Source organism: Drosophila kikkawai, chromosome 2L, assembly GCF_030179895.1.
Source record: "Drosophila kikkawai strain 14028-0561.14 chromosome 2L, DkikHiC1v2, whole genome shotgun sequence".
NCBI classification, from domain to species: Eukaryota; Metazoa; Arthropoda; class Insecta; order Diptera; family Drosophilidae; genus Drosophila; species Drosophila kikkawai.
In genome coordinates this window covers 27663271-27735359 of record NC_091728.1, presented here as the reverse complement: position 1 = coordinate 27735359, position 72089 = coordinate 27663271, and the positions used below count along the sequence as shown (strand labels likewise).

General features: G+C 46.5%; 2 protein-coding genes across 4 annotated transcripts in view; one reads left to right on the top strand and one right to left on the bottom strand.

Annotated features, from left to right (window-relative positions):
• LOC138928490 (fibrous sheath CABYR-binding protein-like) overlaps positions 1–671 on the top strand; it is a 1632-nt gene extending 961 nt beyond the window's left edge. Inside the window, exon 1 of the mRNA XM_070285599.1 lies at positions 1–671. This exon is cut by the window's left edge and continues 961 nt beyond it. Within this exon, the coding sequence (XP_070141700.1) occupies positions 1–671 (671 nt within the window).
• Positions 672–46904: 46233 nt separating this feature from the next.
• p120ctn (adherens junction protein p120) lies at positions 46905–71119 on the bottom strand. 3 transcript variants are annotated; one of them, XM_041775674.2, is made up of 4 exons: positions 71004–71119; positions 66496–67332; positions 61504–62060; positions 46905–48038 (listed from the first exon to the last, which is right to left on the bottom strand). In XM_041775674.2, exons 2-4 carry the CDS (start codon positions 67323–67325, stop codon positions 47101–47103), a joined length of 2325 nt encoding a protein of 774 aa, XP_041631608.1. In that variant the 5' UTR covers positions 67326–67332; positions 71004–71119; the 3' UTR covers positions 46905–47100. The 3 variants fall into 3 exon arrangements, with proteins under 3 accessions (XP_041631608.1, XP_041631607.1, XP_070142941.1); XM_041775673.2 differs by having other exon boundaries at positions 70937–71093; XM_070286840.1 differs by lacking the exon at positions 71004–71119 and adding an exon at positions 68608–68633.
• Between the last annotated feature and the right edge of the window lie 970 nt (positions 71120–72089).

Here is a 72089-nt window from a genome sequence, read left to right as displayed (position 1 = left end):
CGAGGGTCACCGGAATCGCTGCCGGCGGACCGCCTGCCGTCACCCTGGACACCACTCTTTCCAGGGCTGGGGGCAGCAGCCACGGCAACCACATCATCAGGGTCACGACTGGCCAGGGCAACTACACAGCACCCACAACTCGCCATGACCCTGCCATCAACGCCGACGCCGGTACCGCCGTCAACACGCCAGGTACTACCACCGGACCAAGGACACCCCCTCGCTCCAACCTGACGCCCGCGCCACACTTTTGGCGGAGCTACTTGCTGCCGCCGGCCGACGAGCCGCCGCCCGAGCCACCGCCGAGGGCTTGCTGCAGGCAGCCCCAACGCGCGATTCTCCGCCGAGGGACGCCGACAAGGTCACCGCTGGCTGCACCATGGCCACATCCCGGCCGATCCAGCGGGTACGGCCGCGCCCCTGTAGACCGCGACCCGGACGCGCCCGCCGACGATCGTCCCGGCATCCTGCGCAACCCAGACCGTCGACGCCGCGCCCCTTGGCCCGAGGAGGAACCCAGCTCGGACGAGGAGGTACCGACTGACTCCAAGCCCGAACCCGAGCCGAAGCAGGCTGGACAACACAGGACGGATGGCTTTCCGCCGAGCTCGTCGAGCAGGTACAGGCGCGCCTCCGGCAGCCTGTCACCAAATACCTGCGCTTCTCGATAGAAGTGGGCGACATAAATTACCGCGTCACCGTCCTTCCCCATCCCCGAGGTAGGGATGGAGTGTGAGGAGGCCTCACAACCAGTTTTATAGTGTTTAAGATCATTTCCATTTTGTAGTATCTAAGCTCATTTTTTCTTCTTAGCACGTAAGACCATATACATTTAGTATATCATTTTTCTTCTTAGCACGTAAGAACATATACATTTAGCATTAAGCATTAGAACATAAGCGACCAAAAACCAAGACCCTCGAAGGGCACACTACCTAGGGACTTAGGAGTAGGGAGTTAAGAGAAACGCGCTCGAGACTTAGATTTAAGAGAAAAAAACGACGAAGAGACGACGAGCGGCCGAACATACACACGAGCAGCCGAAGCCGGCAGCCGACCGAGCCGAAGGACGGCCAGCCGAACCGTCTTCGGCAAACACCCGAAGGCAAGGCCCGATCAGCCGAAGCAATGGCGTCGGCACACACGACAGGGCCCGAGCAGCAGATCGGCGGCCATGACACCAGCCGAAGCTCCCCGAAGTCGGGAGTAAAACGACGCTCCCGATCACCGGCGGCCTATAAAAGGGCATCGGCAAGATGAGCCAAGTCTCTTCTCTCGGAATACCAGCAACAGACCAGACGTGCCACGGAGCTAAAAAGAATACCATTGGAATAAAACCACGCCGCCGGCCACGTGCCCAAAATGGAGTTGGAGTAAACTACTGGTAAGCTGGCCAAGGGCCAACCCCTGCGGGGGAGAACTCGGAGTGCGATAGGGAACAGCTAGGTTTGCCAACATTGTAAAATAAACTCTGGACATATAAACGAACCCAACGGCGGAATATTATTTACCCTCTTGGCGCCCATGATTTCTGGAGAGCAAGGGCCACCGGCACATGGCCAGCGTGGTCGGCAACCCTTCGCTTCTCCTTCCTTAGAGGAGGGGCCGGTACCCCGGCATGCGGGATCGGCCTTCTTCCTGAGTAGGCATCCACATTCTCTCTGCCAAGGCGGCGAAGCGGTACTCGGCCTGCGGGACCGTCTCTCCGTTTTGGAACCCTTCCTCCCGACACTCAGGGCGACCGGCACATGGTTTTGCGTGGCCGGAAGCCCTCACTCGAACCCCGTTTTGTTCGGACATATCGGGGAAATTGGATCTCGGCTTGCGGGACCGGTCTCCTCCGATTCCGGACGATTCCCCACCTCGCTCGGACCCCGTTTTGTTCGGACATATCGGGGAAAACTGGATCCCGTCTTGCGGGACCGGTCTCCTCCGATTCCGGGCGGCCCCATCTCACCCAGAGGCGGCGGGGCGGTACTCGGCCTGCGGGATCGACTCGCCGTTTCGACATCCTTTCTCGGGAACCCAGGGCGGCCGGCACATGGCACTGCGTGGCCGGCAGCTCTCACTTCGGGCCGCTCATTCGGTGATCAGGGAACACCGGTACCCCGGCTTTGCGGGATCGGTCCGACTTCGGAAGAGGTGCCTTTGTCCCGGATCTGGCAATCGGACTACGGCTTGCGGAGCCGGTTGCCCGGATTTCGGGGTTTTCCTGACCATCGCCTGCCCCTTTTCGCACCCAAATAAACATACCGGCCTCCGGGCCCTTCCTTTCTCCTGCCTGTCTCTGCAAAATTATAAATATTTTCTGTAGAGGACTCCTGGGCCGACTGAGTCTATTATCCTGGCCATAGCATCCTTACACCTTTGCTGCAGGCAGCCCCAACGCGCGTACCTCCGCCGAGGGACGCCGACAAGGTCACCGCTGGCTGCACCATGGCCACATCCCGACCGATCCAGCGGGTACGGCCACTGCCCGCCACGGATGAATACCGCTGACGTTTTCGCCGCGCCCCTGCAGATTCAATCGTATTTAAAAGAATCGGACCACACTCTAGCAGCCTCTATCAAAAAGGCAGAAATTATGTTTGCTGCAGTGATTGGAGAACACAACATACCAATGAGAGCAATGGACCATATTAGCGATGTGGTCAAGCATGCGTTTCCCGATAGTGCCATTGCGCAAGGGTTTAACAGCAAACGTACCAAAACAGCTTCGCTTACGTACAATGTTCTGGCACCTGTGATGAAGGAGCAACTGATCTCTAGCATTAAACGGTGCGTTTCTGCAGCGGGAAGGCCTGTGTTCTCCATAATCATTGATGAATCGACTGATGTTTCATGTACAAAGGTCTTGGCGTGTGCTGTTATGTATTTCGACAATGCAGCGCAAACAAAATTCTTGTTCACCATTGACTTAGAGGGCGAAAAAGCAGTCGACCTTTTTGCAGCACTCAGCGATGGACTCAAACTTAATGGCTTTGACATCAATAATATAATTGGATTTACTGCAGACACAACCAATGTGATGTATGGTGGGCACAATAGGTACGAAGATACGAGACGTTAACAAATCAAGCTTTTTTGTAAAATGTCTTTGCCATTCGTCTGCTCTTGCTTCAAGCTATGCTTGCAAGCAACTGCCTCGAAACCATTAAAGAGCTATATAACTACTTTTCAAAAAGTTCCAAGCGTCGACGAAAATTTAAAGAGTTTCAAACTTTCTTAGATTCTCCTGCACACAGTAAACTTAACCACTACGAGATACGTTGGCTATTGTTTCATTCCTGTGTGGCACGCATACTAGAACAGTGGGATGCCCTTATTGCATTCTTCCAAGAAGAATATGAAATTGATAACAACTTATCAGCTGAGTATGTTTTATCTAATTTGAAAAATCCAACTGTTAAACTTGCGACAACCCACGTCGCAACATAAACAACAACAACACCAACAAGCAACACATGAAGTAAACACTTTAGTTATTAACAACACCACAAAAAGACATGAAGTCACGTTCCTTATTATTGTACATAAAAACATAGATTAAGAATAAAAACAAACAACGAAAACAAACAAACAATACTAAACAACCAGATTCAAAGTATGGCGGGCGTTGGAAAATATAAGAAGTACGGGCACACTGGCACCAGGTGGCAACGCCAACCGAAACATGGTGCACCCAGCCCTGAACAGCTGACAATAATCGAGTGGATACGGTCGATCTGGCAACGCTCTGCCTATCGACCATAAGGAAGTTATCGATTATTGATCAGGGGAGAACAGCTGTCAGCCGGCTATATAAAGCGGCACACCGGCCAGTGCAAGTTCACTTTTGCGGAGCAGTCAAGGAGACAACTGGTGAGTTAACAATTAGTACTAATCCTAGATCTAGCAGTAAAATAATGTTTGGCCCTGGCGGCGAACCTTAATAGCAAAGAGAGATAGGACAGGTGAAGGTAGCGTAAACCAAAACAAGAAGTGAAATAAAGACCCAAAGAAAAAGGGAAAACTAAAATATAGAAAGACATGAATTAACCGAGCTCAAGGAAGAGAAGGGAAGAAGACAAGATAGCCAGATTTAAATCGAATGCGCGCGACTGGCCACTACGACGAGAGAAGACCATCGTTACCCGAAGCAGCCGCTCCTGACAAATATCCTGACTGTAACCGTTGCGTCAAATAAACCGTACTCTTACTATTTACCGTATACACCTCTCGAGTTCTCCCTGGGGGACAATCGGATCGGGGAATCTTTTACAGCAACCGCGCCGGAATCAAACAAATATTCCATGAACGTACCCTGGACGTCCCGCTGAACTATCCGTGGACAGACAGACCGTCACAGGTGGCGCCCGAGCCGGTTGAAGTGGTTGTGAGTGAAAGATCCGATACCGACGGACTAATGTCGAGCTGGGTATACCTGGCATCGAAGAGTGAACTAGAACGAGAGGTTACTAGCGGCATTCGCCAAAAGAACAGACCACACAGAGGAAACAGGTTTAAGACTCACAGAGCTAACGGAAAAATACAGAAAGGAGAAGAGTCCGGTAAGAAGCCCAGCACCGGCGATCGTGGTAACAAGGGAGGAAGAACAGAATACCGACGAACGTCCAACAACGAGTGCGGCAGCGAGGATTATAGCGGCAAAGGAGGAAGAGCGAAGGAACGAAAGCGGAAGGCAACAAGGATTGAAGAAACCAAAGAAAAGAAAATAGAGCGGAAAATGGAGACGGAAGTTGTAGATAGGGTGCGAGGTTGGGGCATTCGGTACCAGGGAACGACAAACCCGCTAGAGTGCCTGAGCATAATGGAACAGTGGGCAGATGGATACGGAGTCCGGAAGGACCAGCTGATTCAGACTATGCCATTCATCTTGGAAGGGATCACCTGTGATTGGTGGAATACCACACCGACCAGGATAACGACGTGGTCACAGCTCACGACTGAACTGCTTGAATATTTCTTGCCGCCAAGATACGGAGAACAGCTAGAGATTCAAATCGTACAGATGAAACAGCGAGAGACAGAACCCGTAAGAGAATACGCAATGAGCTGGAGGAAGCTGATGCGGTTCACAAAACTGACGAAGAAGAGAAACTCGACCAAGTGTATAAAAATTGTAGGAGCAAAATAAAGCTATATGCACGGACAGGGTTTAACACCCTGACAGAGTTCCTCAAGCTGGCGGAAGAAGTGGAGGAGATAGAAGCATCGGAGAACCTCACACAACAATTCAAACAACCGCATCAGCTCAGGCCGCACATATGCATGCCCTGTGGAAGAACGGGACACGCGGCAAGAACGTGCACGAATCCACCGAGGTTGTTCTGCTGGATCTGTGGAAAGAACGGCACCAGGACAACAGAATGCTGTAGGGCAGGGCCGGGAAACGACAGAGGCCTGAGCAAATGAAGCTGGCGGCTCAGGCGACAAAGAATCCAGTTATAGAAGACGACTTAAGCTGCGACGGGTTCCAGGTCATTTCACGGATCGGAATCGGGAAGAGAACGGCAAGAGGAGAGTTGAGCGCGATCAGTAAGAACATGTACCAGGATCTAAAAGAGCAAGGAAGATGGTGGGCGACAAAAACGCCAGAAAGTAGGAAAAGCGGCAGCAGAACCGACAGAGGCAGAAGTCGAGGAATTCCTCAAAAGGCAGCTAAAGCTGATGGGTGAAATTCACGGGACAAGTCACATTGCTAAGCACAAGATATATAAGAAACACGACAGACCGCTTAAGCAAGGTACTATCCGAAAAACCCAGCAATGCAGAAGATAATCCACGACCAAATTGAGGAACTCCTGCAGCAAGACCTAATCGAACCCTCGCACTCAGCCTATAGCTCGCATGTAGTTCTCGTAAAAAAAGAACAATCAGTGGAGACTATGTATTGACTACCGGCAGTTGAACGCGCACTCGGAACAAGATGCATACGCGGTACCACGGATGGATCATATCCTGAATCAACTAACAGAGGCAAAACACATCAGCACACTAGACTTTAAGAACGGCTACTGGCAAATACCCATGGAAGAGCACAGCAAACAGTACACAGCATTTACAGTACCGGGACGAGGATTATTCCAATGGAAGGTCATGCCATTCGGCCTACACACCGCATTAGCAACGTTCCAAAGGGCACTAGATTCGGTGATAGGCCCGGAGATGGAACCATTCGCGTTCGCCTACCTCGACGACATAGTAGTCATCGGCAGAACAAACAGAGAACACCTGGAGAAGCTCCATGAGGTACTGGCAAGGCTACGAAAAGCAAACTTACGAATCAACCCGGAGAAATGCCACTTCTTCCAGGACAAGTTTAAGTACCTAGAACACGTAGTAAGCGCGAGAGGGATACACACAGACTCCGACAAAATAGCCGCAATTAGGGACCTACCCAAGCCGACAACGACAAAACAAGTCCACAGCTTCCTGGGAGTCGCCTCATGGTACAGAAGATTTGTACCCAGATTCACCGAAATCGCGAAGCCATTGTTTGATCTGATAAAGAAAAACGCGAAGTTCGAGTGGAAAGAACACGGGAAAGCAACAGAGAACACGTCATATCATATGCGAGTCGCAAACTAAGGAAAGAGGAAATGAACTTCTAGGCAACAGAGAAAGAATGCCTCGCGATACACTGGGGTATACACAAGATGAAGGATACCACTTCGCGGTAATAACGGATCACCTAGCATTGAAGTGGCTCAGCTCCATAGAGAGTACGTCAGGACGGGTGGCGAGATGGGCATTGGCATTACAACCTTACTCGTTCGAAGTACTATACCGGAAGGGTAAGCTCAATGTAGTAGCCGATACGCTGTCAAGACAACCCACCGAAGAAGCCCAAAGTGCGGAGATAGCAGAGGACAAATGGATTAGGGAAAACCCGAGTCGGTGGCCAGACTACTGTGTCGAAAACAACAAACTATATAGGCACCTACCATTATGGGCAGCAGAGGAAAACATACAAACTCTGCGTGGGCAAACACCAACGAGCGCGAGTATTAGAAGAGAACCACAAAACGGCAACTGCAGGACACCTGGGAGTAAGAAAGACCAAGCACAGGATTGCTACTCGGTACTACTGGCCAGGAATGCGTCGGGAAGTCAAGAATTATATTGACCGATGCACGACATGTCAGCAGTACAAGGTGTCACAACAGCAGGCGTTCGGAAGAATGCTCACACAGATAGCGGAGGCACCAGGAGAAACACTATGCGTCAATTTCGTGGGCCCATTACCGAGATCAAGTCACGGCAACATTCATTGACAAGTTCAAATGGGTAGAACTGACCGCAATACGGAAAGCGACCACGGAGGCAGTCCTCAAAACTTTCCGAGAAAAGATACTACCACGCACCGGCGCTCCAAAGGTGTTGATTTCAGACAACGGAGTATAGTTCACAAGCCACAAATTCAGGATGCAGATGTCAAAGTGGGGAGTACACCAGCAGTTCACGGCTCCATACACACCGCAAGAAAACCCGACGAAACGTGCGAACCGAATCATAAAAACCATGATCGCACAGTTCACGGGAGAAAGACACAACCGATGAGACGAAGTACTACCAGAGCTGACATTTAACAGTAGCCGCTCAGAATCAACTGGATACAGCCCGGCATACCTCACTTACCGGAGAGAACCGAGACTGGCGGGAAGTCTGTTTGATGAAGCAACGAAAGGTTAAGCAATAAACGAAGAGACCGCGGCAGAGAGAATAACGCGAATCAAGGAAACGTGCGAGCTAACAAGACCAAGCCAGAACATACAACCTGAGAAAACGTGAATGGATGCCGAAAAAAGGGGACATGGTGTGGGTCCGACAACACCCACTGTCGAAAGCCTACGACAAATTTTCAGCCAAGCTTGCACCAAAGTTTGAGGGTCCATTCAGAGATATAAAGCTAGAGTCGCCAGTAATAGCGGTAGTGAAAGAGACAGGGTCGGGCAAGACGCAAAGAGCGTATGTAAATAACATGAAAAAGTACCTAGGAGAACAGGGAATAACAATTGACAAAACCGAACCTAACAACACGAATACACTCACACAGGAACACGAGCACCATGGACAAATTCAAGAAGACGTGCGAGAAATTCCGGAATTGGATGAAGGAGATAGCGGAGCAGCGGAAGAAGACGGCGATTATAACGGCGCCCCCGCTACAATCAAGGAGAAGCACTCGGGTAGCACCAGTGGCACGGCAGGCGCCGAAGCGTCCCGCGGAGGGAACACCGATCCAGGCGGCGCCAAAACTTCGGGCAGACGCAGAAGCAGGGCTGATAACGACACAAACACGAACCAGGATAGCGCACAAACCAACAAACACGGAACGAATAGACGTAGGAATGGCACAGGTACAGGAAAAGACCAAAGGACCGGAAAGGACAAAGGATAACGTAACAACAACGGCGATAACAAAGGAAGAAACAAAGAAGGCCAAAGAGACGACAAACGACCCGGGACCAACACGATGAACGACGAAGGACATGCAACAAACACCGATAATGACACTGATTAAGGACCTCGGAACCTCAACAGGTAACCCACGGATTACGGCAACACCCACAAAAGAACAGGAGAAAGACAACGGCACGGAACACATGGAAAAGAGCACGACAAAACGAGAAAACCCATGAGACGAGCACACACGACACGACACGAACAAACGACATGGAGAACGCCACAGAAGATTTCAGACTGGGAACGAGAAAACGAAGATATATTGATAATTCACGCGGACGACGAGGATAACATGACACGGCCTGGAACAAACAGCGAGATACCCCCGGAACCAGCGGCTGAGATAAAACGAAAAATGGACAAACGACCAAAAGGAAAACGGATCACGATCAAAATGACAATATTGGCCCCCTACTTAGTCGTGCTGTGATCCGCTGGTGTCCAAGTGCGCTTATATATACATATATATATTTTTTTTCTTACAAATTCACGTTCCGTCACTCAGTTCCAAAATACGTCCGACACTAACTGCAATTCCAAATAATATTATTAATACAATATAAAAAAAAGCCTTTACACACATACATACATACCTTAACATACACCCAAATATATAAATATAAAATAAAATCCGCACCCAAATATAAAAAAAAAAACATCTGAATCCAAATCCAGAAAAATATATATTTTGTTAAATAAAAAGTAAAATAAATAGAATTACACCCAAAAAACTTGCACACGACAATTTCCTCAGTGGTTTATTTAAAAATATAACTAAAGAAATTCCAAAGAAGAACAAAATATAATAATAAAACACAAATAAATAAATTCCATACATACATAAATATATTTGGGCAAGCTTAGCGCTATTCTGCGCTTAGCAAAATTACATACATACATATTTCATACATAAATATATTTGTGCAAGCTTCGCGCTATTCTGCGCCTAGCAAAATTACATATTTCCTACATACATACATACATATTGGCTTCCCTCGCGCTATTCTGCGCTGAGAAATTGCTTAAACTCCAAAGCTTCATACATACGCACATACAGTGCACAACATTTTTTAAGGAAACCGAAATTCTTTTAAATTTTTGTAACAACAAATACCGCCACTCTTTTTAGCTATTTTTTCGCCAGCTAGCCGTTTGGTCAAGCCAAGTTTTTAGCTATTTTCCTCATTTTAGCTATATTTTTGTTGGCGGTGTTAGGTTTTCGTGCGGTTCCTGGAAATAAAGGATAGCAATCTCCACTTTTAGCTATTTTTAGCCATTTTTATATGCCGCTAGTTTTTTGGTCGAGCCGATATTTTAGCTAGTTTCGATCTTTTAGCTAGGTTTTGGTGGGCGCTTTTTTTTTGTTCGTGCGGTTCCTGTATATCCATCTACATTGGCCTCCTTTAGCTATTTTTTAGCTATTTGTTTATTCGCCGTTAGGTTTTGGTCGAGCCGATATTTTAGCTAGTTTCGATTTTTTAGCTAGGTTTTGGTGGGCGTTATTTTTTCGTGCGGTTCCTGCATATAAATCTCCATTGGCCTCCTTTAGCTATTTTTGTGAATTTCTTTCCACGTAGTTCTTCACGATCTTTTTGTGAGTTCCGAAAAAAAAAGAAAAACCCATATAATACCCGAAAGTTATTAGCATATTCCGCCAAATTTATTAGGGAATCTCCTCCCCGGCCAAGTCGAACCCATCCTCTCCGCGGCCCATTCGAGCCCATTCAGCACCCAAGTCCTCCAATCCAAGGATCAGAAGTTCGGCTTCCCCTTCCAAAGGGACGGATCGTCGATCGACAACTTCGTCAAACGCTCCACGAATAGTCATCTCTCGTCCGGTGGCAAAAGCTTCTAGCGACTCTTCGCTTGCCATAAAGTCAGAGTCTCCCTCTGTTTCAAAGCCGGAATTCCTGAGGGTGACACGCTCTAGCAGCCACAAAATGGCATCCGCTGAACAACCAACCACGGAACAGCCAACGGCCGAACCGCCAACGGCCGCAACCGTGTCGTTGCGCAAATTCATAGCCGCCAGCGATCGTGTGAGCATTTTCGAAGCAAAGATCAATACTCCAGGTCAAGCTTTCCTGTCCCTACATCTGCTACAAGTCCGCCTGCAACAAGTGCGAGCCTTATGGGACAAGGTAGAGACGGAGTACGACACGTGCTCCGATCTAATTGCCCAAGAAGGATCCCTCGAAATGGTGTCCGTGCTGCAGAACAAATATGTCTATTGCTATTCGGTGTATGAGTCATGTTCAGCAGAGATCAGTGCGACAATTGACAGTGCCACGCCTCAAGCCGTGCAACCACCCTCCCAGCCAATAATTTCCTCCGGTTGCCGCTTACCTCCCTGCGATACAGAAGTCTTCGACGGGGACTACCTTCGATGGCCCACTTTCCGGGATCTATTCACGGCAGTCTATGTCAACCACCCCAGGCTGACACCGGTCGAGAAGCTCTTCCATCTTCTCACGAAGACGAGCGGCGAGGCGAAAGCCATCGTCTCCAAATCCCCGCTCACAAATGGCGGGTTCGCCTCTGCGTGGGAAGCGCTTCAAGACCGTTACCAAAACAAACGACTTCTAGTCAACAGCCAACTCAAGCTTCTGTTCAACTTGAGTTCCATCTCCCAAGAATCTGGTCATGCGCTGAAAGAGTTGCAGTCCACGATTCAGGGGTGTTTGACAGCGCTAGCACATTCCCAAATATCGACGGACAACTGGGATTGTCTGCTGGTGTTCCTGTGCGCAAGCAAGCTGCCGAAAGTTACCTTTTCTCTATGGGAAAAAGCTTCAGTCCTTCGAAACGAAAGTCAGCACCAAACCAAAAGGGTGTGACTTATGCTCCAAGGAGAATCATCCAGTACGCTTATGCCCGCGCTTTCTCCAAATGTCCGTCGACGCGCGTTCCGGCTACATAAACAAGAAGCAGCTCTGTCTCAATTGTTTTGCGAGAGGCCATCAGCTACGTGACTGCACGAGCACGCACAACTGTTTCACTTGTAAAGGGAGACATCATACTCTGCTACATCGTAATGCAACTCCTGCAAACTCCTGCGGGTCTTAACGTACGTTCTGCGATTCCTTAAACGCCGCAAGAGCTCGATCTCGCCCACTCCACGACCAACAAGTGATGAAATCCGGGAGGCAGAAAGAGTTTTAATCTCCATTGCGCAGCGCAGAGCGTATGGGCAAGAGCAGAAGCATCTGGCCGAGAAAAGGTCCCTTCCAGCGTCAAGTCCGATTGCGAACTTGTTTCCGTTTATCGACCAACACGGCCTCCTAAGAGCATGCGGTCGCCTTACTGCTGCCAAAGGGTTGCAGTATGACGAACGCCATCCAATAATACTTCCCTATGACTGCAGACTGTCTCGCCTTCTCACCAATTTGCTCACCAGATTACTCTTCATGGCGGTAGTCAATTAATTGTACGCCTTATCCGATCGAAGTATTGGATTCCTAAAATAAAGAATCTGGTGAAGGCTGTGGTGAATCCGTGTAAAATTTGCACGATTTACAAGAAGCGACTTCAGACCCAGCTGATGGGCGATTTTCCGACAGACAGAGTTTCCTTCTCGAGGGCTTTCACGTACACGGGCGTTGATTACGCCGGCCCTTTCGAGATCAAAAACTATACAGGGAGAACGTGTCTCATAACAAAGGGTTATGTTTGTGTGTTTGTGTGTTTTTCTACGAAGGTTATCCATTTGGAACCCACTTCCGATCTGACAACCGAGAAGTTCCTAGCGGCCTTTGCTCGTTTCGTAGCGAGGCGCGGTTGTCCTCAGCGGGTCCATTCGGATAATGGCAAGACCTTTGTGGGGGCAGCAACTCTGCTTTCTCGAGACTTCCTACAAGCCGTCAAGGAGTCTGTGACTGATGCATACAGCCATCAGGGGCTCGTATGGCGATTTATTCCACCAGGGTCTCCACATATGGGGGGTCTATAGGAAGCGGGCGTCAAGAGTTTTAAGACTCTGTTTTACAAAACTTCCGCGACCCGCAAGTACACTTTCGAGGAACTTGCGACGCTCCTCGCAAAGATTGAGGCGTGCCTCAACTCAAGACCCCTCTCCCCGATGTCCGAAGATCCCTCAGGCCATTTTCTTGTTGGAGGACCGTTGCTCTCCACGGCGGAGCCCGAGATAAAGGGCGAAGCCAAATCGATACTCAATCGATGGCAACATTTAAAGGCCCAACATCAGCAGTTTAGTGTTCGGTGGAAAAAGGAGTATCTAAAGGAACTCCACAAACGCTACAAATGGCAATATCCGACCCGAAACCTCCAAATCGGCGACATGGTAGTCGTCAAGGAGGACAATCTTCCATCCGACGAATGGCGGCTCGGCAGAATTAGTTCTGTCTTCCCAGGAGCCGATGACCTCATCCGAGTTGTGGAGATCCGCACAGCTCGCGGGACCATTAAGCGCCCAGTCCATAAGGTCATACTCCTCCCTGCGGAGGATCAAGTATCCTCCGTTCCCAGAGACTAGGGCTTCTCAGTTTCCGAGGTCCGACGTTTCGTGCTAGCAGGGGCTAACACTTCGTTTTTCTTTTTTTTCTATTCATCGCAGGACACGTTTTTTGTACAATGGCTCCACGTCCTCGCACCGCCCAGTCCTTGGAAAGCAGACGTTCCCGAGGTACTCAGTCCTACCGCTGCCGAGTCTGCCGGGGAATCCATCCTCTTCGGAAGTGCCAGAGGTTCCTGGACAGCTGACAATAATCGAGTGGATACGGTCGATCTGGCAACGCTCTGCCTATCGACCATAAGGAAGTTATCGATTATTGATCAGGGGAGAACAGCTGTCAGCCGACTATATAAAGCGGCACACCGGCCAGTGCAAGTTCACTTTTGCGGAGCAGTCAAGGAGACAACTGGTGAGTTAACAATTAGTACTAATCCTAGATCTAGCAGTTGAATAAGGTTTGGCCCTAGCGGCGAACCTTAATAGCAAAGAGAGATAGGACAGGTGAAGTAGCTGGGAGGAGCGGAGTTTGGCCCTAGTCGGCGGGCTTCGCGTAGATAGTCAGGTGTGGGACGAGGTCTGGCCCCTTGCTGGCGGATCCCGCGGAAACAGGGTGTCGAGTGCGGTCCGTAGGACCACGCCGTACAGATAATCTACACGTGGGTTCTGATCTGGCCCTTGGATGGCGGATCAGGAATAGGGGAGGGCGTCGAGTGAGGTTCGCCACATTCGCCAAGCAAGCGTAGGAGGGGAGAAGATCTGGCCCTTGCCGGTAGATCTTGATAGCTACAAGGTAGCAGGAAAGTGTTAGGGACGGTGCGAGCTTAGGCACGACGGTCGCTCACCTCGAGTGACGTCACCCGGACCCACCTACCGTGACCACGCGCACCCTACACGCATCACCCGAACAGGGTATTTTCAAGCCGACTCCCGCACACTCGTAGCAGAGTCGCACCACTCAAACAGAGTGCCGTCAAAGCCGATCACCGACGATCGCATCACCCGAACAGGGTATTTTCAAGCCGACTCCCGCGCACTCGTAGCGGAGTCGCACCACTCAAACAGAGTGCCGACAAAGCCGTTCACCAACGATCGCATCACCCGAACAGGGTATTTTCAAGCCGACTCCCGCACACTCGTAGCGGAGTCGCACCACTCAAACAGAGTGCCGTCAAGCCGATCACCGACGATCGCGTCATCCGAACAGGGTATCACCAAGCCGACTATCAACAGTCGCATCGCCCGAGCAGGGTAACTTCACCCACTGTACACTCGTCACAGTGTCGCATCACCCACCACAGGGTGCCATCATCAGCCAGCCGGGTGACCATCAACGAAGACCGGGACACGGATCTACCCGCAACCAGGGTAGCAACAAAACATCACAACAGCAGCAACCACACTGTATTCTTACCCGCAGGTTTCACTATATCACAATCAATAAAGCTGTGTTAAATTACCTTATTCTCTTGCCTATTTACTGATTATTTGGGACACGAGGGACTCGGACATTACAAATTTCTGTGCGAACCCCGACTCCGGCAAGCTAGGCCGAGCACCCCAAAGGAGGGTCGTTACAAACTTTATCTTTTATTTTTGGATTATATACTTGCTATAGTGAAAAAATTCAATATTATATTCCAGTCTAGTCGATCTGGTGTACACTATTTCTATAAAAGTATGTCCGAATTTTACAAAAGTGTATTGGATTGTTATATGCAAGAGATGTATATAAATAATACAAATTTAAAAGAAATAGAGCGAACAAACACATTTTTTTTACATATAAAAGACATGTATCTCGGAATAAAAATGGCAACTGAACTTTCGACAAATAGCTTGGAAAAAGAACATAAATTGGTTTTTTTGAAACGTAGCCAGTTATTTTTAATCGAGTTATGCGTACAACAAAAAAAAAGATTGCCGTTACAAGATAACTTTTTGAAAATGTTAAGTTTTTTGGATCCAAATGATTTTAATAATCAAAATTGTTAATCGTTGTTAACGCTGTATAAACGCTTTCCCGATTTTAGCAATGATCCACAAATAATTGACAATGAGTATCGAACAATGAAAACTGACGACATGGTTAAAATTCTTTTGACTAAAAATCTCAATTGCGATACATTCTGTTACGAATTGAGACAGTTAAAAGATATTAATAATTGCTATAAATATTCGAATATTTCGAAATTTGCTCAATCTATGTTAATTTTCCCCTTTTTCAATGCGTCGTGCGAACGAATATTCTCTCAAATAAATTTAATCAAAACGAAAAATCGAAATCGCTTTAAAAATGTAAATGTATCACATATATTACATGCAAAACAATCATTGCGCGATATTGGGTGCAATAATTTTAAGCCCAATGAACAAATGTTATGCAAAGATCTCAACAACTTTAATTTTGTGAGGAAGCCTCACAACCAGGGGCAATTTTGTAGTATTTAAGTTCATTTCTTCTTAGCACGTAAGACCATATACATTTAGTATTAAGCATTAGGACATAAGCGACAAATACAAAGACCCACGAAGGGCACACTAACTAGGGACTTAGGAGTAGGGAGTTAAGAGAAACGCGCTCGAGACTTAGATTTAAGAGAGACGACGAGCAGCCGAAGAAAACAGCAAGCGGCCGAGAGCGGCCGAACACACACACAAGCGGCCGAACACACACACAAGCAGCCGAAGCCGACAGCCGACCGAGCCGAAGGACGGCCAGCCGAACCGTCTTCGGCAAACACCCGAAGGCAAGACCCGATCAGCCGAATCAATGGCGTCGGCACACACGAAAGGGCCCGAGCAGCAGGATCGGCGGCCGAGGCAGACATGACACAATCCGAAGCTCGCCCGAAGCTCACCCGAAGCTTCCCGAAGCCGGGAGCGACCTATAAAAGGGCCTCGGCAAGCCGAGTCCGGCCTCTTCTCTCGGAATACCAGCAACAGACCTGACGTGCCACGGAGCTAAAAGGAATACAATTGGAATAAAACCACGCCGCCGTCCACGTGCCCAAAATGGAGTTGGAGTAAACTATTGGTGAGCTGGCCAAGGGCCAAACCCTGCGGGGGAGGACTCGGAGTGCGATAGGGAACAGCTAGGTTTAGGGAACAGCAAGGTTTGTCAACATTGTAAAATGAACTCTGGACATATAAATGAACTCAACAGCGGAATATTATTTACACTCTCGGCGCCCCATTACTTCTGGAGAGCAAGGGCCAACGGCACATGGCCAGCGTGGTCGGCAACCCTTCGCTTTTGCTTTCTTAGAGGGGGGGCCGGTAGCCCGGCATGCGGGATCGGCCTTCTTCCTGGTTAGGTGTCCATATTTTCTCTCCCGAGGCGGCGAAGCGGTACTCGGTCTGCGGGACCGTCTCTCCGTTTTGAAGCCCTTTTCCCCGACACCCAGGGCGACCGGCACATGGTTTTGCGTGGGTGGTGGCCCTCACCCGGATCCCGTTTGTTCGGGCATATCGGGGAAACTGGATCTCGGCTTGCGGGACCGGTCTCCTCCGATTCCGGGCGACCACATCTCACCCAGAGGCGGCGGGGCGGTATTCGGCCTGCGGGATCGACTCGCCGCTTCGACATCCCTTCTCGGGAACCCAGGGCGGCCGGCACATGGCACTGCGTGGCCGGCAGTTCTCACTTCGGGCCGCTCATTCGCAGATCAGGGGAAACCGGTACCCCGGCTTGCGGGATCGGTCCGACTTCGGACTACGGCTGGCGGAGCCGGTTGCACGGATTTCGCGGTTTTTTTTGACCATCGACTGCCCCCTATTTCGCACCCAAATAAACATACCGGCCTCCGGGCCCGTCCTATCTCCTGCCTGTCTCCGTAAAATTATAAATATTTTCTGTAGAGGACTCCTGGGCCGACTGAGTCATTATCCTGGCCAAATCATCCTTACAGAATGGCGCCCGAACAGGGACTAGGCAGGATAATTCCATCTAACGTGGCTTAAAGCACCACCAGAAAAAAATTCAGGTCGAAAGGTCGAGGTTAGGGTCGAAAATTTAGAAAAAAGGATTTCTGTTGCTAGGCTGCAGAGACCGAAGCGGGAAAAGTAGAAGAGAAGTATAGGGGGTAAAAAATGGGCGAGAATTTAGAAAAAAAATGCCGCATAGCAACAGCAGACAAAGCCGCCGCCGTAAAAGTACAGTCAGACGCAAAGCCACGTGGAAGAAAATTTTAACGAAGCCAGACGAACAAGCCACGAAGAAATTTCTACGAAGCCAGACGAACATTAATACGAACCAAACGCACCGTTACCGAGACATGTTAGGAAACGACGAAAGCACACGGCGCAAAGCCGAGACCACGATTCCGCGCCGCCAGTACACATGAGAGAAAAACATGATATTGATATTGTAACGAATCTCGACCGCGTCTAAGAGGTGCCGGCCGAGATCACTACGGAAAGCCGAGCGGAACTTTTATTTGAAGGTGTGGCTACCAAGAACTCTCCTCTGCCAATTTCCCCGTCTAAGCCATCCAATGAACACACGAGAATTTCTGGTGTATTTCGTAGATTTTCTTTATTTTCACCAAATCGGCGTGTTGTTTTTCAGGAAGTCGGGCGAAGAACAAGAGAAGAATCAGAGAGACCAGGCATCCTGGCTGTCAGATTCTCGGGATTGCGCAGATTAGCTCGTTTTGAGATCCGGGCCGTCAAAACTCATTGTCGCGCAGCTTCGCGCGTTGCCGTACTGCCTCGAGGATCGAAAGCTCTTTTCGGCGGGCAACCGTGCCGTACCTCGAGCGGGCATTTCGGGAGCGGATATTCAGCCGGTTTGGAATACCAAAAACTCTCGTCTGCAATAATGGAACGCAATTCACCAGCCGGGCCTTCCAAGCTTTTTGCAGTTCCCTGGGAATGGAGTTGCAACATACCGTAGCCTACACGCCGCGGCAAAATCCCACGGAGAGGGCAAATCGGACCGTGAAGACCATGATAGCGCAGTACCTCGGAGACTCGCCGCAGAGTACCTGGGATCACCTTCTGGCAGATATCTCTCTGGAAATTAACAGCAGAGTATCGGATACTACGGGATTCAGCCCCGCCTTTCTCGTACAGGGCAGGGAACCACGCCTGCCGAACACCCTTTACGACGAAGTCACACCAGGAAGAGGGACGGCTCAACTTTCGCCTACGGAGAGGAGTACGCAGCTCCACAGCATCTTTCAGGTCGCCCGGGAAAACGCAGAGCGAGCCACGGCAGAACAAGGAAGGCACATCCATATACGAGGGGCCATTCCGGGTCATCAAGTTCCCATCTCCGAACATAGCGCGGCTACAGATCCCGGGAAGCCGCCGCCGACGCACCGCCTGCATCCAAAACTTGAAGCCATACTACCAGGACAACGACAACGACGGCGACGAAAACAACGACCTGGCGCAGACAAACGGACGCACAAGGCAGGAGGATGACCTCGACGCTGACGCCCCGGCCAAAGAGGACCAGGGTATCGTGGGGGCCACTTGCTGATGAGTGCGCTCGTCCAACGTCCCCACCCCCGTAGGGGGAAACGTACCCTGGCCGCTCTCCTTCGAACCATCTACGCCCGGGACACCACATGAGAGCAGGAGAATAGGCTAGGAGCCCACTGGGGAATCGCCAGTTCCAGGGGAGGAAAACTAATCCGTATTTTCTACTCTCCACATCCATCCAGAGTTCACCTACACACGAAGAGAGTTGCCAGATCGCCAGAAAGGGCTAACTGCCGGGCGATAACCACGACGAACGAGATATCGATTATTCGATATCGACCCCCCGGTCCGCCATCATCCGAAGCAACGATCGTCTACAGCCCAGCCTGCGCCAACTGCTCCGCCGGGCCGCGACCGGGCCGAGCCACCGCCACCGCTGGTACCGATCCAACGGCGATCTTGCCTAGCAATGGACGCCCAGGTCGAACCGTCGCCGCCGGCAACCATTCGTCAGCGGTCTCGCCCAGCTGCCAAGCCGACCAGCGCCGATTCACCACCGCCGTTAACACCAATCCGACGGCGATCCCGCTCGGGCACTCAGGCGACAACCGCCAACGACGAGGTGACACCGCCACTAGCAGCAGTGGATCTGCAGATACTACCAGCCGCGACGGTTTGTACGACGCCACCCGCTGTCGTCCTGCTGGAGTCGGCGCCACTGGTGGAGGCCACCATCCAAGTCCCCATCCTCGCCGAGGATCAGCCCAACCTGGTGCAAGGGACTATCACTGGAGGATATGATGGTCGCTATCCTGGCCGAGGACGAGGTACCGGTACCAGTCTGCCTAGGCGACTTCCAGGCAGAGGTGACGCTGCCCCGACTGGACAGGAATCCAAGTCCGCCTGCCACCTGGATGATGATGATGAGCCGATGGCCGCCCTGATGATCTGCGACCTGGCCGCTCCTTTCGTCAATGACGAGCCCATGACCACCGCTTTGGCTCACAATGAGCCCCTGACTGCCGCTCCACACGAAGAGCTGATGGCTGACTCGGCCAACAACGGGCCCATGGTCATCACCTTGGCCTCCGACGTCCACCTTGGCCAACCACGAGCTCCCGGCCGCCTTGGCCAACCACGAGCCCCCGGCCAGCCACGAGCCTCCGGCCGCCCGGAATACGGCCGTAGCCGTTCTCGGGACCATGGGAGCGGTCTACGAGGACATCTCAGGGGAGGAGATCTTGGAGCTGAGCTCCGGGGAAGACGAGGAGCCGGACTCAGCGCAGGACGCCATCGTCATCTCCGACGAGGAGGACAAAGCCGGGGAGACCACGGCCAACACCACCGACAGTTCCAACGGGAACATTGCCCACCTCATGGGCGCATCATCGGCCGCGGCAGCACCTACCGGGACCACCAACGCGACGCCCCTTGGGGACGCGAGGGTCACCGGAATCGCTGCCGGAGGACCGCCTGCCGTCACCCTGGACACAACATCTACCAGGGCTGGGGGCAGCGACCACAGCAACCCCCGCATCAGTGTCACTACCGGCCAGAACAACTACACGGCCGCCACCGCTAGCCATGCCCCTGACGCCGACACCAACGCCGGTACCGCCGCTAACGCGCCCGACATCGCCACCGGCCAGAGGACACCCCCTCGATCGGGGCCACCTGACGCCCGCGCCACCCTCGGACCACTCTTGGCAGAGCTATTGGCCTCGCCAGAGGGACCCACGACATCCGCTGCCGCCAGCCAACGAGCCGCAGCCCGAGCCGCCGCCGAGAGATTGCTGCAAGCAGCTCCAACGCGCGTACCTCCGCCGAGGGACGCTGACAGGGTCACCGCTGGCTACACCGTGGCCACATCCCGGCCGATCCAGCGAGTACGACCACTGCCCGCCACGAACGAGTACCGCTGGCGCTTTCGTCGAAACCCAGCAGGCCGTGACCCAGACGTGCCCGCCGACGACCGTCCCGGCATCCTACGTCGACGCCACGCCCATTGGCTCGGATGAGGAGGCACCAACCGACTCCGAACCCGAACCCGAGCCAGAGAACTGGGTACGCGCTCCAGCAGACTGGACGACGCGGGACGGTTGGCTTCCCGCCGAGCTCATCGAGCAGGTACAGGCGCGACTCCGGCAGCCCGTGACGAAGTACCTGCGGTTCGTGGTGGAGGTGGGTGACATCAATTACCGGCGGAGACCGCGTCACCGTCCTTCCCCATCCCCGAGGTAGGGATGGAGTGTGAGGAAGCCTCACAACCAGGGGCAATTTGGTAGTATTTAAGTTCATTTCTTCTTAGCACGTAAGACCATATACATTTAGTATTAAGCATTAGGACATAAGCGACAAATAAAAAGACCCACGAAGGGCACACTAACTAGGGACTTAGGAGTAGGGAGTTAAGAGAAACGCGCTCGAGACTTAGATTTAAGAGAGACGACGAGCAGCCAAAGAACCACGAGCAGCCGAAGAACCACGAACAGCCGAAGAAAACAGCGAGCGGCCGAGAGCGGCCGAACACACACACAAGCAGCCGAAGCCGACAGCCGACCGAGCCGAAGGACGGCCAGCCGAACCGTCTTCGGCAAACACCCGAAGGCAAGACCCGATCAGCCGAATCAATGGCGTCGGCACACACGACAGGGCCCGAGCAGCAGGATCGGCGGCCGAGGCAGACATGACACAATCCAAAGCTCGCCCGAAGCTCACCCGAAGCTTCCCGAAGCCGGGAGCAAAACGACGCTACCGATCGCCGGCGACCTATAAAAGGGCCTCGGCAAGCCGAGTCCGGCCTCTTCTTTCGGAATACCAGCAACAGACCAGACGTGCCACGGAGCTAAAAGGAATACAATTGGAATAAAACCACGCCGCCGGCCACGTGCCCAAAATGGAGTTGGAGTAAACTATTGGTGAGCTGGCCAAGGGCCAACCCCTGCGGGGGAGGACTCGGAGTGCGATAGGGAACAGCTAGGTTTAGGGAACAGCTAGGTTTGCCAACATTGTAAAATAAACTATGGACATATAAATAAACTCAACAGCGGAATATTATTTACACTCTCGGCGCCCCATTACTTCTGGAGAGCAAAGGCCACCGGCACATGGCCAGCGTGGTCGGCAACCCTTCGCTTTTGCTTTCTTAGAGGGGGGGCCGGTAGCCCGGCATGCGGGATCGGCCTTCTTCCTGGTTAGGTGTCCACATTTTCTCTCCCGAGGCGGCGAAGCGGTACTTGGCCTACGTACACCCAGGGCGACCGGTAAATGGTTTTGCGTGGCTGGTGGCCCTCACCCGGATACCGTTTGTTCGGGCATATCGGGGAAACTGGATCTCGGCTTGCGGGACCGGTCTCCTCCGATTCCGGGCGATTCCCCATCTCACCCGGATCCCTCTGTTCGGGCATATCGGGGAAACTGGATCTCGGCTTGCGGTACCGGTCTCCTCCGATTCCGGGCGACCCCATCTCATCCAGAGGCGGCGGGGCGGTACTCGGCCTGCGGGATCGACTCGCCGCTTCGACATCCCTTCTCGGGAACCCAGGGTGGCCGGCACATGGCACTGTGTGGCCGGCAGTTCTCACTTCGGGCCGCTCATTCGGAGATCAGGGGAAACCAATACCCCGGCTTGCGGGATCGGTCCGACTTCGGACTACGGCTGGCGGAGCCGGTTGCACGGATTTCGCGGTTTTTTTGACCATCGACTGCCCCCTATTTCGCACCCAAATAAACATACCGGCCTCCGGGCCCGTCCTATCTCCTGCCTGTCTCCGTAAAATTATAAATATTTTCTGTAGAGGACTCCTGGGCCGACTGAGTCATTATCCTGGCCAAAGCATCCTTACAGAATGGCGCCCGAACAGGGACTAGGCAGGATAATTCAAGGATAATTCCATCTAACGTGGCTTAAAGCACCACCAGAAAAAAATTCAGGTCGAAAGGTCGAGGTTAGGGTCGAAAATTTAGAAAAAAGGATTTCTGTTGCTAGGCTGCAGAGACCGAAGCGGGAAAAGTAGAAGAGAAGTATAGGGGGTAAAAAATGGGCGAGAATTTAGAAAAAAAATGCCGCATAGCAACAGCAGACAAAGCCGCCGCCGTAAAAGTACAGTCAGACGCAAAGCCACGTGGAAGAAAATTTTAACGAAGCCAGACGAACAAGCCACGAAGAAATTTCTACGAAGCCAGACGAACATTAGTACGAACCAAACGCACCGTTACCGAGACATGTTAGGAAACGACGAAAGCACACGGCGCAAAGCCGAGACCACGATTCCGCGACGCCAGTACACATGAGAGAAAAACATGATATTGATATTGTAACGAATCTCGACCGCGTCTAAGAGGTGCCGGCCGAGATCACTACGGAAAGCCGAGCGGAACTTTTATTTGAAGGTGTGGCTACCAAGAACTCTCCTCTGCCAATTTCCCCGTCTAAGCCATCCAATGAACACACGAGAATTTCTGGTGTATTTCGTAGCTTTTCTTTATTTTCACCAAATCGGCGTGTTGTTTTTCAGGAAGTCGGGCGAAGAACAAGAGAAGAATCAGAGAGACCAGGCATCCTGGCTGTCAGATTCTCGGGATTGCGCAGATTAGCTCGTTTTGAGATCCGGGCCGTCAAAACTCATTGTCGCGCAGCTTCGCGCGTTGCCGTACTGCCTCGAGGATCGAAAGCTCTTTTCGGCGGGCAACCGTGCCGTACCTCGAGCGGGCATTTCGGGAGCGGATATTCAGCCGGTTTGGAATACCAAAAACTCTCGTCTGCAATAATGGAACGCAATTCACCAGCCGGGCCTTCCTTCTTCCACCAGGAAGAGGGACGGCTCAACTTTCGCCTACGGAGAGGAGTACGCAGCTCCACAGCATCTTTCAGGTCGCCCGGGAAAACGCAGAACGAGCCACGGCAGAACAAGGAAGGCACATCCATATACGAGGGGCCATTCCGGGTCATCAAGTTCCCATCTCCGAACATAGCGCGGCTACAGATCCCGGGAAGCCGCCGCCGACGCACCGCCTGCATCCAAAACTTGAAGCCATACTACCAGGACAACGACAACGACGGCGACGAAAACAACGACCTGGCGCAGACAAACGGACGCACAAGGCAGGAGGATGACCTCGACGCTGACGCCCCGGCCAAAGAGGACCAGGGTATCGTGGGGGCCACTTGCTGATGAGTGCGCTCGTCCAACGTCCCCACCCCCGTAGGGGGAAACGTACCCTGGCCGCTCTCCTTCGAACCATCTACGCCCGGGACACCACATGAGAGCAGGAGAATAGGCTAGGAGCCCACTGGGGAATCGCCAGTTCCAGGGGAGGAAAACTAATCCGTATTTTCTACTCTTCACATCCATCCAGAGTTCACCTACACACGAAGAGAGTTGCCAGATCGCCAGAAAGGGCTAACTGCCGGGCGATAACCACGACGAACGAGATATCGATTATTCGATATCGACCCCCCGGTAGGCTACAAATGGTAGCGTGGGAGTTTAAAGCGCACAAAAGTTTCCGAGATGCCACGCAAGGAGCAACGAAACCGCCATCATCCGAAGCAACGATCGTCTACAGCCCAGCCTGCGCCAACTGCTCCGCCGGGCCGCGACCGGGCCGAGCCACCGCCACCGCTGGTACCGATCCAACGGCGATCTTGCCTAGCAATGGACGCCCAGGTCGAACCGTCGCCGCCGGCAACCATTCGTCAGCGGTCTCGCCCAGCTGCCAAGCCGACCAGCGCCGATTCACCACCGCCGTTAACACCAATCCGACGGCGATCCCGCTCGGGCACTCAGGCGACAACCGCCAACGACGAGGTGACACCGCCACTAGCAGCAGTGGATCTGCAGATACTACCAGCCGCGACGGTTTGTACGACGCCACCCGCTGTCGTCCTGCTGGAGTCGGCGCCACTGGTGGAGGCCACCATCCAAGTCCCCATCCTCGCCGAGGATCAGCCCAACCTGGTGCAAGGGACTATCACTGGAGGATATGATGGTCGCTATCCTGGCCGAGGACGAGGTACCGGTACCAGTCTGCCTAGGCGACTTCCAGGCAGAGGTGACGCTGCCCCGACTGGACAGGAATCCAAGTCCGCCTGCCACCTGGATGATGATGATGAGCCGATGGCCGCCCTGATGATCTGCGACCTGGCCGCTCCTTTCGTCAATGACGAGCCCATGACCACCGCTTTGGCTCACAATGAGCCCCTGACTGCCGCTCCACACGAAGAGCTGATGGCTGACTCGGCCAACAACGGGCCCATGGTCATCACCTTGGCCTCCGACGTCCACCTTGGCCAACCACGAGCTCCCGGCCGCCTTGGCCAACCACGAGCCCCCGGCCAGCCACGAGCCTCCGGCCGCCCGGAATACGGCCGTAGCCGTTCTCGGGACCATGGGAGCGGTCTACGAGGACATCTCAGGGGAGGAGATCTTGGAGCTGAGCTCCGGGGAAGACGAGGAGCCGGACTCAGCGCAGGACGCCATCGTCATCTCCGACGAGGAGGACAAAGCCGGGGAGACCACGGCCAACACCACCGACAGTTCCAACGGGAACATTGCCCACCTCATGGGCGCATCATCGGCCGCGGCAGCACCTACCGGGACCACCAACGCGACGCCCCTTGGGGACGCGAGGGTCACCGGAATCGCTGCCGGAGGACCGCCTGCCGTCACCCTGGACACAACATCTACCAGGGCTGGGGGCAGCGACCACAGCAACCCCCGCATCAGTGTCACTACCGGCCAGAACAACTACACGGCCGCCACCGCTAGCCATGCCCCTGACGCCGACACCAACGCCGGTACCGCCGCTAACACGCCCGACATCGCCACCGGCCAGAGGACACCCCCTCGATCCACCTCGGGCCACCTGACGCCCGCGCCACCCTCGGACCACTCTTGGCAGAGCTATTGGCCTCGCCAGAGGGACCCACGACATCCGCTGCCGCCAGCCAACGAGCCGCAGCCCGAGCCGCCGCCGAGAGATTGCTGCAAGCAGCTCCAACGCGCGTACCTCCGCCGAGGGACGCTGACAGGGTCACCGCTGGCTACACCGTGGCCACATCCCGGCCGATCCAGCGAGTACGACCACTGCCCGCCACGAACGAGTACCGCTGGCGCTTTCGTCGAAACCCAGCAGGCCGTGACCCAGACGTGCCCGCCGACGACCGTCCCGGCATCCTACGTCGACGCCACGCCCATTGGCTCGGATGAGGAGGCACCAACCGACTCCGAACCCGAACCCGAGCCAGAGAACTGGGTACGCGCTCCAGCAGACTGGACGACGCGGGACGGTTGGCTTCCCGCCGAGCTCATCGAGCAGGTACAGGCGCGACTCCGGCAGCCCGTGATGAAGTACCTGCGGTTCGTGGTGGAGGTGGGTGACATCAATTACCGGCGGAGACCGCGTCACCGTCCTTCCCCATCCCCGAGGTAGGGATGGAGTGTGAGGAAGCCTCACAACCAGGGGCAATTTGGTAGTATTTAAGTTCATTTCTTCTTAGCACGTAAGACCATATACATTTAGTATTAAGCATTAGGACATAAGCGACAAATAAAAAGACCCACGAAGGGCACACTAACTAGGGACTTAGGAGTAGGGAGTTAAGAGAAACGCGCTCGAGACTTAGATTTAAGAGAGACGACGAGCAGCCAAAGAACCACGAGCAGCCGAAGAACCACGAACAGCCGAAGAAAACAGCGAGCGGCCGAGAGCGGCCGAACACACACACAAGCAGCCGAAGCCGACAGCCGACCGAGCCGAAGGACGGCCAGCCGAACCGTCTTCGGCAAACACCCGAAGGCAAGACCCGATCAGCCGAATCAATGGCGTCGGCACACACGACAGGGCCCGAGCAGCAGGATCGGCGGCCGAGGCAGACATGACACAATCCAAAGCTCGCCCGAAGCTCACCCGAAGCTTCCCGAAGCCGGGAGCAAAACGACGCTACCGATCGCCGGCGACCTATAAAAGGGCCTCGGCAAGCCGAGTCCGGCCTCTTCTTTCGGAATACCAGCAACAGACCAGACGTGCCACGGAGCTAAAAGGAATACAATTGGAATAAAACCACGCCGCCGGCCACGTGCCCAAAATGGAGTTGGAGTAAACTATTGGTGAGCTGGCCAAGGGCCAACCCCTGCGGGGGAGGACTCGGAGTGCGATAGGGAACAGCTAGGTTTAGGGAACAGCTAGGTTTGCCAACATTGTAAAATAAACTATGGACATATAAATAAACTCAACAGCGGAATATTATTTACACTCTCGGCGCCCCATTACTTCTGGAGAGCAAAGGCCACCGGCACATGGCCAGCGTGGTCGGCAACCCTTCGCTTTTGCTTTCTTAGAGGGGGGGCCGGTAGCCCGGCATGCGGGATCGGCCTTCTTCCTGGTTAGGTGTCCACATTTTCTCTCCCGAGGCGGCGAAGCGGTACTCGGCCTACGTACACCCAGGGCGACCGGCACATGGTTTTGCGTGGCTGGTGGCCCTCACCCGGATCCCGTTTGTTTGGGCATATCGGGGAAACTGGATCTCGGCTTGCGGGACCGGTCTCCTCCGATTCCGAGCGATTCCCCATCTCACCCGGATCCCTCTGTTCGGGCATATCGGGGAAACTGGATCTCGGCTTGCGGGACCGGTCTCCTCCGATTCCGGGCGACCCCATCTCATCCAGAGGCGGCGGTGCGGTACTCGGCCTGCGGGATCGACTCGCCGCTTCGACATCCCTTCTCGGGAACCCAGGGTGGCCGGCACATGGCACTGTGTGGCCGGCAGTTCTCACTTCGGGCCGCTCATTCGGAGATCAGGGGAAACCAATACCCCGGCTTGCGGGATCGGTCCGACTTCGGAAGATTCGCCTTCGTCCCGGATCTGGCAATCCGGTTGCACGGATTTCGCGGTTTTTCTGACCATCGACTGCCCCCTTTTTCGCACACAAATAAACATACCGGCCTCCGGGCCAGTCCTATCTCCTGCCTGTCTCCGTAAAATTATAAATATTTTCTGTAGAGGACTCCTGGGCCGACTGAGTCATTATCCTGACCAAAGCATCCTTACAATTTAAGCAGCTCTGACGAAGAAGACTAGTCAATTTAATTAAATGTAATATTCTGATCTTAAAACAAACTTACAAGACTGGACAAAGAAGTTCCACAATTATTTTATTTTAAGAAAATGTTACAAAATAAATTTTTAAAGTATTTAATTAATTTTAAGACATTAAATATATATTGGAATACTAAATTGAATACGAATGCATATTGTTTTAGTTATATGTTAGACGGAAATATTATTAATCTAGTAAAATAAAAAAAAAACAAACATTTTTTGCAATGGGAAAAACTTTATTTTTTCTATATTTAATAAGTCAGTTATTTTTTTTACATATTACATATTATAATTTAAATTTCTAGGCGACTTATTATTTATGGTATTTATACTGGTATTTTGTAAAATATAAAATAGTATTTTATAGTATATTTTTGAGACCAAATTGGTATTTCTAGTTTGGTCCGGCGCGGTCACGATGCTCAGCGATCCTCTCCTCGGCGCAAGTAAACTTTACCTCCTCCTCTGGGGATAGGGCGGCTTTTTCCTGGAGCCGATCCTGGATGCGGCAGCCTTGTACATCGCCTTGGCCTTCATTCCCTCGCTTGACCGCTTTGGCCCGTCCCTGAGCTGGGAACTGGTGCCTAGTTTCGGCGAGCGGAGAAGGTTTTCCTCCTGGTCTTTGGAGACCTGCATACTCTCAAGGTTCGAGTCTGTATCGACAATGGCACCTTAGCGACTTAACTTTCCCTGCGTCGTTTTTGCGGCAGAAGCGTTGCAACTGACATGACCTGCTCCCGTCACATCAGAGGTATAACCGCTGGCGACAGCGACGTTTGGGCTGGCATCCCAGCCCCTGTTTCTCCTTTCGTACCTTCCAGAATGGTTCATTTTTCGGGGGCACCACCCACTTGCGTTTTATGCCTGCCACCAGACACATAGCTATGGTTAATGGTTTTCCTCCGGATTTTTGGGCAGAAGGAATTGAACCGTAGCCTTTGCTAGACTTTATATTATCGCGAACGGAGCAAGCAGTGATGCATTTCCCGTATCCGGGTATATACCGTAAAAATGATCGACAAATTTTTAGAAAAAAAAAAATTATTGGTGCCATACAATTGATCGAAAAATGATCGAAAAAAATAAAAAAATATAGCTTGGCTGTTTATTTACATATTTTTATCATTTTTGAGATATGGTCGTCTTTTATTATTTCAAAGTTTCGCTTTTAATTTTATAAAAATCGGACCACTATATTTTATAGCTGTCATAGGAACAATAGGGAAATTAATAGAAAACAATTATAGATTCGTTGTTTTTCAACGTATTTTCAACTACTCTGAGATATAAGCTTTTTTTATTATTTCAGAATTTTGGTATACATTTTATAAAAATTTGACAACTATATTGTATATCTGCCATAGAAAAGATCGGTAAATGTAGAGAAAATGTAAAGCTAGGAATGTAAAACTGTAACTGTCAAACTGAAAACATAATAAGTATAGGTAAAATGTTATGAAACTCTGTTTTGTGTGTGTTTTCAGCATTTTATTTATGTTATGTATATATATATACATTATATTTTTTATTTTTAAATATTTAACCAGAATGGCTCGATTCTTAATGATCCAATTGCAATCTGCAAGGGTATACAAACTTCGGCGTGCCGAAGTTAGCTTCCTTTATTGTTTTATTAATTTAACTAGAAGGGCTCGATTCTTATTGATCCATTTGCAAACTGCAAGGGTATATAAACTTCGGCGTGCCGAAGCTAGTTTTTTTAATAGAATTAGAAAAAATCGAAAGACATTTTGACAACTGGTCTCCTAGAGCAAAAACAAAATATTTTAGATATTCAATTTAAACCTACGATTGGCGTGACCCCCGTCAGAGGGCGCTGGCCCCCCAATTTACGGACGATCGCTGTCCCAAATCAACCGAATCTAACCTCCGTGGTGCGATCTCCCCTGGGCCCGCAGCGACAAAGACAGAGCCGAATCTTTTGCCTCACATCTCCAGAGCGTTTTCCAGCCAAACCCTGCTGCACATCCATTTGAACTACCGCAAATCCAAACTGAAACGGAATCTACTCCAGCATCATTTCGTCCGAAAGAGATGACGAAGGTCATCAGGGAACTGAAGCCGAAAAAGGCTCTCGGCGTTGACTTAATAACTCAAAAAATGTTAACTGAACTTCCGAATTGTGCCATTGAGGTCATCTGTAAAATCTTCAATAGAATCATAAGAATCGGCCATTACTCAACTAAATGGAAAAAATCTATAATTATAATGATACCGAAGCCCGGAAAAGACCACACGATTCCGTCATCTTACCGACCAATAAGTTTACAATCATGCTTGTCCAAGTTATTTTAAAAATGCCTACTAAAGCTGTGAGGAGTCGTCTGACTCCTCACCAATACTGGCGGCGGCAACAACATCAGCCTTAACACCGGCCACCCGCGCCAGCAGCCGACGGCAACAACATCAGCCAGAACAACGGCCACGTTATCAACAGCGACGTCAGAAAACAGCGGCCAGCGGCCACAACAACAGCGCGCTCTCGCCGTCAACAACAACGACGGCCGCCACGTCACCAACGTCGACGTCATCGACAAAACGGCCACAACACCGGCCGTCGACGTCATCAACGCCGGCCACAACAAAACGGCCAGAACAGCGGCCAACAGCAGCGGCAATGGCAACGGCCAGCGCGACCAGCGAAAACAATACTTCGCGCCCGTAGCCAGCAAAAACAACCGCAGCTACGTCATCAACAGCGGCAGCGCGTATCAACAGCTCACCAAGCCAACAACAACGGCGATCAGGAGCCGACAGCAACAACAACAGCAGCCGACGGCAAAACAACCGCCGCCAACGCTCATGGAGAGCCGCCGCAGCGAGCAGCGAAAACAACAAAAACAAACCGGCAAACGCCCAATTATTCTCTTTGTCAATATTTAAATAATTTCTTGTAAAATACTTTATTCACTTCTCCTTTTGTAACCTTAAGCTTTGTATAGATAATCATTGTAGATATAATCATTTTCGTATACATTCTTTATAAAATGGGCAACGTATATTTTAATATAATAATATAGTCGTTTATAAGCTGTACAAAAGTTAAGCATAGAAAAGAGTTTGTAGTTATCTTTGGTTCCCCGTTCTCACATCTCTAGACCCCGCACACACACACACACACACACATCTACACGCGGAGAGCAGAGAGAGCTATTCACCACGAATAAGTGGCCACGGAGTTAGCGCCGTATGAGAGCAACAGAGAGCGAGCATACGATCGAGCGCAAAGCAACCCCCGAAAATTGGCACGCGCCAACAGGAGAGAGCGAGAGGGAAGCTGATGCACCGCAATGCAATGAGCAACGGAAAGTTACCGGCGCGGCCGAAAATTTGGCAAAGCCGCGTGGCTTGATTTACTTTTGCGGAGGCGACGAAAACGTATAGACGTGCGAGCGGCCGACGGAGTTTCAACGTAACCACAACGGGAGTTTCTACGCGACGGAGTTTCTGCGGCCAACGATGACAATGTTATAACCCGAGACCAGCCAGGAGGTGGTGCTCGAAGTGACCAGGGATAGTGACGGCAGCCCGTGGAGTGCGGAGAATTTGGAGGCACCTTTTTGGAAGCGGACGGAGGCGAGGACGTGGCGGAAGCAGCAGCCACAGGCACGTGTGTGTGTGCGGAAAACGGAGACGGGTGAGTGTATAGGGAGGATCGCATTTTGGCCAGCGGGTACACGTGTGAATAGAAATTTCTCGATGGCCAAGATGCGGTTTTCGCTAGAGTAGGCTAGGAAATAATGATCCCAAAAATCTAACCAAAAATCCCTGCAAACTTTATTAAATAAAAAACCAACGAAGGCGAAAAGAATATTCTGGAAACAACACAACTTGATTAAATAAAAGAGACAATGAAAACTGAAATTAATTAAAATAAACTCGTACGTATTTACATTTCGGTTCTTGCGGGGAATGGCTGAGTTTCGCCCACACTGGGAGAAATTTTACTCCAAACTTTAATAATAAAATTTTAAGAAAATTCTATTTAAATATATTTTTGCTCTCGCGGAAAATCTAATCACTGACCGCCACTTTCGAGAGGCCGTACGCTGCCCACACTGGAAAATAACATGCAGAGAAATTTAACATGAGGAAAATTTAAATAAATTCAAGAAAAGCTCTCGTAAATAAAATCTTCGGCTCAGATCGAGTCCAGCTCGCAGGGAACGACCCAAGATCATGCTGGCCATGACTCACGTAGAATATTTTCCCAAAAATGCCTAGATTTTAGGCCATAAACTCTGCCCTAGGAAACGGTGGTCCCCAAAATCGACCCCTCTCTCGGTCTCCTTCTAGCGATTGCTATGGGCCCGACCCAAAACGCGCTCCGACGATTATTTCGCTTTATTGCAAAGGCCGGACAAGTCATTTCTCTGGCTTCGTATCCCGGTAACTGACAGCCACCATCTCACGTCAGTTTACCGCGCGTCAAAACACTTTGTCCCACATCTTTACAAATTTTTTCTGTTAAAGAGGACCTTGGACGTGACTGAGGCTTACCCCAGCCGTCGAACTTCCTTACAGAATGGCGCCCGAACAGGGACATGGGGTTTACGAACTTTAGACGTCGAAAATATGGCCTAAAGACCCATTCGGATACGTCAAGTTTGAAAAATTTTCGGTTCCGCCACTTAGAGAAAATTTTCTAAGTCGGAACGTATGGAGAGTCGGATGTCGAGGGACACCAAAAATTTCTAGGGCAGAAAACTACGTGAATATATATATATATATCGACAAGAATATATACCGGGCATTTTATATAACCTCAAAATCAAAAAAAAAAAAAAAAAAAAACTTAAAAATTTTTTTTTTCAAAGCACATGGCAAAAATCGGGAGAACTTAACCAAAAAGTATACCCACTCTAAGAAACTCGTGGCACACGCAGTGGAAAATTTTATATTCCAGCCGTGAAAAGATCATAACCTAAAACGAGAGGTTATTTGATCACGTGACCAGAAACACACGTGAGCCAAGAAATAGAATCGAGCAAAGAAAGCAAAGAGGAAAAAAAAAAAAAAAAAAAGGAGAGAGAGAACGAGAGCGAAAAGCCCTCTAGGTAGCCAAGTCAGGTCGCGAGAATTTCGAAAGCACGAGGCAGGGAAAAGCTAACCCAAATTCCCCACAGCGCAGCCATTTTGTTTTCACCCTTCACTCTCATCGTCGTCTCTCTCACACCAGCGGCGATCGAATACAGCCTGCAGATACGCATCGGAGGGGCTTTTTTTTCTTCTCTTTTCAACCGCCGTCGAGTCAACACGTACAGTCGCAGTTTTTCAACGGCAATAAAAGCCATCGTCGTACCAATTTTACTAAGTCGCGATCACCGTCGAATAAAATTTAAAGCATCGTGGAATAAAACTTTGCATCATCGTCGAATTAAATTTACATCGCCGTCGCCTAATTTGACTCATCGTCGTGGAAATTTCTACAAGCTTGCATCGTCGTCGAATAAATTTAATCCCCGTCGAGGAGAGCAGCAACATTAAATCGCCGTGTTACATCAAATTCGAGTTTAACCTAGTTGCACGTGGGCATTTGGTGATTTTTTGTGTGAAAAATAAAAATCAAATATTTCACTGAAGTTTAATCAACTCAACCGTCGCTTGACCCTCGTCTGCAATATTTCGCTCGACCTTTCGAATTTTTTTCCCTTGTCGTTTGCCAGTTGATTAATTTTCACAGCAATATGGGCGCACGCTGGATCGCGTATCTGCGGAAGCGGGAATTGGAGGCGATTTTGAAGGAGTTTTCCTTGGAAGCAACCGGAACCGTGGAGGAAATGCGGAGCCGGCTGGCTGCCTTCAACAATCAAGATGATCACGTGCTGGAAGTCATCGAACGACTACAGGAATGTGAGGCGGAAATCAACGCCACTCTAGCGGATAGGAAACAACGATCGCCGAGTCCACAACCACACCCACCGGGTCCCGCGCAACTGCAAGTGCCGGTACTGGAGGGCAGAGTTACCGCCGACGTGGCCAGAGACGTGGAGACCCTCCCGGCCAGGCGAGAGATTCTTCCAAAGAAGGCGGAGATGTCAGCAGCAACACTGTCGGAGAAACTCAGGAACTGGGGAATAACTTTCGATGGCACCACGGATCCCATCACCTTCATCCAGCATCTCGAGGAGCGAGCAACTGCCTACGAAGTCGACGTGGAGAAGATGCCGCAGGCCATCCCTGGTCTTTTGACGGACACGGCCGAGCACTGGTTCCGGACGAGCCAGCTGCTAGGAGAATCATGGACGAAGTTCAAAAAGGCGTTTTTGGATTTCTTCTTGCCGCCGAGGTATTTCCAGCGACTCGAGGACGAGATTCGCACTAGGGATCAGCGTCGAGGGGAGACGTTCAAGCAATATCTCGTCAACATCAAACTGTTGATGCACCGAGCGGGATACAGCGCGGAACAAGAGCTGGAGCGCATCTACGAGAACCTCCAACCGGAGTACCAGATGTACGCCAGGAGGCACGACTTTACCACATTGGAGCAACTCACCAGTTTGGCGGTCAATTTCGAGGTCACTCGGGACCGGAGCACTGGAAGCCATGCCAGGATGGTAGCTGAGCCACAACCCGCGCCAAGGAGGAGCGGATACGAGCCACCAGCAGTTCAACAAAATTTCTCGCGAACAGTCGGGCGACCACCCATCCCAGCTACGACCCCACAGGGTCCTCGAGTAGGGAATCTGTCAACGATCACAAATTTCAGGTTTGCGTGTAGGAATTGTGCTCAAGAGGGCCACCAGCAGGCAACGTGCCGCAATCCCAGAGTCCTCTTCTGTTGGGATTGTGGGCGTCGGGGAATACGCACGGTGGAGTGTTGCAGACGCACACAGCCGGGAAACGAGAGGAGTCTTCGCCCACTCGGGGAGCGGACGGAGACTGCCTTCAGGAATCCCCGGAATTAGGAGAAATATTACAGGTGCAGGCTAGTCGGATCATCGCGCGGGTGCAGATCGAGGGGCAGAATTTTAACGCGACTATAGACACCGGAGCTAGCAGAAGCTTTGTGAGTGAACGAGTGGTCCAACTCGTAGGGACAACACATAACGTACGGTCGGTACGCACTCACGTCAGCCTGGCTGAAGGCTCCCGCAAGGAGATCACAACGTCTCTAGTCGCCAAAGTCCAGTTGGACCAACGTAGGGTGACTTTTCCTCTACTAGTTCTGCCGTCGATCATGGAAGACGTGCTCTTAGGCATGGACTTCCTCTGTGGCGTATCTGCCACTATTCAATGTGGCCGCGCATCACTGCAGCTAAACCCGTTCTTGTTAACCAGCCCCACCTATAATTTAGCTACGCCGTTGGTTTTGACAAACGCGTTCACTCCGAAAGCAGCAGACCCCATCGAAGCCGCAGAATCCCCACCAGCCAGCAACGAGACAGACCATGCGACGTCAGATACCCCGACCAGTCGCATTTTAGGGCCTCGTGATGACAACGCCGTGCGAAACAATCCGTTTCGACGAAGACAAGCCACCAGGCCAGTGGAGCCGGCAGTGGAACCCGTAGCGGAAAGGCGAGCACCTTCACCAGCCATCCCAGAGCCTCGATCTGACGCTGGAGGCGCGCTAGCTGTCATCACCGAAAACACGGAGCACGCAGACTTGGAACCATGGGTGAACCAGTTTCTACAGGAGGAATTGGCTAAATTCGACGGATTGACAGGAGTGTCGAATATCGCGGAACACACGATCACGATGCGGGATGACAAGCCCATCAAACAGAGATACTTTCCGAAGAATCCCGCGATGAAGAGGATTATTGATGAGCAGATCGACGAGCTGCTGCGCAACGACTGTATAGAGCCCTCACGGAGTCCCCACAGCGCCCCGATCGTACTCGTGGGCAAGAAGTCCGGAGAGATGCGACTTTGCGTGGATTTTCGCCAATTAAATGCTCACTCCATTCCAGATGCATACCCGCTGCCAAGGATAACACACATCTTGGAACGCCTGCGCCATGCCAAATATATATCGACGCTCGATCTGAAGAGCGGATATTGGCAAATTCCTGTAGCCGAGTCTAGTCGCGAATGCACTGCCTTTACAGTCCCCGGGAGGGGACTGTACCACTGGAAAGTGATGCCGTTTGGCCTCCACTCAGCACCAGCCACATTCCAGCGGGCGCTCGACAGCGTCATAGGACCGGACATGGAGCCCAACGCGTTTGCGTACTTAGATGATATCATCATCATCGGACGCACTCTGGAAGAGCATGTACAGCATCTGCAGGAAGTATTCCGGCGGCTGCGGAAGGCGAACCTTCGCCTCAACGCAAAGAAGTGCAGCTTCTTTAAGCGCAGCCTGGTATACTTGGGACATGTGATCAGCGAGGAGGGAATTCACACCGACCCCGAGAAGATCTCAGCAGCACGGCAACTGAGTCCACCGACCACGTGCAAGGAGCTTAGGAGGTGTTTGGGTATCGCGTCTTGGTATCGGCGATTTGTACCAAACTTTGCTAGCGTCGTACAGCCCATGTCACTACTGCTCAAGAAGGGCAAGAAGTGGCAATGGGAGAAGGAGCAGCAGGATGCGTTCGATGACCTGAAGAGTAAACTGACGGAGGCACCGGTTCTTGCCTGCCCGGATTTCAACGAGAAGTTCGTGTTACAAACGGACGCCAGCGACATCGGCCTCGGAGCAGTGTTAACCCAGACAATCCAAGGGGAAGAACGAGTCATCGCATTTGCCAGCAGACGCCTCATCGCTGCAGAGGAGAACTATTCCGCCACGGAAAAGGAGTGTCTGGCTATCATATGGGCCATCAGGAAGCTCAGATGTTACTTGGAAGGATATCGATTTGAGGTGATAACCGATCATCTCGCTCTGAAGTGGCTCAACTCGATTGAGAATCCCACCGGCCGTGTAGCGCGCTGGGCGCTAGAACTCCAGCAGTACCAGTTCGATGTCACCTATAGACGCGGGAGCCAGAACGTCGTCGCGGATGCACTTTCTCGACAGCCTTTGGAGGTACTACAGATGATCCAGGAGGATAAGCCGGAGAGTACATGGTACCAGCGGATGGTGAAGCTTGTACAGGACAGACCTGAGATTTCCCGGACTACGTATATGAGAACCAGCAGCTGTATAGACACATCGGATCTCGACCCGACGACGAAGACTCCGTGCCATGGAAACTGTGTGTGGCCAAGGAACACCGGCAGCGAGTACTGGCGGAATGCCATGACCAGCCCACGGCAGGACACCTGGGAATCAGGAAGACAACCGCCCGGATCGCCCAGAGATACTACTGGCCGGGCCTCTTTCGCGATATTTCCAGGTACGTTCGCAAGTGCGACACTTGTCAGCGATTTAAAGTTAGTCAAGCCAAGCCAGCGGGTAAAATGTTCACCAGGCAGGTGAGTGAGCCATTCGATACTGTCTGCGCCGATTTTATTGGGCCTCTTCCGCGATCGAAAAGTGGGAATACAATGTTGCTCGTATTTTTCGACGCGTTCTCGAAGTGGGTCGAGCTGGTTCCACTTAGAAAAGCCACCTCAGCACATCTCGAAAAATCCTTTAGGGAGAGGATTTTAAATCACTTCGGAGTTCCTCGCACTTTTGTCTGTGACAATGGGACCCAGTTCACGAGTCGTTCATTCAAATCCTTTTGTAAGCAGGCAGGGATGGAGATTCAATATACAGCGCCCTACACCCCGCAGCAGAACCCGACAGAGAGGGCCAATCGAACCATTAAAACAATGGTCGCCCAGTATATCGAGGACAAGCAGACGACTTGGGACGAACTTCTGCCCGAATTGAACCTGGCGATAAATAGCAGCGTCTCCGACTCCACCGGATTTAGTCCGGCGTTCATCGTTCAAGGCCGAGAGCCAAGACTCCCAGGAGCCTTGTATGATGAAGTGACTCCAGGGCCAAGCCAAGCGCCACATTCACCAGAAGCAAAGGCGGAATTGCTACGGGATATTTTCAAGGTGGTTCGAGAGAACACGCAACGGGCGTCGTTGGAACAGCGCAAGCATTATGATCTCAGACGACGATCATGGAGGCCAACCATAGGATCACTGGTCTTTGTAAAGCAGCATCATTTGTCTAAGGCAGCAGATAACTTTGCCGCCAAGCTCGCTCCCAAATATGAAGGCCCTTACAAAGTAATCAAATTTTTCTCTCCCACCATAGTGCGCTTGCAGCATCTTCACAGCCGGCAACGTCGAACAGCAGCCCTTGGAGACTTGAAGGAAGCAGTCAACGAGCCAGAAACACAGAATCTGGTACCCAGCCGACTGGACCACGTAGAAGACACACAGATTTCGGAGCAAGTTTAGCGATCGAGGAGCGCTAAACCCCTGAGCAGCGGAGCAGCAGCAGCAGAGACGCAGAAGGCAAGGATACCCGCGGACGGCGGGAGAACACACGGCGACAGCCACGCAGCAGCAGTCGCGGAAGTCCGTATGAAGACGGCACAACAGCAATAAACTTGCTCAAATAAAGCCGACGAGTCACGCTCGATCTGGCCGAGGCAAGAGCCACCTAGGAGCACTGATACAGGAGCCAACAATTGAGTCAGTGGGGCCACTTGCTGGAGGGTGCGCCTTCCCAACGTCCCACTTTCCCTAGTGGAAACTCAACGCTCCCAGTGCCAGCGCAGCGAACCTTTGCCCTTATTACTAACTTTCCTTAAAACTTTAGTTAGTAATCACCACAACCGCGAGCTAATGAACCTTTGTTTTTCTCCCTCTACAGAGACAATGGCGTCGGACAATCCGGGCCGTTTGTGGCGCGCGGCAACATCAGCCGTGGCCACCGTAGCAGTCTCCCGCACGGAGGACGTGGTACTGGGATATCCAGCCGAAGGAGGGCCGAGCCCCGCGAAGACCGGAACCCAGGCGGGGTTCCTACCCGACGACATCGATTGGGAGGCCTTCAGCGAGGCGCTGGAACACGCTGACGAGATCCTCGCGGGCCGTAGACCACTGCCCGATCTCCAGCGAGCAGGTAGCCACGCCGGCGCAGCCGCGGCGGTGCCCAACCGGGTGCCAGTCGCACGTCGCCGGGTGGTGTTCGCAAGGGCCCGCCTCGCGCGAGCTGAGCAGCGCAACCGCCCTGCACCGGTGCCGATCAAGGATCCGCCTGCCACCCCCGCAGCCGAGGAGAAGGAGGAGTACCCTACCGCCGATCAGGACTGGGTTCTACCGCCGCGCCACTGGCGTATCCGGATTCCGGGAGGACGGATCCCACGCTCTGTGGTCGAGCGCGTCCAACCCCAGGAGGCAGCGAACAGGCGGGTGAGCAGGAAGTTCCTGTACTACGCGGGCACAGTGGAATTCGGGGTCCACTTCAGCAAGGGGAGCGTGATCACCATCTCACAGCGCACCCCGAAGTAAGGGGAGGATGTGAGGAGTCGTCTGACTCCTCACCAATACTGGCGGCGGCAACAACATCAGCCTTAACACCGGCCACCCGCGCCAGCAGCCGACGGCAACAACATCAGCCAGAACAACGGCCACGTTATCAACAGCGACGTCAGAAAACAGCGGCCAGCGGCCTCAACACCGGCCCGAGCAGCGGCCACAACAACAGCGCGCTCTCGCCGTCAACAACAACGACGGCCGCCACGTCACCAACGTCGACGTCATCGACAAAACGGCCACAACACCGGCCGTCGACGTCATCAACGCCGGCCACAACAAAACGGCCAGAACAGCGGCCAACAGCAGCGGCAATGGCAACGGCCAGCGCGACCAGCGAAAACAATACTTCGCGCCCGTAGCCAGCACCGTCGAATAAAAGCTAAAGCATCGCCGAATTAACTTGAAATCACCGTCGAAGAAAAACTTTCATCATCGTCGTGAACATTTACAAGCTTACATCGCCGTCGAATCAAGATTTAACCGCCGTCGAGGAGAGCTACAGAATCCGCCTGCCACCCCCGCAGCCGAGGAGAAGGAGGAGTACCCTACCGCCGATCAGGACTGGGTTCTACCGCCGCGCCACTGGCGTATCCGGATTCCGGGAGGACGGATCCCACGCTCTGTGGTCGAGCGCGTCCAACCCCAGGAGGCAGCGAACAGGCGGGTGAGCAGGAAGTTCCTGTACTACGCGGGCACAGTGGAATTCAGGGTCCACTTCAGCAAGGGGAACGTGATCACCATCTCACAGCGCACCCCGAAGTAAGGGGAGGATGTGAGGAGTCGTCTGACTCCTCACCAATACTGGCGGCGGCAACAACATCAGCCTTAACACCGGCCACCCGCGCCAGCAGCCGACGGCAACAACATCAGCCAGAACAACGGCCACGTTATCAACAGCGACGTCAGAAAACAGCGGCCAGCGGCCTCAACACCGGCCCGAGCAGCGGCCACAACAACAGCGCGCTCTCGCCGTCAACAACAACGACGGCCGCCACGTCACCAACGTCGACGTCATCGACAAAACGGCCACAACACCGGCCGTCGACGTCATCAACGCCGGCCACAACAAAACGGCCAGAACAGCGGCCAACAGCAGCGGCAATGGCAACGGCCAGCGCGACCAGCGAAAACAATACTTCGCGCCCGTAGCCAGCAAAAACAACCGCAGCTACGTCATCAACAGCGGCAGCGCGTATCAACAGCTCACCAAGCCAACAACAACGGCGATCAGGAGCCGACAGCAACAACAACAGCAGCCGACGGCAAAACAACCGCCGCCAACGCTCATGGAGAGCCGCCGCAGCGAGCAGCGAAAACAACAAAAACAAACCGGCAAACGCCCAATTATTCTCTTCGTCAATATTTAAATAATTTCTTGTAAAATACTTTATTCACTTCTCCTTTTGTAACCTTAAGCTTTGTATAGATAATCATTGTAGATATAATCATTTTCGTATACATTCTTTATAAAATGGGCAACGTATATTTTAATATAATAATATAGTCGTTTATAAGCTGTACAAAAGTTAAGCATAGAAAAGAGTTTGTAGTTATCTTTGGTTCCCCGTTCTCACATCTCTAGACCCCGCACACACACACACACACACATCTACACGCGGAGAGCAGAGAGAGCTATTCACCACGAATAAGTGGCCACGGAGTTAGCGCCGTATGAGAGCAACAGAGAGCGAGCATACGATCGAGCGCAAAGCAACCCCCGAAAATTGGCACGCGCCAACAGGAGAGAGCGAGAGGGAAGCTGATGCACCGCAATGCAATGAGCAACGGAAAGTTACCGGCGCGGCCGAAAATTTGGCAAAGCCGCGTGGCTTGATTTACTTTTGCGGAGGCGACGAAAACGTATAGACGTGCGAGCGGCCGACGGAGTTTCAACGTAACCACAACGGGAGTTTCTACGCGACGGAGTTTCTGCGGCCAACGATGACAATGTTATAACCCGAGACCAGCCAGGAGGTGGTGCTCGAAGTGACCAGGGATAGTGACGGCAGCCCGTGGAGTGCGGAGAATTTGGAGGCACCTTTTTGGAAGCGGACGGAGGCGAGGACGTGGCGGAAGCAGCAGCCACAGGCACGTGTGTGTGTGCGGAAAACGGAGACGGGTGAGTGTATAGGGAGGATCGCATTTTGGCCAGCGGGTACACGTGTGAATAGAAATTTCTCGATGGCCAAGATGCGGTTTTCGCTAGAGTAGGCTAGGAAATAATGATCCCAAAAATCTAACCAAAAATCCCTGCAAACTTTATTAAATAAAAAACCAACGAAGGCGAAAAGAAAATTCTGGAAACAACACAACTTGATTAAATAAAAGAGACAATGAAAACTGAAATTAATTAAAATAAACTCGTACGTATTTACATTTCGGTTCTTGCGGGGAATGGCTGAGTTTCGCCCACACTGGGAGAAATTTTACTCCAAACTTTAATAATAAAATTTTAAGAAAATTCTATTTAAATATATTTTTGCTCTCGCGGAAAATCTAATCACTGACCGCCACTTTCGAGAGGCCGTACGCTGCCCACACTGGAAAATAACATGCAGAGAAATTTAACATGAGGAAAATTTAAATAAATTCAAGAAAAGCTCTCGTAAATAAAATCTTCGGCTCAGATCGAGTCCAGCTCGCAGGGAACGACCCAAGATCATGCTGGCCATGACTCACGTAGAATATTTTCCCAAAAATGCCTAGATTTTAGGCCATAAACTCTGCCCTAGGAAACGGTGGTCCCCAAAATCGACCCCTCTCTCGGTCTCCTTCTAGCGATTGCTATGGGCCCGACCCAAAACGCGCTCCGACGATTATTTCGCTTTATTGCAAAGGCCGGACAAGTCATTTCTCTGGCTTCGTATCCCGGTAACTGACAGCCACCATCTCACGTCAGTTTACCGCGCGTCAAAACACTTTGTCCCACATCTTTACAAATTTTTTCTGTTAAAGAGGACCTTCGACGGCTGGGGTAAGCCTCAGTCACGTCCAAGGTCCTCACAGCGCACCCCGAAGTAAGGGGAGGATGTGAGGAGTCGTCTGACTCCTCACCAATACTGGCGGCGGCAACAACATCAGCCTTAACACCGGCCACCCGCGCCAGCAGCCGACGGCAACAACATCAGCCAGAACAACGGCCACGTTATCAACAGCGACGTCAGAAAACAGCGGCCAGCGGCCTCAACACCGGCCCGAGCAGCGGCCACAACAACAGCGCGCTCTCGCCGTCAACAACAACGACGGCCGCCACGTCACCAACGTCGACGTCATCGACAAAGCGGCCACAACACCGGCCGTCGATGTCATCAACGCCGGCCACAACAAAACGGCCAGAACAGCGGCCAACAGCAGCGGCAATGGCAACGGCCAGCGCGACCAGCGAAAACAATACTTCGCGCCCGTAGCCAGCAAAAACAACCGCAGCTACGTCATCAACAGCGGCAGCGCGTATCAACAGCTCACCAAGCCAACAACAACGGCGATCAGGAGCCGACAGCAACAACAACAGCAGCCGACGGCAAAACAACCGCCGCCAACGCTCATGGAGAGCCGCCGCAGCGAGCAGCGAAAACAACAAAAACAAACCGGCAAACGCCCAATTATTCTCTTTGTCAATATTTAAATAATTTCTTGTAAAATACTTTATTCACTTCTCCTTTTGTAACCTTAAGCTTTGTATAGATAATCATTGTAGATATAATCATTTTCGTATACATTCTTTATAAAATGGGCAACGTATATTTTAATATAATAATATAGTCGTTTATAAGCTGTACAAAAGTTAAGCATAGAAAAGAGTTTGTAGTTATCTTTGGTTCCCCGTTCTCACATCTCTAGACCCCGCACACACACACACACACACATCTACACGCGGAGAGCAGAGAGAGCTATTCACCACGAATAAGTGGCCACGGAGTTAGCGCCGTATGAGAGCAACAGAGAGCGAGCATACGATCGAGCGCAAAGCAACCCCCGAAAATTGGCACGCGCCAACAGGAGAGAGCGAGAGGGAAGCTGATGCACCGCAATGCAATGAGCAACGGAAAGTTACCGGCGCGGCCGAAAATTTGGCAAAGCCGCGTGGCTTGATTTACTTTTGCGGAGGCGACGAAAACGTATAGACGTGCGAGCGGCCGACGGAGTTTCAACGTAACCACAACGGGAGTTTCTACGCGACGGAGTTTCTGCGGCCAACGATGACAATGTTATAACCCGAGACCAGCCAGGAGGTGGTGCTCGAAGTGACCAGGGATAGTGACGGCAGCCCGTGGAGTGCGGAGAATTTGGAGGCACCTTTTTGGAAGCGGACGGAGGCGAGGACGTGGCGGAAGCAGCAGCCACAGGCACGTGTGTGTGTGCGGAAAACGGAGACGGGTGAGTGTATAGGGAGGATCGCATTTTGGCCAGCGGGTACACGTGTGAATAGAAATTTCTCGATGGCCAAGATGCGGTTTTCGCTAGAGTAGGCTAGGAAATAATGATCCCAAAAATCTAACCAAAAATCCCTGCAAACTTTATTAAATAAAAAAACCAACGAAGGCGAAAAGAAAATTCTGGAAACAACACCACTTGATTAAATAAAAGAGACAATGAAAACTGAAATTAATTAAAATAAACTCGTACGTATTTACATTTCGGTTCTTGCGGGGAATGGCTGAGTTTCGCCCACACTGGGAGAAATTTTACTCCAAACTTTAATAATAAAATTTTAAGAAAATTCTATTTAAATATATTTTTGCTCTCGCGGAAAATCTAATCACTGACCGCCACTTTCGAGAGGCCGTACGCTGCCCACACTGGAAAATAACATGCAGAGAAATTTAACATGAGGAAAATTTAAATAAATTCAAGAAAAGCTCTCGTAAATAAAATCTTCGGCTCAGATCGAGTCCAGCTCGCAGGGAACGACCCAAGATCATGCTGGCCATGACTCACGTAGAATATTTTCCCAAAAATGCCTAGATTTTAGGCCATAAACTCTGCCCTAGGAAACGGTGGTCCCCAAAATCGACCCCTCTCTCGGTCTCCTTCTAGCGATTGCTATGGGCCCGACCCAAAACGCGCTCCGACGATTATTTCGCTTTATTGCAAAGGCCGGACAAGTCATTTCTCTGGCTTCGTATCCCGGTAACTGACAGCCACCATCTCACGTCAGTTTACCGCGCGTCAAAACACTTTGTCCCACATCTTTACAAATTTTTTCTGTTAAAGAGGACCTTGGACGTGACTGAGGCTTACCCCAGCCGTCGAACTTCCTTACAAAGCGCATAATTCCTTATCTGGGAGCTCACAACATCATCCCAGCTCATCAATTTGGCTTCAGAGAAAAGCATGGAGCTATAGAGCAAGTTAACAGAATAATATCAGAAAATCGCAGTCTTTGAACATCGAGAATATTGCAGCGCAATGCGACAGGATATCATTTCACAGGTAATTGTTGTAAAATGTACATATATATCCGCGATCGATAGGCCAATCGATAGCATCGGGCCGTGCGACCACTGATTTTTTCACTCTTCCGCTTCCGCTTCGAGATTTCACCGAGGAAAGACGTGCGAACGGTCGCCGCATCCTCAGAGCCAACGAACCAAGCGACGCATCTAAGCGAAGAGACACCGCGCTCAGCCAACGCGAACCCGTGCTCCGCCGCGCCACCACTACGCCCGATCGTAGCCTCCGAGCCCATCCGGAGCAGTAGATTTCCCGTAGTCTCCGAGCCCATCCGGAGCAGTAGATTCCCCGTAGCCTCCGAGCCCATCCGGAGCAGTAGATTTCCCGTAGCCTCAGAGTCCATCCGGAGCAGTAGATTCCAATAGCCTCCGAGTCCATCCGGAGTAGTAGCTCCCTTCGTCCCCCCCATCTCCGATTCCGCTACCAAGAGTCGCTGCGTCGACCAGCATTTTCGGCAGAAAGCGCCACCTAGCGGTCCGAGTCATCTCACGACCAGAACGCGTTTTCGGCAGAAAGCGCCACCTAGCGGTCCGAGCCATCTCATGACCAGCACGCGTTCTAGGCAGAAAGCACCACCTAGTGGTCCGAGTTGTCAACTCGCGATCGACGTGCACACCCGTCAGAGGGCGCTACCCTCCGAATTTGCAGACTATCGTAGCCCCAAACCACCCGAGTTTCACCCTCACGTAGCGATCGCCCCTGGCCGCCAGACGGCGCTAATAGAGCTCACCGCACTCATCAACAGGGGGGCGCTAGTGGCGATTCCTCCTGAGTTTGGCCACCCACAGCGCGGTTGCTGGAGACCCACATCTTCACTGTCAGCCATACGGGTGAGATAGTGCAGCCGCTTTTGGCACCAAATCACGTAGTGCTGCGCCCGGATGCGCAGTCTGCGACACCATTCTTAAGGTTCTCCGTACGGTTAGCCTCGTTCCACGGTACTTGCCACCCCCATACACATTCCTACTACAGGTCCCATCCCTCTATATACATTTTCTTGTATAGGTTCCTTGGGCCGACTGAAATTCTATCCCGGCCAGAGAACTGCGTGACTGCGTTTGCTTTTAAACAGCTTCTGTTAAGAAACCCTAATTTTCTAAATTTTTAAGGCAGTTGTGAGCACGCTTTTATAAAAAGCTTTAAGATTTTATACTTTCTGACGCGTACCGCGCACATAAAATAAGGTAGTTAACAGACAAGACATGGAGTAAATAAATGTAAGGAATAGCATAAGGGGCAATAATTGAAGTCATGAAAATAAAGGAAAACAAAGAAAGAAAAGAAGAAAGAAAATAAAAAATACAGTAAGGCAATAATGGAAATTTAAACGCGCGCGTGCCCACCGCCATTGAACGGGCACGCTGGCCATACTGGGTCAGGCAAATTCCCGCATCGACTCTGACCACACTGAAGCCTCGGCCTATATTAAGCTGACCACGGCACTGGAGCAATCACTCAGCCGCCGATTGCGATTGTAATCAAGCAGCCAAGTCACTTATTTAGGAACCAGATAACCCCAGGTTCCACCCAATACATCTGCTGACATCGATTTCGATCTGCTGACTTTCGAGTCCGACCTCTGCTGACTTCAGAGTCCGACCTCTGCTGACTTCCGAGACCGAGTCTCTCTGCTGACTTTCGAGTCCGATCTCTGCTGACTTTCCAGCCCGATTCTCTCTGCTGACTTTCGGGTCCGATCTCTGCTGACTTTCGAGTCCGATTCTCTTGGCTGACTTTCGAGTCCAATAACAAAACTTCTCCGAGCTGACTTTCGAGTCCAATAACAACAACTTCTCTGAGCTGACTTTCGAGTCCAACAACAACCACTCCTTTGAGCTGACTTTCGAGTCCGATAATTACTTCTCCGAGCTGACTTTCGAGTCTGACAACAACAGCTTCTCTGAGCTGACTTTCGAGTCCGACAATATATTCTCTGAGCTGACTTTTGAGTCCAAAAACAACAGCTTCTCTGAGCTGACTTTCGAGTCCGGCAATAAGTTCTCCGAGCTGACTTTCGAGCTCGACAACAACAACTTCTCTGAGCTGACTTCCGAGTCCGACAATAAATTCTCTGAGCTGACTTCCGAGTCCAACAACAAAAAAGTTCTCCGAGCTGACTTTCGAGTCCGACAACAACAATAACTCTCCGCGCTGACTTCTGAGTCAGACAACCACTCCTCTCTCTGTTTCCCAGGCACGCCCTGTGACAGACGGGCCACGCGAGAAGCCCGACCTTGACGTGAGAAGCCAGACCCTGACGCGAGAAGCCAGGCCTTGACGCGAGAAGTCCGTTGCCACCCAAAACCAGCCGATCTCTTCGAATATCCTGACTGTAACCGTTACGTTGAATAAACCAGACTATTATACTCTTTACCGCATATACCTCTAGAGTTCTTCCTGGGGGAAAATCGGATCGGGGAAATCTATTACAGCAACCACGCCTGAGCCAAACTAATTCCTAAAACAGACCCTAGCCGTCCCGCTAGCTACCCGAGGACAGACAGACCGTCAAAACTTGCTTGTGTTCTTTTCGTTTAGTCTTTCTGAAATTGCAAAAGTAAAAAATGTCCACTTACCAAGTACATGGATATCTTATTTTATTAATTAGGTTTTTAGATAAGTATACTTAATATTTAAATATGATCTTTTACATTTATGTTGGGTAATGCTGTAAAAATCGTTATTCTAAATAAATAGGCATGAGCTTTTCGGAATAATTTAAAATGTAAATACTTTTGTAGATACTAATAAAATAATTAACAAGCAAGAACACATTTTATAACTGCTTTCTAACCATTTCTGAAAGCAAGGCTGACTCATTATTAGGCATGGCAGATCCACTAGACTCCTTACTTCTATATGAGTTGCTCGTTGCACGCTGAATGGTTCTGTCTTCATAGCGGGTACGTCCCTGCGAAGCCATTGGCCTATTTAAAGTATTGTTGACGTTATTTGGTGAACTCGGCGGAGTGCTATGTGCGGCAAAGTTTTTGTTAACAAAATCTTGCTCTTTCCATCCGTTTTTTTTATAAACCTCACGTAGCTCATTGTGTTGCCACATCGTGTACAAAACTTGACTAGCAAATTTTAAAACACAAGGAGTATATTTTTCTTTTCGTCTTGTTATATTCATAAGTCGCTCAATCCCGCCCGCATCTAAAAGCGAACGTGAGAACTCCGGATTTTTTTTAATAACTTCATTAATTGTTGCCAATACCGCTGTTATTGTATCGTCCGATGTATTTTGGTCATGTTGGATATTTCCAGATGGAAGTTTTTGAACTAAGTCCCGCATAGCATACTTTCCAATAAGTTCTTTATTGCGCTGATCAATAGCTAGATTACGTAAAGCTGTGGCAACTGCACAAACTACACGATCTACTTCCATACGAAGAAGCTCTACAAGTATTGGTAGACCTTTCTCTTTTCGCACTGTAGCACGAATATCAATGCTGGGTTGCCAATAGCATGCAGATAAATTTTGAATCGCACCGGCAGCTGCCTCGAGGGTTTCAGGATTGGAACAACTTTGCAATATCGATAAATAGTATTGAATCACTTCTGGTTGCCATAATTGTTCGTATCCCTTATTTAATTGGTTGGTGTTCACTAAACTCTTAGTATATTCTGTTGAACTGTTGTATTCTTGTGAAGATCCAGGATGTGATGATTCTTTTTTCTTTTTACTGGTTCCAAAACAACCTAAATGTTCTCCTGTAAATAGAAGAGGTAAATTTTTAATTTTAATGCAATGTAGTTAATTTAAAGTTTGTTACAACTGTAATAAGTCCGTTTGACACCGTAGATTGTTTCTAGCCGCAGCATAAAATTGCTGATAGCTATCTAACCGGAAAAAAAGACCAACAGAGAAACTTGTCCTAAAGCTGATTCCCAAACCCTCTTTAAATTTATCCCATAGCGAATTATTAACAGAGTTCTGTTAAGTACCAATTGTACTGTTAATGCCGCACACACAACAAACTAAACTCAATTCAGCGTTGAGCTGCATTTCCTCGTCAGATGGATTGCTGACATTAAAAAAAAGAGTTGTTTACTGGCACTCCCAGTCCAAGATTGGAAAGGATTAATCAGATATGCTCAAAAATTGTTCTAAGACAGAAAAAAAAAACAATTTATTTAATTTTTCCATCATAGGAAATCATGGTACGGGTCTCGGCTATACAGACGGACATACAGACGGAAATGGCTAAATCGACTCGGCTATTGATCAAGAATATATATACGTCGGATTAGGTACGACGATCCTGGAGCCTTCGTCCGGATTATATAGCTAGGATTAAAGACACTTGGGTTGGCCTTAGGATTAGGCTAGTCCAACACCAGAGAGATATCGATGAGACCCACAACCCGCATCTGGTTGGCCAAACTGATGTCTGCGACCTCAGTGTCCAGATGTCCATACAGAGGACTGGGTCATCCTTAGGACTGAATAAGAGATGAAGTCGAGCCAGGTGTTCCTTCTCCTCATTAACGCTGCCTACCGCAGCAAGAATAAAAAAACCACAAGATTCGGTACGGCATAAGGAACGCCGATATTAAGGTCTTTCTGGCCGAACGAAATACTCGAATAGATCGATGACACCAAGAAGGTCTTTGAAGATAAGGTCATCGACGCCAAGTCTCCTGACACACCTCAGACCAAGATCGATGTCCAAACTCGTTCATAATACCCTGAAGTGCAGACAACACACAACAGCAAATCTTCTAAGAGAGATGAAGTTGTCTTTTGATAGTCTTTAAGTTGATTCCCAAGTTATCGTGATCACAGAAACCTTTTCTTTAAAAAAACCTAGGTTTCCGTTTTCTTGTCACCCTTTTGTATTGTCCCGTTTGTTTTTCAATGTGGTAATTTCTTATAGTGGTAGTTGCGTCTATCTTTTTCGGCACTGCCTATTTGTGCAGTGTTCAACAGTTTGCAATAATGTCTTTTGAAATTGTCTGCGCAATTAAAGGCTGCCAAAAAATACGTATACGCTAAGTGCCTTGACTTGACGCTGATGTAATTTCCAGTGAAAATGGATTGTATTATTGTTGTCATGTCTGTCATGAAGTTGAGAAGAAAATTGTATCCTTCATGCGCCAGACCAGAAGCGGATTTACCAAGCTTATGGTCAATTTGCGAAAAGCGAATGGCCTCTAGTCGGAAGCAACTGAGCGAGGCCCAGCAACCCAAGATCTGGCCAAGCACCCGACCACAACACCAACTCCAATAGTGCTGAGATCGGGAGCGGTTAAAAATTCGGCAACCGAATGTGCCAGGCTGAAAGTGGGCAACAGCCAGTTATTTCCGTGGAGTCTAAATATCTGACACCGCAGACTTTGAAAAAAAAAAAATTAACTGCACAGGGTCAAAAAAGGTCCTGTGCACCGACCAAAGTTGGTAATGATGCGTTAACAAAGACCCTTTCCGCTTTTCCACCATTAAAAGCAATATTTATTTCAAGGCTTGCCCTTGACCTCGCATTAGAAGATATACTTGACCGAATACAGGACAAAACCCAAGACGTAACTGCTAGAGTGGAAAAAACTTAATTTTTCCTACGCCAGAGACATCTTATCGCTTAAGACAATATATTCTGGTGACTTCTGGTCGCACACTGTAGTTTAGAAGTACAAAGGTTTGTGGGAGTAAGATAATGCCGGCTGAAACCACGGCGACTACAGGTATCACGACTATCTTACAGGTGTTGAATTTATCTGTGTAAAGCAAACATTTCCAGGCCTTTCGGCAATTTAGGCCGTTTCCAACATGCTTTCATATTGAGACCAACTAATAACTCCAGATTACTTTAATATATCGTAGCTTGTTGTTCATCAGGTGGTGCGTCTAATGTCCTCCAAACTACTGCTCATACGGACATGACACTGCCGCATTAATTAGAGACTTCATTAAAGATTTGACAGCGCTATAGCGTTTTACGCAAGTGCGAGCAAGACGACTATATGGCGCTCTAATGCATTAGAATAATGCATTAGCTACTTCATTGCCGCGATAATCGATAGATCTACATAATATATACTAGATACTCGATAACAAAATACGTGTTTAATGAAGAAAATTGTAATTGAAAAATGTATTAGCCAGCTCATTGACAGTATGGTCTCACAATGAGAATTTTATTTTTATATCATTTCGCTTGTTCTTTGAACTGAAAATATATTAGACAAGAAAGGAAGCTAACTTCGGCACGCCGAAGTTTGTATACCCTTGCAGATATTATTTCATTACATTTTACCTATACTTATTATGTTTACAGTTTGACAGTTACAGTTTTGCATTCCCAGCTTTAAATTTTGTATACATCTACCGATCGGTTTATATGGCAGCTATATGATATAGTTGTCCGATTTTTATGAAATTTATACCAAATTCTAGAATAATAAAAAAAGCCTATATCTCAGAGTAGATACAAATACGTTGAAAAACAACGAAGCTATAATTTTTTTCCTATTAATTTCCCGATCGTTCCTATGGCAGCTATATCATATAGTCGTCCGATTTTCATAAAATTTTTACCAAAATTCAGAATTAATATAAAGCGGCCATATCTAAAAATGGTGCAAAAATATTGAAAAACAGCAAAGTTATAATTTTTTTCTAAAAATTTATCGGACATTTGTATGGCAGCTATATCCGGCCCGTTCCGACATATATAGCAGTGAGAGTATATAGAAGACTATATGCAAAGTTTCATTCAGATAGCTTTTAAACTGAGGGACTAGTTTGCGTAGAAACGGACAGGTGGACAGACGGACAGACGGTCAGACGGACAGACGGACAGACGGACATGGCTAGATCGACTCGGCTGTTGATGCTGATCAAGAATATATATACTTTATAGGGTCGGGAACGTCTCCTTCACTGCGTTGCAAACTTCTGACTGAAATTATAATACCCTGCAAGGGTATAAAAATTAGCAAAAATAATATGCTTTGCGGTAGCAAGGTTCTTGCGCTGTAAAATTAATTAAAATTTTTTTTTTTTGTAATAATTAAAAAAATTTTAATCATTATAGGTTAAAAACATAAATTTAAAGGATTCTGCGTTTATTTATGCAATAATACTTCGACGAGGAATTCAGAAATTCATAATAATACGCCGCGAATGGCGGCCGTTTTTTTTTGTTTACCTTTTACAAAATAATCCAATCAAAATCCAAGCAAAATGACAATATAGTTGACTCTTTCAAGATTCTAATAGGGATGTCGAAAATATATCAAAATATCAAAATATCGATATTTTTCTCTTAAAAAAAATATTATCATCGCGATATTTTTTGGGCGATAATGATATTTTTTTGAGATGATATTTCCGATATTTTTATATTTGGTCACTCTTAAGGGGGTCTTCTCATTCAAACCCCGTTTTTTGGACACTTTTTAAAAAAATTCTTATTTGAAAACGCAAAGAATAATTGAAAACTTTTTTTATTTATTGTATTCAAAAATGTTCAAAGTAACTAAAAAAGTTGTTTTTGCCTCGATACGAGTTTTGATCAAAGAGTAATGAGACTTCAAACTTGGTGGTCGAAAAAAAAGGTGTCGTCCTGGCGGCCACGATTCAGGGTCTCCAGAGCGTCCGAAATGAAAAATAAAAACGGGGTTATAATCAGAATAGATGTCATTTTCGGCTGACGGCACAGATTTCTTTAAAAAAATTTTAAAACAAAATGGCGGCCATTCAAAAAAAAAAAATTCGATTTCGGGAGTATTTTTTGTAGTTTAGTGTAAAAAAAAAATAGAAAACAAAATTTAAAAAAAATCTGTTCCGTCAGCCGAAAATGGTGACAATTCTGCGTCGATTCCACTTTGTTTCATGAAAATCGGTTCAGTTGAACTGGAGATATCATGGCCGCCAGTTCGAAAAACGTGGTTTCGAGATAAACGCGTTTGAAGTTTGAAAAAAGCTCATTTTGCGAAGACCTTGCTTCACAAAAAAGGCTGTATCTTCTAAAGTATTTCGAATTTCTAAACATCCTTTTGGGGACATATACAGACCATCCCAAGCTATGAATAAATGCAAAAAAAATCGAAAAAAAAGTTGCCCAATGAGAAGACCCCCTTAAGCCAAACATGAAAAAAGAGACGCGTGTGATTATGAGTGCGGCAAAAGAATTTTATTCAGAATTCAATGGAATTACAGCGAAATGCACATTGTGCTTAAAGATAATTAAAAGTAGTGGGAATTCTTCCAACTTACTTTCCCACCTGAAAAACAAGCACCAACATACTTTTTTAAAATGCTCAAAATGCAATGTGCTGGGATGTACATACATACATATGTACATAAATTCCTGTGTGTGTGCGTTCTTTTCCGCGAAATTTACCGGTGCATGTCGTTTTACACATGTATGTATGCAAGTTTGTGCGTGTTTTCCAGATCTTTTAAAATCAAAATGCGCAGGCATATAGACATGTCTATACACGCACAAACTTGCATACATAACAGGTTGGCTGATAAGTCCCCGGTCTGACACATAGATGACGTCGCTAGTATTGAATGCATATTATTTTTATATAGTACTAACTTTCAAATGATTCGTGTAAAAATTTGACGTCTGTCAGTCAATTAGTTTGTGAGATAGAGCGTCTTTTGTGAAGCAACTTTTGGTATTGTGAAAAAAATTGAAAAAAAGGAATTTCGTGTTTTGATAAAATACTGTTTTCTGAAGGGAAAAAATACAGTGGAAGCGAAAACTTGGCTTGATAATGAGTTTCCGGAGTCTTCCCTAGGGAAATCAACAATAATTGATTGGTATGCAAAATTCAATCATGGTGAAATGAGCACGGAGGACGGTGAACACAGTGGACGCCCGAAAGAGGTGGTTACCGTCGAAAACATCAAAAAAATCCATAAAATGATTTTGAATGACCGTAAAATAAAGTTGATCGAGATAGCAGAGGCCTTAAAGTATCAAAGGAACGTGTTGGTCATATCATTCATCAACATTTGGATATGCGGAAGCTCTGTGCAAAATGGGTGCCGCGCGAGCTTACATTTGACCAAAAACAACCGTGCCACAAGTCATTGAGAACGATGGCAAAAATTCATGAATTGGACTTCGAATTGCTTCCCCACCCACCGTATTCTCCAGATCTGGCCCCCAGCGACTTTTTCTTGTTCTCAGACCTCAAAAGGATGCTCGCAGGGAAAAAATTTGGCGGCAATGAAGAGGTGATCGCCGAAACTGAGCCCTATTGTGAGGCAAAACCGAAGGAGTACTACCAAAATGGTATCAAAAAATTGGAAGGTCGTTATAATCGTTGTATCGCTCTTGAAGGGAACTATGTTGAATAATAAAAACGAATTTTGACAAAAAAATTTGTTTTTCTTTGTTAGACCGGGGACTTATCAGCCAACCTGTTACATGTGTAAACAGACATATGTATAATGTAAATTTTCGCGGGAAAGAATGCACACACACAGAAATTTATGTACATCCTAGCTTATACATACATTAGTGACAACTTAATTTTTGTTATGACAGACCAGCATGTAACCAAACGAGTTTTTCTTAAATCATTAAAAACTGATTTTTGTTAAATAAAACCACTTATTGGTCTATACCATATCCTTCAAAATTTTGTTATTATTTTTCTATACCAAGGGTCGTAAATAAGAGTTGCTTGAGAGCGGGTATAATATTTGCATTTTAAGTTCGACGAATAAACACAATTTAAATTCAAAACAGTCTATTATGCCTCAAATGACCCTTATTTGATGTTAATGATTGATGAAATCAAATATAACGATTTTTAGGCTCAAAATCTACCCAAATTTTCAGAAACAGGAAATCTTTATCCAAGTTTGGCTAAAAATTAAAAAATATAAAAAAAAAATCAATATATCGATATTTTTTTGATATTTTCAAATATCATCGAGTGATATTTTTTTAACAGCAAATATCATCAATACGATATTTTTTTAAAAAACAACAACCCTAGATTCTAATGAAGTAGCTAATTAAGGGGGTCTTCTCATTGGGAAACTTTTTTTTTTTGCATTTATTTATAGCTTAGGATGGTGTGTATATGTCCCCAAAAGGATTTTTAGAAATTCGAAATACTTTAGAAGATACAGCCATTTTTGTGAAGCAAGATCTATGCAAAATGAGCTTTTTTCAAACTTCAAACGCGTTTATCTCGAAACCACGTTTTTCGAACTGGCGGCCATGATATCTCCAGTTCATCTGAACCGATTTTCATGAAACAAAGTGGAATCGACGCAGAATTGTCACCATTTTCGGCTGACGGAACAGATTTAAAAAATTTTTTTTTTTCTATTTTTTTTTACACTAAACTACAAAAAAAACGCCCGAAATCGAAATTTTTTTTTTGAATGGTCGCCATTTTGTTTTAAAAATTAAAAAAAAAAAAAATCTGTTCCGTCAGCCGAAAATGACATCTATTCTGATTATAACCCCGTTTTTATTTTTCATTTCGGACGCTCTGGAGACCCTGAATCGTGGCCGCCAGGACGACACCTTTTTTTTCGACCAAAAAAGTTTGAAGTCTCATTACTCTTTGAACAACCCTCGTATCGAGGCAAGAACAACTTTTTTAGTTACTTTGAACATTTTTGAATACAATAAATAAAAAAAGTTTTCAATTATTCTTTGCGTTTTCAAATAAGAATTTTTTTAAAAAGGGTCCAAAAAACGGCTTTTGAATGAGAAGACCCCCTTAATGAAAACTGCATTACAGTATCATATGGGCATCAGCATGACCTCATTGATGGTGTTTAGGTTAGCGGCCCACTGTACCGATCTCCCGCTTTCGCTTTAGCAAAGTAAAGCGGGCGAGAGCCCGATCTTATGCTTAAGCTTCGATTAGTTCCATGTATGCAGCCAAGCAACGATGCCCCCGATCTCCTTTTTTCAACTCACACAACTTCTACGAGATTGCGCCGTGGGAATTTTCCTCCAACTCCAAACCACCACCACTTACGAAAGAAAAAGCGCCCCACCAACAGATGGATTTCTATGTCTCATGGTAATCATGCTATAAATTCTTTGAAACACTTACTGGATCTATGTTTCGCCTCCGATCCTGTAGGTGTAATTTAATTACAGTTCATGTATTGACGCTTTCTGAAGACCCTATTATCTTTTTTTCCAAGTGACTATCGATACAAGGACTATTGTAAAGAATAAATTTGATCGATAATCCGAAAAAGTTAGCTGTTTTTGTAAAGCAAACTTTCAAGGCCTAAATATATTAATATTCAAATATAATTGTTCCGATCAATATATGTAAATGAATATCATGAATTCGTTCTTTTTATCATCTGTTCCATTAACCTATCAGTCGGTATCTAGTAAACAATTTTGGTTCACTAAGGAGCTGACACGTCCAAAAATATATCGTCTAGGCTGCATAATAAATATACACATTCCGGCTCTCTGTTTTCTCCAGTTATCTAAGTGCTTTACCGTGCTCAACGCTCAATGTTATAAAAATTATTTATCTCGCTGTAGGGTTCAGTTCACGCAGCACCCGAAACAGTTTTATTACTTAGTTAAAACTAAACAATTTATATCCTTCCCCGCGCTTATTTTATAATACCACAGCAAACTGTGAGCAGGCCATCGCCGATCTTTTTCTGAGATTTTATACCCTTGCAGGGTATTATAATTTCAGTTTGAAGTGTGCAATGAAGTGAATGAGACATTTCCGACCCTATATATAGTCTTGATCATCATCAACAGCCGAGTCGAATGTTCACGCCAGAAAGGCGCTTAATTTCGGGAGGCAGTGTGATCCCGCTACAAGCCTCCAATGATCCCATACGCTCTCCTTTTCTCTCCCTCTCTCGCTGGACTTCCAGTCCATAGAGCTTCCAATCTGGTCTCCTGTCTCTGTTTTTCTTATCGAGTGCATATCAGCTTAAAGCCACCCCCCTCGAAACATAATGAAACTCTCCTTTGTGTGTGTTTTCAGCATTAAAAAATATAATATAAATATCAAAGCCAACTTATTATATATGTATAGATATAGAACTTTTATATACTTTATTTTATTTTTTTTCTAATTGTTTAACCAGAATGGCTGGATTCTTAGTGATCCAATTGCAATCTGCAAGGGTATGCAAACATCGGCGTGCCGAAGTTAGCTTCCTTTCTTGGTTTGTCTTGAACCTTTTGGGGTGCGCTTCTTTTCTTGGAAGTGATGTTCAAGTCGGTGGAAAATTCCCACGGCGCTGGCGTAGATTTTGTAGTTTAGAAATAATCAGATTGGGAGCGTCGTGCTTTATTGACTGCATACATAGAACTAACATTAGCTGAAGAATAAGTGCGGGCTTCTGCCCGCTTAACTCCGCTAAAGCAAGAGTGGGAAATCGACAGCGGCCGACCGTAGAATTCGGCTACGAAACCCGAGACCCGCGCTCGAGAACGCGGAAGCTGTGGGAAGGCGAGCAAGAGGGACCAAAACGAAAAGCTCAGGTATCAGCGGCGGTACAAAGGGCCGCTGACCTAAACATTCTGCCCCCCCTGCAATCACTCGGGTTGCAAAAGGTCGGTTCTCTTTACGGCTGGTGACAGGTTCCGGACAGTGCTACATGTCCGCGCCACCGGAGCCCACGGTGGCCGAACAAATCAGCTCGCCCCCTAAATTGGTAGTTGGCAGACGGAGACACGTCGCTAGCAACGCATCGATGCAGCTCATAGGCGGTGCTGATCTGCACCAGAGCAGTCAGGATATTGACGATGTGCCGCTGCAATAGCGATGATAGCGACGGAGCAGCGATCGCTCGCTGCGGCGTACCCGAGCAGACGCCCAAAAATTGCCTAGGAGCGGTGAATGAGTGCTGATGAACCGTCGACGAATGCCGTAGAGTGGCGGACGAGGACCAAAGATCGGCTGACGAGTGGAGTGGCGGACGAGGGGCTCCGTGAATTGGCAGCCGAGGGTTAAGGCCGTGGAGTGGCTGAAGAATTCCGAGGACTGACCGGCGCGGCTGGCGTGGAGCCAATGGCTGCTCGGAGAGGTGCAACAGCGTGTGGTGATTGCCGACACTCTCCGTCGGAGTGATCGTGGGCCGAACAGTTGGAGCAGTTGGCGAGGACGGCCGCGAGTCTGTTCCCGGCACTCAGATGGAGGATTTTTTATTTATTTTTTTTTGCTTTTATGTATTGAATCTTCTTCTTTAGGAGACTAACAATAAGTGTATCAAATCTTACAATACAACCTAAGTACCACTTATGAAGACTTGTACAGAGTAAATGGTCCTGACTAATTATGGCTGGGGTGAAAGGTCGTTACGTAGACGGCTTCTGCTGGAAACCCGAATCAAGTCCCTTGCTAAAGGATTTTGATGGGCAGAGAGTTTTTCCCTTTCGGACGCTTTTTGTTTTTCTATTTCATTCTTTACTGCGAGAATGCCAAGATCCCTGTGAATGTTTTCATTGCCAATATACCATGGTGCCCCAGTGATAGGATTCGCAGGATTTTTAATTGATTATGATGTCTAGATGCCCAGTGGAGGCTGCTGGCTTTTAGTTTTAAATTAAGTTTCTTGCATTCAATATGTCTTCGCCATGGTAGGCGTCTGTCCAGCTGGACGCCTAGGTACGTTTCCACGTTGACTTCGGGGATCTGCGAGCTGTTCAGGTAGAGCGGAGGGCATTTGTCTATTGAAAGTGAACGTTATGTGCTTACACTTTTGTTCATTTATTTCAATACGCCAGTCAGACAGCCACTTCTCGACTATCTTGAGGTGGTTAGCGAGCTGGGTTGTTGCACGGACTGGGTATCTGGCATGGCAGCAGTGTTTTTCTGGAGATGTGAGGCAAGTTTCGGCTCTGTCTTTGTCTCTGCGGGCCCAGCAACCAGATGAGTTTTTTTTTATCGGGGTGACGGTTTCAATTGGGGGCCTTAGATTTGTGTGAGCCCTCCATTAAGGATACTTTGTGCTGGTTGACGATAGTTTTTTCAATATATCCTAATTGTGAAGTTTCGGCATCTTACTTTAGAACCCGGTTTAGTTTCCGTGTCGCTTCGTTAAGACGTTGCTTTCAGCATGGGCGATCTGTTGGTTTGCCACGCCGGCCGCAGACGCCTCTTTTCTTGAATAAGCTGTTCAATTTGCTGGTCCGTTTTGTTGTGGTTTCCTGGATCCTGGCGGCCACAAAAACCTCTTCCAGAGCGGAGGTGGAGCAGTCGATGTCCACTTCAGTATTGAGCGGAGGGGCTAGCTCAATGTACGAACTCAAATACTTCTTGTATCTCATCCAGTTAGTTTTCTGCGACGTCAGCCTGTAGGGGTGATCCGTAGTTTCACGGCTTTGAAGGAGGGTTATAAACAATGGCGAGTGGTCTGATGAAAGATCCGAAAGGCCTTTGGAGCATAATAGATGGCGAAAGATGTTTTTTGTCACAAGTGCGTTATCTTGGGAGTCACAGGGGTGATCCCCAGTGCGTATGCTTGGCGTTGTAATCTCCTGCAGCTACGAAACGATCGCCGAGTAAGTTGTAGAAATCCATGAATTGGCCTTTAGAGGTTAAAAACCAAGATCGGCAGCGGTGGCTGATTTGAGCACAACAAGTATACTCGCTTAAAATGCTGTGGAGCTGGCTACGAACGCCGTTTTATATGCGTTTGGGGTGTTTTACCACCGCTTACTCTCTTCATATTTGGCACCGCAAAGAAAGTACGCACAAAAGAAACGAGTAAACTAAAAAAACATTATTTTTTGATGCGGGGCTTTGAGACACGAATTTAAAACATATGTTGTGTATATGCGGTGTACTGTAGGTGTGCACTAATGCAGATCTCTGTTGTAAACCAATGTGGCCAGCGGCAATGTAAAGGTTGAGTCCACTTTTATGGAAGTGGCTTGCTAGTAATTTGTTCCAAACTTTTGATAAATATGGTGTTTGATGCGTTCTCTGATAAGAATGCCGGTCCCGCCGTGGGCTTTACCATATAGATGATCTATGCGGTTAAAGGTATAACCTCTTATATGAAAGTTGTTTCTGCTTGTGAGGTGCGGTTAAACCATAGCGTCGATGTGGTTTACATTTAGAAATTGTGTTAGGTAAAGTTTATGCCGAGAAACGCCATTGACACCTTGATATACGTAGATTGGACATTGATTATTTCGACTGTTACAAGCTACAAGCAACTGAATTACCATATTCTGGTTCCGAACAAGCGTTTGCTAGGCCGTTTTCAAAAATACCTGTTTGAAGAGCTTCGGCGTAGGAGATGCCCCTGTGCGGACCGAAAGAAGATCTGGCTGCTTTGGCGAAAAACACGTCTGGCGTATTTTTTAAGTTATAGTTACCATATTGTGTATTTTGTTAACGTTGCATGCGACTCTTCAGCTCCTCGTAGACCACCCAGTCTCTATAGTTTGCCGTATGGTTTCGTCTACATTTTATTTTGTATTCTTTGTTCGATAAGTAATGTACCGAATTGCGGAAGTCTCCACAGTCTACGCAGACTGAAAAAAGTGTGCAGTACGTTCTTGTGTGTTCATACTTCTGGCAATTAATGCATTGTACAGGACCGTTGCGTTTGTGTGGTTCATCCACGGTTATCCTTTGATGCCATAAGAATTGCGCCTTGTAGATAGAGTGAACTTAATTTTTCTTTAGGACTTGGTTTTACTATCTGGCTCATGTTCGACTTTATTATCTTTTATAATGTTTCTAATATTCTTGGCAAAAAAACCCTTTCCCCTAAGGGCTTCTAGTATCTCAGGTTCAATTCCTTTTAGTACTACTTGCAGTCCCTTGCTTCTTTTTAGTTCGTAGGTTAAAAAGTTCTCTTTTGTTTCCTTCAGGTATTCAGAACAGCTCGCTAGTGTTTTCTGATTTGGTTTGACCTTTGGTTTCGTGAATGTTTCATTTAATAAGCCACACAACATAAACACTTTTTTTCGCGACCAGCGCAACAATTGGGGATGGGGTTCGGCATTGAAAAAAGTACAGCGGGTGAGCAAGTAATTTATAGCTTAAAAACATGTCGCACGGACTTTCGTCCGTATATCATACGTACTATATATAGGGTTTGGCCTAACTGTCTGTGTAATTTTAATACCCTTGCAGGGTATTATAATTTCAGTCAGAAGTTTGCAACGCAGTGAAGGAGACATTTCCGACCCTATAAAATATATATTCTTGATCAGCATTAACAGCCGAGTCGATCTAGCCATGTCCGTCTGTCCGTCTGTCCGTCCGTCTGTCCATCTGTTTAGTCCCTCAGTTTTAAAGCTATCTGAATGAAACTTTTTATATAGTCTTCTATATACTCTCACTGCCATATATGTCGGAACGAGTCGGATCGGACGACTATATCATATAGCTGCCATACAAATGTTCGATAAATTTTTTGAAAAAAAAATATCTAATTTGGCTCTTTTTCTAAATTTTTGCACCATATTTGTGATATGGCTAATTTATGTTATTTCATATTTTAATTTTATGAAAATCGGATGACTTTATCTTATAGCTGCCATAGGAACGATTGGGAAATTAATAGAACAAAATTATAGCTTCGTTGTTTTTCAACGTAATGTCTATCTACTCTGAGATATGAGATTTTTTTATTATTTCAGAATTTTTGTATAAGTTTTATGAAAATCGGACGACTATATCATATAGCTGCCAAAGAAACGATCGTTAGATGTAAAGAAAATGTAAAGCTGGGAATGTAAAACTGTAACTGTCAAACTGTAAACATAATAACTATAGGTAAAATTTAATGAAATAATATTTGCAAGGGTATACAAACTTTTTCTTGTTAAAGTTCAATGTAATCGTTTTCACAATGAAAAACACTTCGAAAATAAACACAGCATTGCGGTCGACCGTCTGCACTTTACGAAGGTCAGTGCAATGTGAATTATATATAAACCCCTTTTTTTTTTGCAAGCGACAAATCTGCGCACCTATCGTAGCACAAAGGAGAGAGCGTTAGCGTACACCACTGTGTATGCATTCAAGAGAACCGCTTGCAACAGAGAGCTCTCTTTCTCTATTCAAAATTTCCACAGAGCCTAAGGCAGTAAAAACTTTGTATGTCGAGACGAAACGACTACTTCAATGCGTTGCAAACTTCTGACTAAAATTATGATACCCTGCAAGGGTACAATAATAACATAAGTGAACCAAATTATATTAAAGCATAGCATATTCTTAAAAGCCGATTTACCTTTGGATGAAGATGGGAGAATGCGTTCTGTCGTTATAAAAGGATGTTTGTCGTAATTGGGATCCTCAACTTCCTGACATCGGTATGAAAGATTACGAAGTATGCATACACCATTTTCTACTGTTTTGTTTCCAATATTGTTTTTCTCAATCGCTGTTCGCACCACATAAAGCAGACATTCAACTAAGTGTTCACAGTTTCGCAGACAACCTCTTGCATGTTCTCCTGCTGAGCTTACATTGCGCAATACTCCAGAAGCATTTCGAAATACTGTTGAAAAGCAAGTGTCTCCACAGCAAACGGCATCCCACCCAGAATGTGGCTTTATAACGCTGCATACTATGGCAGCTAGAGCTTCATCAATAATTGACCGTTTTATGTCTTCACAAGAAGACATGTTCCATAAAACTCCAGTTACCAATTCTTTGACTTCGGTTTCTTGGGATCGGCAAAGAAGATGAACCAAAGCTTCTATTCCACCAGCATTTTTTATTCCGCGCTTATTCTCATCGTTTTGTCTGCCGTATGATAAGTTTCGAAGAGCTCCACAAGCATTTCTAAAAAAGAAGTATATATGTAATGCATATATTGTACAATCTATTAATGGAAAATATTACAGTTAGGAAGGCGGGAATTTTTAAAGATTTTTCCTTTTTTTTTTTAAATAATTTTTTTTACGAAGTTAAGGGTCGTCTAATTAAAAAGCGCTCTCTTGAAATTTGTCATTTCTGAACTCGGTGTACTCAATAAATCAAAATACTAATGATAATGAAAAAAACAAATAATAAAAATGGTTCTATTATTTTAGAATTACCCTTTTTTAGGAATCAATATGAATAATCGGGGAATTAAAACAGCACTTCTAATTTCGCCGTTTTTCAACATATCTTCTAATATACCTCTCCAGCTCCCTCCCAGAATTTTAACGCTGCTAAGACTCAAACGAAGAGTTCATAATGAATCTGTTAGAACAGGAGATCCTCGTATACAACAGATTCACAGAACACTTGCCAATCGCTGGCATAAGGTTCTTGTTCGTAGAAAACAGACTCAAATAGACAACTTTTTGGAAGTCACGAAACGGTACAAAACTCAGCTCTCCCCAAAGTCGTCAAGTCAAGTGAAAGAGTATTTCGAGTCGCCGTTTCAAATGTGCCTTTCTGCTAGAGCTGTCACTTTGGAAGAAGTAAGAGTTCTGGTAGCCAAGTTGTCTCCCAAAAAACCCCCGGTTAGAATCTTCGTGAAAATAGAACCATTCGTCTATTACCTGATGAAGCCTTGCAATTCCTTGTGTCTGTTTTCTACAGCGTTTTAGAAGTTGGATACTTTCCAAAAGTTTGGAAATCGGCCAGCATAATCATGGTCCTCAAGCCTGGAAAACCGCCGTCAGACGTGGATTCATACGGGCCTATCAGCCTTCTCCCATTTCTGGGTAAAATTAAGAGGCTGGTTCTAAAAAGGTTTCTCACTTGCGAGGAAGTGTTCAGTGCGATCCCAAAATTTCAATTTGGTTTCCGCAGCACATGCCTAGTCACTGAAGTTGCGGAAAAAGATGTACTAATAACTACATACGCTGACGACACTGCCGTGCTTGCGAAAAGTAAAAGTATCCTGGCTGCTTCTTTTGGTTTGCAGGAATATTTGGATGCGTTTCAGGAATGGGCTGTGAATTGGAATGTGCGCATCAATGCTGACAAATGCGCAAATCTGACTTTCAAGAACCGAGCAGCTAGCTGTCCTGGGGTCAGTCTTAATGGTAGAGTCATTGGCCACCATAAAGCCTATAAATACCTCGGCGTTACCCTGTACCGAAAACTTACATTCGGTAGGCATGTTGCGAACATTCAGCATGCTTTTAAGTCTAAGGTTTCCCGGCTGTTATGGGTCCTTGCACCCCGCAACGAACAATCGCTTGGTCATGATATATAAGTCAATTCTAGCCCCCTCCCTTTTTATGGCCTTCAAGTTTATGGAATTGCTGCGAGATGTCATTTGAACAAGATACAGATTCTTCAAGCAAAAACGTTAAGGAGGAACTCTGAGGCTCCTTGGTACATGTGGACTAGTGACATAGAACTAGGGATGTCGAAAATATATCAAAATATATCGATATTTTTTGCGAAAAAATAAATATTTTTATCGTGATATTTTTTTTTTATAATTATCATTTATCATCAGAGCTTGCAAATAACTGTCGACAGTTTTTTTTCTTGTCCTCTCGTTAGCACAGAGAGCACAACCGAACAAGTTCATACTCTCTCGCTCTCGCTCCGAGCAAGGGAGTTTTGATGTCTTTATTTCTGTTTTCTGTTGTCGTTTACTTCTGTCGTTCAATGAGCAGTGCATAAAGAGCGGGACGAGAAACGCTCGCACACAGAGATCCAGCAAAAGACCTAGTGACCGAACAACTCAGCGCAAACTGTCTTCACCTTTACTTTCTTTATTGTTGCAATTAATATATTTCGTCTGCAAAACGAACGCTTGTGAATGTATACCGACACATATGCAAAGAAATAATACAATTTGATTAATAGAACAATTTAATTTTATTTTCAAATATTTTTGTTAACAAGTGTCATTTAGATTCCATATTCCATATAACAAAATGCTATTCACGATCGCAACTAAACGTTTAACGATTTTCTTGCCAATACATACGCAAAAGACTTTTTCTTCACTGACCACGGTCTTGGAACAACAGAAACAAAACAGAATAGAAAAAAAACGAGTTCGCTCTGAGCGCGAGCGAGCTCATTTCAAGAACCCATGAAACGGGTGCTCTCTGAGTCTTTTCGTAAAGAGTGAGAGAGATACACTTATTTGCAGACAACTAGAAACTGTCGACAGTTATTTGCAAACTCTGTTTATCATCGATAATTTTTGAGATTTTTTTGATATATTATGCGGTCACACTTTTTATCGGGACAAGAAAAGAAAACATGTTTTTGTTATCTTTCATATAAGATACTGTTAGTTCGGCGGAAAAAATGAAACTGAAACTAAAACAAGAAAGGAAGCTAATTTCGGCACGCCGAAGTTTGTATACCCTTGCAGATATTAGTTCATTACATTTTACCTATACTTATTATGTTTTCAGTTTGACAGTTACAGTTTTACATTCCTAGCTTTACATTTTCTCATTTACCGATCTTTTCTATGGCAGATATATGATATAGTTGTCAGATTTTTATAAAATGTATACCAAAATTCTGAAATAATAAAAAAAGCTTATATCTCAGAGTAGTTGAAAATACGTTGAAAAACAACGAAGTTATAATTTTTTTCTATTAATTTCCCAATCGTTCCTATGGCAGCTATAAGATATAGTCATCCGATTTTCATAAAATTTATACCAAAATTCTGAAATATTATAAAATGGCCATATGTCAAAATTATCTAAAAATATTGAAAAACCGCCAAGACATCATTTTTTTTCTAAAAATTTATGGAAGTTGTATGGCAGCTATATGATATAATCGTCCGATCCGGCCCGTTCCAACATATATAGCAGTGAGAGTATATAGAAGACTTTATGCAAAGTATCATTCAGATAGCTTTTAAACGGACGGACGGACAGACGGACATGGCTAGTTGATGCTGATCAAGAATATATATACTTTATAGGGTCGGAAACCTCTCCTTCACTGCGTTGCAAACTTCTAACTGAAATTATAATACCCTGAATGGGTATATTAATAATAATAAAAAATAGTGATTAGGGGATCAAGTAGTCAGGATGGCCAAGTTGTAGTAAGCTAGCCGCTAATACCCGTATGACACTGGCGCAATAATTAGAGACTTCATTAAAGATTAGACAGCGCTATAGCGTTTTACACAAGTGCGAGCAAGACGACTATATGGCGGTCTAATGCATTAGAATAATGCATTAGCTACTTCATTGCCGCGATAGATCTATATAAAATATACTAGATACTCGATAACAAAATACGGGTTTAATGAAAAAAATTGTAATTGAAAAGTGTCAGTTCATTAGAGCGCGAAACTCAAAGTGGTCTCACAATGTGAATTTTATTCTTATATCATTTCGCTGGTTTTTGAACTGAAAAAAATATTAGAAAATTAGGAAAAATAATATGTTTTGCGGTGGCAAGGTTCTTGCGCTGTAAAATTAATTAAACATTTTTTTTTTTTGGTAATAAAAAAGAATACTTCGACGAGGAATTCAGAAATTCATAGTAATACGACGCGAATGGCGGAGGTTTTTTTGTTTACCTTTTACGGTCGGTGTGACCGTAGTCGTTTTACCAAAATAATCCATACAAAATTACACATATAGTTTTCTCTTTCAAGGTTCTAATGAAGTAGCTAATTAATGAAAACTGCATAAGAGTGTTATACGGCTATAAGTAATGCTAACTTTTAGAATTTTAGTATTATGGATGTGATAGTTGAGTTATCGTGTGATGATCACACTCTAAGATCTGTACTAAAGAAGTAAAGAATAAAGTTACTACAATATTTAGAGGTCTAGCAGTTATAGGAACCCCCAAAAAAAGTTGGACATCCTGTCCACAAAATCACCCGATATCAAACAACTATAATGCGTTAGTTATAGAATGAGAATTCCAAGGTACCCACGTGGTTTAAGTTTGACGCGACAATGAGGTCTCGAAAAGACCCTACGCTTATTAGGCCCTATATGCGTCCAGACGCTTAAAAAGCGTATAATAGTATTAACGCCATTACATTTGCGTTGTAAATCTGATTTTTTTTAATTTATAACCTAAAACCCATTCGGAATGTCAACGGATACCACTGCTGAGCCTCTGCCCCACTCATTTTTTTAGTCAAAATACATTTTTGACTTCTATGGTTTAGTGCCAATCCTTTCTTTATACCCGAGATTGATGATAATGTTTTCAAGTAGGAGAAGAAATTAATTATAGAGAAGGTTTAAGATAAGGAAATCTATTTATAGATGATTAACATGTAAACTTTTTGAACAATATGGAGTATTATTTTGTTACTCACTTATGTATTTCTGGAGAGTCATAGGACAGCAGTCGTACCAATGGTGGTATTCCGCCTAGCGATCTTGTACGTTGCTTATTGGGGTCATCCATATAACACAAATGTTGTAAATATGCTGCTGCATTTGCCTTTATAGCATTGTTCGGATTGCTTAAAAAGCTTATTACCTCTGAAAGATTGGGATCACGCCACCTCATTTGTGAACAAAGATCATTTTCTGATCCCCCAATATAGTCCTCTTTTTCTCCCAATGTTTGAGGTGCAGTACTTAATGCAGTCATGGCAAACTGTGGTAATTTAAATTCTGAAACTTGACCTTCGAACGTTCGACATTGGATATCCGCAACTGCTTCGGACCCATTAAGGCTATCATCATAAGGTCTTGCAGAATATGGTTTTTTGTTTATGCTTGTGCTTTGAATTCCGGTGTAATTAGTTTCAGAAGTATAACAGTATGGTACAACCGATCCATCTGTGTACTGAGACTCTATACCACAGGATATACCACCGAGGCTATATTCTGGCGTTTCCTCGAATTGAGCAGCTTTCACATATCTTACTGTTGAACTCAATGAATGATCTTCATTTCCGGGAATGGTAACGTCTGAAGAAGTCGTTTCAATTTTGTTTTGAGGCCCGAGCACTGAACAATGAGGGGATATATGCGAAATTGCACCAATCCCTGACGGTTTTGTAATATATATAGGAGTGTTTGTATATCCTGATGCTGTAAATTGTTCAAAGTTTTGGAAAGAAGCATACTGTGATTGTATATTTCCTGATTCGGGCGCCAAAGTTGGATCCATATTTAATTTATGTTCGGGATTCATTATAAACCTATTAAGTAAAAAGATAAAAATTGTAATCTAAAGTTAATTTGTAAAGCAAGAAATCACTGTATTTGAATAATATTAGGTTAAGGGGGGTAAGGTATTTCATTTTTTTTTTAAATAAAATTTAAATTTTTTTTATTTTTTATTTTTAAGGCTCAATATCTTAAGAATGTTGTGTCCAAGTTTTACATCGATCATAGAAAAATTAACAAAGTTATGCAGAGTTGAAAGAAGGTCGGTTGGTGTTCAATGCATAAGAATCACAAAGTTTAAAGCTCTCTCCTGAAAAATGTCATTTTAGAAATCGGTGTACACGATAACTCAAAATCTACTGAACCAATCGGTTTGAAATTTGGAACATAACTTCTTTAGGTAATTCTTCAGGTACTCACGTCGAGCTTTTTTAATTTTTAATTTTATTATATTTTTTATTTAATAAAATAACTAAATTTTTTAGTCAAAATGCGGGGTTTTGATTTCCAATTTTAAAAAAAAATCGGCACAAAATTTTATCAAGAAAGGAAGTTAACTTCGGCTCGCCGAAGTTTGTATACACTTGCAGATTGGTTTTGATGTTTATATGATATTATAGATTTAAATACTGAAAACACACACAAAACAGAGTTTTATAACATTTTACCTATACTTATTATGTTTGCTTTTATTAGCACCGACCTATATTTGTTAGCATTCGTAATTGCAGACTTGAGGTCATAGCCGGCTTCGATTTTATAAAAATCAAAGGCTTGGCTTTAGCTAAAAACAACAAAAAGATCTTGTCAATAGACAAGTAGCAGCTGTGGTGACGATAGTTTCGTTGGCGCTACCCAACTCATCAGACCACTTCTTTTTTTTGTTTTTAGCTAAAGCCGAGCCTTTGATTTTTATAAAATCGAAGCCGGCTTTGACCTCAAGTCTGCCATTACAAATGCTATACTTATTATGTTTACAGTTTGACAGTTACGACCTGCACGTTTAAGATTGGAAAATACTGTTACAAACACTATTTTCATAAAATTTTTTTTCATAATGGCTTAGTGTATTTAATTATTAACAATACCACAATCTTTTAATTTAGGTAACATAAACCTTTTAGAAGATTTAGCTAATAACAACAAAAAAGGTCTATATTATGCTGTTCATTGAAATAGCAGTGAAAAACTAAAATTCATCATACATTTAAAAATATCGTATAAGAAACCTATTTCTTCTTAAATTCTAATTGACTATGATCTAATATTTTGTTAAATAGCCTTTAGAAGCTATCACAGCCTCATACCTGGGTGGCATGGAGTCCACCAAGTCTTAGCAACGCTTGGAGGAATATGGCCTCATTCCTCTTGCACAAATTGCCAAAGCTGCGGCTTAGAAGTCGGAAACTTCTTTAATACGTAGCCCTTGATGTCCCCCCTAAGTTTTCGATCGGATTTATATCCGGGGACTGTGCAGGCCATGGCATTGCATCCACTTTTCCATTAAGAACCCACTCCTTGGCCACCTTGCTGGTATGATTAGGGTCACTGTACTGCTGAAATGTCCAAATTAATGACATATTTTCCTCAGGATACAGCTGCAAGACAGTTTTTAATATTTGGACATAAACATAATGATCTTTGATCCCACCGATCATATATACGGGACCTACAACGTTGCATGAAAAGTATACCCATACCATGAATTTAAGGCCACCGTGCTTTACTGTCTTCAGCGTGTGGTTTGGGTGGTACTATGTATTTGGAGGTTGACAGACATATTGTCTTGTCCTATTCCACCAAATAAAACCAGTTTGGAGTCATTTGTCCAAAGGATATTACGCCATTTGAATAGTGGCAGTTCAAGTGGCTATTGGCGAACTCCAATCTGGCCTTGATATGCCTTTAACCAAGCAATGACATCTTCCATGGACTTCACGAATTCAAAATTTGTTCAATAAGTCCCCGGCGAATGGTCCCATGACTGATTCCCATGCCAATTCCCGCTCATATATCCCTAGAGGATGCAAAAGGACGAGCTTTGCTGTACAATTGTGGTTTTGCGAATCGTACCTCGGTTTTTTTTGGGTTCGGTTCATATTTTATGATTTATAAACTATTTTAAAAGAACAATTTGAAAGATTTGAAGTCTCTTTACATGTTTTGCCCTTCTTTCTAGGCTAAGTTATCTGATACCTTTCTCTCATGGAGCAGTGAGGTCCTGCGCCCACTAAAATATTTTTTTTTGCGTTGTATTATAGTATAAACTATAATAACGACCTTAACTTAACTAATTTTTTACAAAATTAATAGAAATTTCGGCACTTTTTGCAAAAGAAATTTAAAAACTGCTATTTCAGTGAACAGCCAAAACGAGCTGCATATGTGAAAAAATATCAATAAAACATAAAAATAGAGCAAATCTAACGAAATTTTTTCTTGATTCTTATCTTTATAATCCATTTTACAAAAATAATGTGCAATAGATCAGCTTGCAAAAAGGAATATGTACAAAAAAAACGTTTTGAAGTCTTTCCTCTGTCTCACTACTATTTCAGTGAACACGGCTGTATGTACGATGTTAAAATTGTTTCCCTATAAATTTCCCGATCGTTCCTATGGCAGCTATAAGATATAGTTGTCCGATTTTCATTTCTAAAAATTTATCGAACATTTGTATGGCAGCTATATGATATAGTATATAGGGACGGAAAGGTCTCCTTCACTGCGTTGCAACTTCTGACTGAAACTATAATACCCTGCAAGGGTGTAAATATGTAATTAATAAAGAAATAAGATAAATTACTGCGGTTTTTTAATAGGATGGGGTTTTTTTTTAAATATATTTTCTAAACTTTTTCCTCTGGGTTTCCTATGCAATTCCACGGGGATTTTCTATTGGCTATTCTAGGCTATTCACCGGGGACTTTATATGTATGTGTGTATGTATAGGCTTTCGTTTGGTCATCCCCGGCTATTTCATGAGGACTTTGCTTCGCAACTGTAATGGGATTTTTGAGGAATTCCTCAAAGGATTACCGATTTTCTCGTTTGATACATGACATGACATATATGTACATATTTATGTAAAAACATATGTATATATACATATATACATATGTACATATGTACAAATAATAAATGTACACACGTATATGTATGTATGTACTCGTGTACTCATACATATATGTACATACATTTATATACATGCATACATACATATGTATGTATATGTTTCCTAAGCCACACCCCTTAATTAGAATACAACCATACATAAGTTTACCAATACTTTTCTTTTTCCGGTAAAGACAAGAATTATATTTAAAAAATAAATGAAAAAAGTGAACAAAAAATATTAATAAGTAAATACATACATATATACATTTGTATTTAACATAATACATACATATGGGCGTATGTAAAGACAATGTATACATGCATATGTACATATACTCAAATTTTTTATCCGAGAATGATTTCAAGCCCAATTTTTTTTATGGCTTTTGCTTTTAAAATAAACAATATGCAATAACTCACTAACGTGAGGACATGTACAACAGTAGAAGATATTGTACGTAGCACATATTTTACAGCACTTCAACGATTATATTATAGATACATACATAAAGTGCTTACCGATAAAAACATTAATACAAGTAAATTATGTGGAGTAATGAACTTAGATCATTATGCTTGCACTTACAATATCGTAAGTAACAACTTATGCTTACACTTAGCATACGTCAAACAATGCAATGTTATTCTTTATAAAAAAAAAAACAATTAAAGTGGTAGTTTCGACTTCGTTTAAGAACTAGTTCAGTTCAATGTTACTCGATAATCACGGAAAATATTTTATCGAAGATATTTTTAAAGTACGGTACGGGGAGGGTAAAACAACGTTTCAAAGCAGTGAGAGGGAGCAAGACGTAAAAAGTTTAGAACGGGCATTCGTGAGCGTCGATTTGGAGAAGCGAAGTCCGATTTTAATAAAATCAAAACCGAAATTATAAAAATAATACAAAATGCTTATAACTTATAAAACTATATACATACATATATCAAAAAACAGCGAAGTTATACAACTTATATTTTATTTTTTTTTTTAATGTTCTTATGACAGCTGTCAAGAACTAGTTTGCGTAAAAACGGACGGACAAGGGATAGATCGACTCGTCTATTAATGCTGATCAAGAGTATATGTACATATATACTTTATATACATACTTTAATATTGGCCGTTATCAACACAGTTAGACCATATAATTTTCCTTTATAGGGTCTTCCCACACACCGTCAAAGCGCATCTACCGTCCGTTGAACAAACGGTCCATAAGGTTTTGCCGTTCCTAGTTTTCTCAATTGGACCTGCATCAAAGCGCATCAAAATGTAACGACCGTTTGTTTGGCGATAGTTAGGCGATAGTTTTTCGGTGCAACTCTGAAAATTTGACCATCACTACGAAAGTGTATACACACTTGGCGAGAAACAAATGAGATATGGAATTTAAAATGTGGCGCCAAAGCTACATGCATGCCCAAAATAGTTGTTGGCGTTTTTTCTGTATATTCTTGCCCCAATATGTCCCCAATTGTTACTATTTAATATAAACCGCCTGCCTCTACCTTATTTTGAAGATTTTGGATGCCTATACCACCTATAGACACTCTTCGGGGAATTTGCTCTTTGTTAGAGAAAAATCATTAGAAAAACTAAAATTCCTTGTCATTTAATTCATTTAAATTTAGTGCGGATAAATTCTGAAGCAATCTGTGCCTTTTCCTGTTG

Excerpts from the sequence above, each read along its gene's own strand:
- p120ctn (XM_070286840.1), bottom strand. Across the intron at positions 62,061-66,495 it reads GACTCTCCAGAAATACATAA|AAATGCTTGTGGAGCTCTTC; the intron begins GTGAGTAACAAA and ends CTTCTTTTTTAG. Across the intron at positions 48,039-61,503 it reads TCTCCCATCTTCATCCAAAG|GAGAACATTTAGGTTGTTTT; the intron begins GTAAATCGGCTT and ends TTCTATTTACAG.